This window comes from Dendropsophus ebraccatus, chromosome 7 (genome assembly GCF_027789765.1).
Source record: "Dendropsophus ebraccatus isolate aDenEbr1 chromosome 7, aDenEbr1.pat, whole genome shotgun sequence".
NCBI lineage: Eukaryota > Metazoa > Chordata > Amphibia > Anura > Hylidae > Dendropsophus > Dendropsophus ebraccatus.
Genome location: NC_091460.1, coordinates 145,385,113 through 145,457,201, shown reverse-complemented (window position 1 = coordinate 145,457,201; position 72,089 = coordinate 145,385,113). Strand labels below are relative to the sequence as shown.

At 42.5% G+C, this 72,089-nt stretch overlaps 1 protein-coding gene across 1 annotated transcript; it reads right to left on the bottom strand.

Moving 5' to 3' along the window:
* Positions 1–14,166: 14,166 nt before the first annotated feature.
* EDNRA (endothelin receptor type A) lies at positions 14,167–59,938 on the bottom strand. The gene is made up of 8 exons (XM_069978664.1): positions 59,031–59,938; positions 50,798–51,240; positions 30,819–30,946; positions 25,999–26,197; positions 19,262–19,414; positions 17,804–17,937; positions 17,117–17,225; positions 14,167–15,367 (listed from the first exon to the last, which is right to left on the bottom strand). The coding sequence occupies exons 2-8, from the start codon at positions 51,179–51,181 to the stop codon at positions 15,230–15,232; spliced, it is 1,245 nt and encodes a 414-aa protein (XP_069834765.1). The 5' UTR covers positions 51,182–51,240; positions 59,031–59,938; the 3' UTR covers positions 14,167–15,229.
* Between the last annotated feature and the right edge of the window lie 12,151 nt (positions 59,939–72,089).

Below are 72,089 nucleotides of genomic sequence, written 5' to 3'. Positions count from 1 at the left end.
TATAAGGGGGGACCATCTATAAGGGAGGGGGAGAGGGAAGAGGGGGACCATCTATAGGGGGGGGGAAGGGGACCATCTATAAGGGAGGGGGGAAAGAGGGGGACCATCTATAAGGGGGGGGAAGAGGGGGACCATCTATAAGGGAGGGGGAAAGAGGGGGACCATCTATAAGGGGGCATCTATAAGGGAGGGGGGAGAGGGGGACCATGTATAAGGGAGGGAGGGGGACCATCTATAAGGGAGGGGGAGAGGGGGACCATCTATAAGGGAGGGGGAGAGGGGGACCATCTATAAGGGAGAGGGGACCATCTATAAGGGGGGGGAAGAGGGGGACCATCTATAAGGGGGGGGAGAGGGGGACCATCTATAAGGGGGGGAGAGAGGGAAGAGGGGGACCATCTATAAGGGGGGGGAGAGGGGGACCATCTATAAGGGAGGGGGAGAGGGAAGAGGGGGACCATCTATAGGGGGGGGAAGGGGACCATCTATAAGGGAGGGGGAGAGGGGGACCATCTATAAGGGAGAGGGGACCATCTATAAGGGGGGGGGAAGAGGGGGACCATCTATAAGGGGGAGGGGGGAGGGGGACCATCTATAAGGGGGGGGAGAGAGGGAAGAGGGGGACCATCTATAAGGGGGGGGAGAGGGGGACCATCTATAAGGGGGGGGGCCATCTATAAGGGGGGGAAGAGGGGGACCATCTATAAGGGGGGAAGAGGGGGACCATCTATAAGGGGGGAAGAGGGGGACCATCTCCTAAAAGATCAGCACCCTCCTCTCCTGACATCCTCTGTGCTGCTGTGACCTCTCCTAAAAGATCAGCACCCTCCTCTCCTGACATCCTCTGTGCTGCTGGGACTTCTCCTATAGGATTAGCACCCTCCTCTCCTGACATCCTCTGTGCTGCTGGGACCTCTCCTATAGGATTAGCACCCTCATCTCCTGACATCCTCTGTGCTGCTGGGACCTCTCCTATAGGATTAGCCCCCTCCTCTCCTGACATCCTCTGTGCAGAAAGGGACCAAACGTTATGTTTATTGGGGACAGCAGTGTGGGGGGGGGGGGGGGCAGTAGTGGATTATAATGTGGGCGGATTGACGGGGGGGGGGGCGTCATTCTATAGTTCGCCTCGGGCAGCAGAGAGGCTAGAATCACCCCTGGTCTTAGCAGCTGTTCTTAGTCGGACTCCAGAGGACTGCTGTGATCCTCGCGTTTTACTTACATTGGAGGCAAATCAACCTGGAACGTTCTAATGTGCCGGCCGAGCCAAAAGAACAGTTAACTGTTTAGTAAACTTGATATCGGAGCTTCCCCATGTGCTTTAAAAAAAACAAAAAAACGTCCCCAAGAACAATGTGTTCCTCCAGTATGTGCCCCCTGTGGTATTTTATTATAACGGAAAGATGTGTAATGTGAACAAATAGGAACTTTTCAAATCTCCATTTACACGTTGCATTTTCTTCCTTTGAGGCCTTCAGGAATCCAGGCACGCTTTAGGTGGGATATTTGTGATGGTTTTTTTCTCTATTGAGAGTAATTGAAAAACCTGTAGCACTAAAGCCTCTGTAAGCCACACACTATGCACCTAGTATTGCAGTGAGGCGCAGGGAGTGTCAGCTGTGTAAAAGACAGATTACAGAGAAACACAGTAGTGACATCTAGTGGGGAACACGCTAATCACAGCGGGCGCCTCATCCCACTTGTGTGAGCCCAAGAGAGTTACCCTACTCAGGTGCAACAGAACTTAAAGGCCCGTACCGGGTCACTACAGAATGTATTATTGTTGTATAGAATTATACTAACATATAACCGGATTGTACAATTAGGCCTATATAAAACATGAGATTCAGTTTCTGCTTCTAGAATTGATAAGGTCCAGTCGCCATAAACATTGCTCTAGAATGGGAACAGTGTTCCAGTGAAAAAAACCAGAAAAGGCGTCCACTATTGCTGCTGTTTGATTAAATTTGATGCAATGCATTAAAGTCAATGGAATCACGGAGGTCTAATGCACATGGTGTATTAAATAATGAACGTTGTTTGCACGGACACCAAATAATGACAATTATTTTCGTACGTCTTTTGCAAACACATGTTTAAAAAAACAACAACACAAGTTTCGATAATTCTTCTTGGTGCTTTTACATATGTTTCTGATGGAGTTTATTACATGGCAGCATTGTACCCCTTTGGCCTTTTTCTGCTGTTCTCCTATACAGAAGCTTATATAGGAAGTTACCATGTGTAAAACATCCTGTGTTTTTATAAAAAAAAATATCACCAATTTGGAAACACTACAAAAGTGCCCCCCCCCCCCCCATGCTATGTAAGTGACGTTAATGAACATGTGGCCCACAGCCCTAAGGGAACATCTGGCAGCAACATTTTTTGAACAAAAAAAGGACAAAACAAACACTGAAAAACGAAAAAATTGGGTCAAAACATTGCGTGATACCGGCCCTAAAATTATCCGGACCTTCACATTTTTATACAAATGGAAAAAGAAATTTACCCAACCGGCCGGGTGTGGGCGCCAAATAACGACAAAGTCCAAACAGCAGGATAGACGTCTGCTGCCGAATTTCTGAGATCTTATTTCCAAACCTTCAGGGTTTCTTTAGGTGAATCCAGTCTCTGGCACTTTCTGGTACCAGTTGATTTGAAAGAATTTTTTTTTTTTTTTGTGAACAACCCCTTAAGTCTGAGGAAGAACCTGAAAAAAAAGAAACAGACTGAAAACATAATAAATCTACATCTAGGGACCAGGGTCTAAAGTGGAGGGTATAGGGAGAGGGAAAGGGAAACATATTAGCAACAACGTCAGAACATGGTGTCAGGGGGTTTATAGGTTTGAACCTTTTCAGAATAAGTTATTATAAACATCTTTTATTTGTGGACTACAGTATATAGTATATAGTATATGTGTATGCACCCCAACTTCTATGTACAATGGCCTCTTGTGTCTCATAGCTGTTAATTTAATTTACAATTTCTCGGACTTTCCCTTTAATATACAAAACATTATAATAAACGTAGTTATTTTGTGTCTCCATATAAGCCGATTACCCAGCGGTCATTGTCCCAGCCATGTTCCAGCCATGTTCCTTCCTTCCATTATTTATTGAGTAATAAAATGATATTGAAGGGAAAGGTTTCTTCTCTTCGACCTCTACAGCCAGGAGATGAAGCTCCATCCATCATCTTTTCTTGTCTCAAACACAAAAGAAAATATATCGGGAAAATCGACAGAAATCTGAGCAGCTGTTGTGGTTTTTTTTTTTTTTAATGAAACATTTTTCCTTCGGCCAAGACAATAGAATAAGCCAAGACTGGATGAATCTGAAGGCAAAAAGTGAAGAAAAACAGAAAAAACAAAATAAATTTATCACAATCGTTCACTGAGGCCAAATCTGATTAAATTACGAGAGAAATGAAAATCAACGAGATTTCCAGAATTAATTGAAATGTCGAGGATTTTTGCATACTATACATTCATGTGGATTCTAGTATTACAAATAGTACAAAAAAATACATAATGTTCCAGAACAATCCGGCTAAGAATTGGGACACAAGGCTGTAAAGAAGCGGAGAGATTAGCGGGAAGAAGTCTATAATAATGACCACGCACCTTAACTATTATACACAATAAGTAAGTTATATGTATTGACCTAACGGGATGATTCTCACACAACATTTATCATTACATTGGGGCCGATGCAACTTCTTCAAATAAATATCTATCTGATCTTTTGTCTCCTAAAATCCAGACAGAATCTAGAATTTTCTTGTGCAATTGGGCAAAAATTCCACAAAATTTGCCTCAGAAATGGCTTACTTGATTTGTTCCACATTTATTATGAGCTTTAAGGTCATTCAGTTATCTGTCCCATCCCCCCATACACATGAATGTTCACTGCTGTGGGGGCGGCATGTCTCTAGAAAACAAAGGGGAAATTCCATCACTCTTGGCCCCTATTTCCGATGACATCATCCGTTGGTGGAGACTCAAGAGGCCCCCATATACATCTGTATATAGTCTATGGCAACCATTAGACACTTATGCACCTCACATGATAAGGGGAGTGGTTAAGTAAAAAGTGGGTGTGGCCTAGTGGAAAGGGCTATGGCAAAAAAATTGGGCCAAACATAACATAACATTTTGGAGTAAAGAAACCAACCAATAGTTGGTCTAGTCTAGGTAGTCTAGAGATGCACCACACTAATCACACAGCATGAGTATGACACTTATAGACTGTCTAGTCTATGTTTGCAGTGTCATACTGTTAGACACTATTAGTAAATCTAGGCTTGTTTCATTAATATTGGAATGTATTGCACTGGTATGGAGGATAGACAAAGCAGCTTTCTTGTGCCACCTATTGAGGGGGGTAACTCACCCTACAAACCATTTTTTTTTTTTTTTGCTTCTTTAGATGAAAGGTGTCACCTAAATTTTCTTTTACTGATAAGAGTCAGATACTAAAACTTGTTCTTTTCTTCCAATCTGTCTCTATTTCCTGACTGTAATTTTTTTTTCTTACTACTTGTACATTGTTATGGGGGCGGCCATTTTGCCTGAGCTGATTTACAGCATTTAGTGACATGCTTTACAGCAAGACTCATGGACATAAACGAGATGAATGTGAGACATTACTGAGCACGCTCTGTGACCTGTGAAGAGGTCATTACAAAGGGAGCTGCTATTGTCTCCTCTATCTACTGGTGTCACATGACTCTGCAATGCTGTACAGATCACTTTACTGCAGCCTCCTCTTATCACCACAGACACAACAGGAAGTCCCAGCTTAGTTTTAGCCCCAGTGGTGAGAATGAGAACTGCAAAATATCAGGATGATTTATAATAATAATAATAATACTATAGATAGAAAAATGGAAAATTGTCACCAAAAATTCTTTAAAAATATGTTTATTATAAAAACATTATTCATACAATAAGTAATGTACTCATGACACTGTCCCTTTAAATAAACCTTAATTTGCCCCCCAGCTGTAGGCTCCCCTGTATACTTACCCATGATAATCACTTTTCCATTGTGCGGCCTCATTCAGGTGCTACGAGGCCTTTCCAACCCCGCTGGTAGCCACGTGTCTCCGGTGGTCTAGCACCTAAAGAGGCCGGAAGTCAGTCAGTGCTCCTCTATCAGAGCGCTCTCATAGGAATGCATCGAAGACACTGAATTCCGATCTTCAAAACCCCAGGGGCAAAAAGAGGGGTCAGAAGAGATGTGAGGTAGGCATCAGTGTTATCTGAACTGCGTCCGAGCACTGCAATAGCACCACCTAATGAATATATGGGGGAGCCTGCAACTGGGCAGCAAATCAAATAAAAGTGGAGTGCTACTTTAAGAAGTTTCAGAACATGACCGGCATTTTTATAAGCCAATCTCTAAAAGGAGAAGGTGCCCATCTATAGACAGCTGTTTCAGGGTTTTTGCCCTCAGGGTGCTGACTAGCTGCCGAGAAACCTGACCTGATGAGGGACAAGAACCCCAAAACTGCTGCGTATCCTTCAAAAGGTGGCACGGGAGCGCCGCTTTGCATATCCTTATTCCTAAAATTCTCAGTAGCAAATGACTGGACTCCGAACACCTTTATGGTGTCCTCCTCAAGGGAAAACATCATCCCGTTGGTTGCATTGGAATGGGAAATGTATGACCTGATATATATATAGATGTATGACCAGATATAGAGACCTTGTATAGCAGTAATGCTTGGGCACCGTAACCCTTAGCTGAGCACTGGCTGAATAACTTATACACTATAGGACATTAGATGTGACACTACAATATGGGTCCTACTAGATGGGACACCACTATATGGGTCCTACTAGATGGGACACCACTATATGGGTCCTACTAGATGGGACACTACTATATGGGTCCTACTAGATGTGACACTACTATATGGGTCCTACTAGATGGGACACTACTATATGGGTCCTACTAGATGGGACACTACTATATGGGTCCTACTAGATGTGACACTACTATATGGGTCCTACTAGATGGGACACTACTATATGGGTCCTACTAGATGGGACACTACTATATGGGTCCTACTAGATGGGACACTACTATATGGGTCCTACTAGATGTGACACTACTATATGGGTCCTACTAGATGTGACACTACTATATGGGTCCTACTAGATGTGACACTACTATATGGGTCCTGTATACCGCTCCAGCTACACATACTATTCTATATAAAGCAGAAGGTGAATGAAGGTGATGGAGACCATTTATTATAACCCTGTCACTGAAGTATTACGCTCCGATCACAGGTGACGCATCATCCCAGTCATAGACTTTGGATTAATTACTCTGCGCTCCTGAATTCAAGGACTTATTTCCTTTCCTTGAGCGACATATGAGCCAAATTAAACATATTCTCCCTATATGAGTCTCACCCGTCTGGCACAGGAGTCATCCACGTGTTTGCCTGAGAGTTCACGCTCTATACTCCTGTATTACACGTCCTCCCCCAGTATAAGTGGCTGGAACGGACGCCATTGGATGAGCACCTACTTGATTCGGCACTGTTTGTTCTCTCGTATTTGAAATACATTAGAACGTGTTTCACCGTAGCCGTGCCAAACCGATGGCAAATAAAAGGCTTGTTTTTTGCTGGTTAATAAGGCCGGTGGAGACACATTATACAGCTAGAAATTATGTTAAAGCTTTGTTCTATGTAAATGTCAGGTCTGCCCCGGGCAGTGTACAAGAGTATTAGGGAATGCTTCATTTTCTTGCCAAACTATAGACTCCAACTTTCTTACTCTCTTAGGGTGGGTTCACACTACGGAATCCGCGCCGATAAATTTGTAGCTCGTACCCGTTCACGGCCACGCACCTCTCACCCGTGCTATAGACACCATTCTATGCACAGGCGGATTCCACATTGACAAGTCTATTCTTTTGGCCAAATTGGCCCACCCATAGAATGGTATCTATGCAGCTGGCCGTGAGCGCGTACTAGCATTGGAATCCGCCGGAATTTTTCAGCGCAGATTCCGTAGTCTGAACCCACCTTTATGCTATGTTCCCACACAGTATTTTTCAACCAAAACCAGGAGTGGATGAAAAACACAGAAAGGCTATGTTCAAGTTCTATGATCGGCCGCCATTGCGTATCAAATTACAGCCGTACATTCAAAACAACTCCCGTTGTTTCAAAATAATGGTATTTACCTGTCTGTAAAGAATGGCCATCCACTCAATTTCCACGCTGTGTGAACATAGCCTTAGCGTGAAAAAGTATTGCCCTTGTGTTTTCCTTCACTCTTTGGCTATGTTCACACTAAGTAAAAAAAAAAGGAAAAGTGCGACTTTTCTTTTTTTAATTGGATTGTTTTAATTGACTTCAATAAATTGCATTGAAATCTATGGAATAACGGACGCCATTCGCACACTAATAGATGTTTTTTGAGACGGACGTCAAATAATGATCATGAAAATTAATTTCAGACGTCTTTTGCAAACAGCGGACGTTGTTTTTTAGTTGGTCACACACAGTTTTTCTTTTTTCACCGTCTTTACTATTAAATTCAATGGAATTTTCAATTAAAGACAAAGAGCGAACAGGAGAAGAAAAAGGCTTTGTGTGAACATAGCCTTTTAGTGATTTATGGAGAATGCCATAATATTCCCAAATCCCCAGGTTTATATACTGCTTCATCCAGTTTTTATGGATGTTCATTAAAAGTCTGAATTTAAAGGGGTTTTTATTTTTACTATGTACTGCATATGTAAATGGTCGCTGTTCTTTCAAACAACTTACTTTTTAAAAATAGTAAAAGAAAAAAGTAAGGGGGACATTCATTAAGACGGGTGTACAAGTACGCCAGCAGCCTTAAATAAAGCCCCGCCCCCTTTCCCCGGTCAGATTTACTAAGAGGCGTATGCTGGCCAGCCCCGCTCCTGCCGCAGGGATTGCGCAAAAATCTACACCTGCTCTGGAACAGGTGTAGATTTTTGCCTGGTTCACACCCAATCCTTGATAAATTAGGAGCAGGAGGAGGCCATGCCGCGTCCACTTTCTCCACTTTTTATATAGACGAGGAAATCGTACAGTTCTGCTCCAATACTTTTCTTTACATAATACAGTATATTCACATATTCAGTTTACACTCACCACATGCAGGATCTAAGATATAGGGGAAGAATAGTATTTTGTGGAGATGCAGAATGTATCGAGGATTAGTCTTATGGGTCATGTTCACACACAGTATTTCCGTCAGTCTTTTTTTTCAACCAAAACGAGGAGCAGAACTGACAGGATGAAATATAATGGAAAAGATTTGCAAATTTATTTTTATTTGTTTTAACATTTTAATAATATAGAGAAAATAATAATAAAAAAAAGACTGATGGAAATACAATGTGTGAGGTTCACACTGCGTTTCCAGCATCCGTTTAACGGATCCTTTTTTTTAACGTCCAGAAAAATAGGGTCGCATTCAGCATCCGTTTAACGCATCCGTTTTTTGCAAAAAACGCATGAAAAACGGATTGCAAAAAAACGGATTCATTTGTGTGCATTCGTTTTTCCATTGACTTCCATTATAAAAAAAAAACGGATCAGTTTTTTTTGGCGGACCAAAACGGACCAAAAAACGTTGCTGACCCTATTTTTCTGGACGTTAAAAAAACGGATCCGTTAAACGGATGCTGGAAACGCAGTGTGAACCTCACATCAGCAACGTTTTTTGGTCCACCAAAAAAAACGGATCCGTTTTTTTTTTTTTATAATGGAAGTCAATGGAAAAACGGATGCACACAAATGAATCCGTTTTTCATGCGGTTTTTGCAAAAAACGGATGCGTTAAACGGATGCTGAAAACGCAGTGTGAACCTAGCCTAACCTGTCAGTCATTGAGTTTTGTTAACTTTAGTAAAAAACATAATAGATAGATACTAGTGGACGCAGAGTGTTTAGACAACAACTGTTATTATTATTATTATTATTCCTATCCCGCCATTATTGCTGTTATTGGGTTAGCACGCATTACACACTGTTCCATTATATTGTGCAGATACAGCAGCTATTGCCCTTGTATAAGCTCGCTATGTCAATAGAACTGTAACTACATGTACATTACAAAACTACATTTCTAAAATCCCATTTTTTGATAATCTGGACGGCCCCATCCAACAAACAATGTAAGAAAGCAGCACTGCCATGGTTTGATATATTAAGCAACAAACAGTTAGTAAAACTTCACGGGGAGGGACGGTAATTGCCGCTATATTTTGATATTTTGGGACTTTGTTCTAAAAATAATCAGTTATATGAGATGGTAATAGCGAGATGAGAGAGGAAGCCTCCCAGTACTGAGCGCAGGGTGTTTACTGGTCAGTACTGGAATGCTGGTCTGACTGAGGGCGTTTCTCTTCCTGGTGTCTGATTGGATATCCTGGCAGAGAGTCACATCGCCGGCGTATTACTACACTGAAGCACAGCTGGCTGGATGACCGCCAACATAGAGACTCCATTAGAAGGTTTTGTCTACCATCTGATTGGCTCAATAACTTGTGTTGCCTGTAAAGCGATCAGTTTTATCTCTCGTCAGAATTTGGCCAAATATTAAAAAAAAAAAAAAAAAAAGTTTAAACTAAATAAATTAAAATTCAGATTTTAATTACCAGAACTTGTCTTTACAGTATCATGTCCAAATCAGCAGAAAATCCCCATAGAAAAGCTCTCCTGCTCTGGACAGTTCCTGACATGGACAGAGGTGGCAGCAGAGAGCACTGTGTCACACTGGAGAGACTACACTACTTCCTGCAGGACATACAGCAGCTGATAAGTACTGGAAAACAAAACATTTTTAAATAGAAGCAAATTATAAATCTATATAACTTTCTGAAACCAGATGATTTGAAAGATAAAGGAGTACCCCTTTAAGTATATCCTCTTTTCCTTGAAGAATGAAGGAGTTATTGAATGGCAGACTGTGCATTGCTGAGCAGACCAAACAGACTTTTTAATCCAAAGCAGAACCTGGAATCTCTGAAAAACAATCAGATTACTGTGACACATCGGGCTGAATGCTAACATACCACAGGCTATAGTTTCTTTTATTATTGGAGTAAAATATTCTCTAGAAGAGCGCAGATCCGTGGAAACTTACACGGCCGTTCATCAAACTGGAACAAATGTCCTGTTTTTCATTTGGAGAAAAGATCGCACATATTTTAACTAATCTACTAGAAATTTGCAGAACTATGATTGTAGGATAACAACCAAATATGTATAAGTATATGGCTTTGGCGCACACACCGCGCTGTCAGGAAACGTGAATCACAAACACGAAAGGCAGAGACAACATAGAGTATTACTGCAATAGAAGGTTTGCCTGCTCAGCAGCCCCTCCCCCTACTTGTAGAGTCGGAGTTCTCCTCACTTCAGAATACTTGTACCGGCCATAACTCACTGGTTTATATACATGAGAAATCGAAAAAAATGTTGGGAGTTTATCACATATCAGGCTGAATGCAAACTGAACATGCAATGGTATAGTAACAAATATTAGGGGTAGTTCACCCAAAAACTGCTGCCAGAACGTTCTATAGATTTGTAATTTACTTCTATTAAAAAATCTCCAGTCTTCCAGTACTTATTAGCTGCTGTATGTCCTGCAGGAAGTGGTGTATTCTCTCTAATCTGACACATTGCTCTCTGCTGCCCCCTCTATAAATAACTTTATCTATGAAACTAATGTCAATGTACAGTATAAAATGTCTCCATTTTGACTTCTCTCATTCTAGTGATCGGTTCGTATTTAAACAATCAGACTGGTTAAAACTTTTGAAACTTGTCTGTGTAGTCTTTCTGTTCTAAAATCACTTCATTTCATCATTAGATAGTGTCTCCTGGGCGGGGCTTCACGGCAGTTGGGCACTCTCCTATATGGACAGTGTCTTCTGGGCGGGGCTTTACGGCAGTTGGGCACTCTCCCCTATATGGACAGTGTCTCCTGGGCGGGGCTTCACGGCAGTTGGGCACTCTCTCCTATATGGAAAGTGTCACCTGGGCGGGGCTTCACGGCAGTTGGGCACTCTCCCCTATATGGAAAGTGTCACCTGGGCGGGGCTTCACGGCAGTTGGGCACTCTCTCCTATATGGAAAGTGTCACCTGGGCGGGGCTTCACGGCAGTTGGGCACTCTCCCCTATATGGAAAGTGTCACCTGGGCGGGGCTTCACGGCAGTTGGGCACTCTCTCCTATATGGAAAGTGTCACCTGCGCGGGGCTTCACAGCAGTTGGGCACTCTGCCAGCAGGAAAAAAGAACCCAATTGCCATGAAGCCCCGCCTATTTGACACTGTCTAATAATGAAATGAAGCAAGAGTGCGGGGGTATCACTTTAGGAGAATTCATTTTAAAGTATCTTTTGATTTGTTTCTTGTATATAATTATTCCATCCCCATCAGGGTATATACTGGATACATACTGAAGCCCTATTGGATTGTATATAGAGAGGGGAAGATAAGTATTTGATACACTGCCGATTCTGCAATTTTTCCCATCTACACAGAATGAAGAGGTCTGTAATATTTAACGTAGGGAACTTCAATTGTGAGAGACAGAATCTATAAAAAATTCCAGAAAATCACATTTTATGATTTTTCACATAATTAATTTCTACTTTTAGGGTGCGTTCACACCTACAGGATCTGCAGCAGATTTGATGCTGTGTTCAGTTAATTAAATGAAATTTGCTGCGGATCCGCAGCAGAAAATCGGCTGCGGATCTGGTAAGTGTGAATGTACCCTTAACATGAAATCCGTTTTTTATACAATAGAAAACCAGAACTTATTTGGCCCAGAAACCTTTGTTTGCAGTCACAGAGGTCGGACGTTTCCTGGAGGAGACCAGATCCTGCCGCAGGGATTGTGCCCCCCTCCCCCATACACATCCTCTTAAGATCTTTCAGGTTTCGGGCTGTTGCTGAGCAACATTGAGTTTTAGCTCCCTGCAAAGTTTTTCTATTGGGTTCAGGTCTGGAGATTGGCTAGGGACTCCAGCGACGTCTTCTTCAGCGTCCTGAGCACTGCCTGCAAGTTGACGTTACGGATGGTTGGCAACGTCCCTTGTCACTGGCCGGGGAGCTGGGAGGAGGAGCAGTTGTGCTGCATTTAAGTAATGGTGGACTGGTGGTGTTCTGGCCACATGTGTTCTGCATAGGGATCAGGGGGCCGGGCCAATCACTTCTTGGACCGGGTTTTTGATCGCCTGTAAATCATTACCCTGATATTCAGCATAAGAAAATCAAAAATAGTAAAAAGGAAAAGTACTACTTACCAGCACTGTCCATAAGGATTGCCTACGATAGCCAAAGTCATATAAATAACGTTTTTATCCAATAGCACAAATATTACACGTTTCAGGAGTTTGACTCCCTTCCACAGATAACACAGATAACAGTTGCAATTTTACCTGATGAAAGGAGTCAAATACCTAAAACGCGGGCGAAATCCTGACCATTTTCAGAATCATCCAAACCCTACAGGCGAGGTCTTGCATGGAGCCCCTGGCCCATGTTATTTCTTCCATTTCCCAATAATTGTACCAACAGTTCTTTCTGAAGGGGAATCAAATACTGCGCTGCTTTTCCCCACTGTGTTTGTTCACATGGTGCAGTATTACAGTCCCAGCAGAGTGGATGAACTGGGGTATGAACTGGGACCCTGACCTATAGTTGTAATATATCTGTTATGGCCGATGGCGGCGTCCCATGCTCCGGGCCACTGCTGTGTCCGTTCATCTGTCTCCCCCGGCTGGGCGCCGCCTTCCCTTGAGCCCCTTGGGACGCCTTACCTCTCCCGGCTCCTGCTCCGTCCCCACCCCCTAGGGCGTGCACGTTCATGCCGGCTCTTACACCTCTCCTGATCCATGACTCCTGTGGTTACAGAGCATGAAGACCTCCCTTAAGAGGGCGCCATCCTTCCAAACTCTCCCCCGTCCTCCTTCTCTATACATGTGGCTCCGCACAGCTCTGCCAAGTGATATAATACAGAGACTGGAGACTTTTTTTCGCTGTATAAACTGCACAGAAATTATTTCGGTTAATTAGACGCTAAGAAACTTTATGGCAATAAATCATAAACAAGGGGCAGCTGTTGCCGTCCCTCCCCAGAGCCGGCTCACACAGGATTGTTAGCATTACTATCATCTCGGTAGTCGTGTATGGAAACAATCTCACCGATTTTTTTCTAATAAAGGGAGCGCTATGTGACTACGCGCTCCACCATGGTAAACAGTCAGGATTCAGGATTTAGAGGATGTTTGAAATGTCGCATGCCTGCTCGCCAATAAGCCGAGGGATCGACCTTTTAATGGGGATTTTCACTTTGAAGTTGAGTTTGGAGACAACTGCAACCTGCGATCTACAAAGTCCCGTTAATACGTACGGCTTACATACTATATAACCGCCATTTAGTAAGAAAGAATTCTCCAATAGACCCACAAAACCGCTCCAAGATGGGCGAAATATCTGCTCTTCACTATGGTCGCTGCCAGTGACTGTATAATAGAATACTCCACCCAGGAATCTGTATATAGAATGTAAATTATGCAGATGCTTATAGGTAAAACTAATGGTCCCCATAGACTGTAGACAAAGGTTGGCTGAACCTGAGACGGGTCAGACATGTTGGATTTTAACTTCCTGACCTCATTGTTCTTGAAGAGATTTGGGAGGGGAGAGTGTCTGGCTGTATCTGCAACATTGTAGCTTCTTTGTAATGCTAGGAGGGATAATCACAGTTCTTCAGCAACAGCAACTTGACCTCAGAATAATCCTCCCAGCATTACAAAGAAGCTACAATGTTGCAGATACAGCCTGCCAGAGACTTGTTTACATCAACAGAAGGGAGGGGGGAGAGACAGAGAAAAGCTCACACACAGATTTTTCTGTCTTCAGCAGAAAGCAGCAGATGAGAACTGGGGGAAGGAGACTGAATAGATAATAACAAGTATGGAAGGAATTGTTAGTCTCACCAGGGGCAGCAACATATCAGAAGTTATGACTGAGTGGGATACCCCTTTAATATGTGACATGTCGGCTTCATACAAAATACCATAAATGACTCTTTCTTTCAGTTTTTAGTAGATCCCCTGTACTCCCAGCGTCCCAGCCTGATGTGAAGTAATGGATACAGTATATTCCGACAGAATAATTTCATTCATTAACACACTTTAATGCGTCTTGTCATGCACTTACATTGCCGTTATCTATACGTATATGGAAAGTACAACGAAGTGCTACAAAATGCGTCTCTCCTCCCTAGGACGTTACTCTCCAGAAAGTCCAGCTCATGCTATGATACAATATTTCACAATCCTCTATGCTTGGAGATTAAAAAATATACTTTTTAAAGGTACAACGTTAAATAAAAATGTTATATACAAAGTAATAATAGTTATATTTATATATATAATAACAATAGAAATACTGTCTGTTGATTCGCCCTCTTACACCTCGCGCACAAGGTCACATTGCGGCAAAATTTTGCATTGAGCCGTAATTGGGTAACCATAGAAGTGCATGGGGCCATCTCAGTACGCCTCACGTTCCATACGGAGTTGTGCTGAGTTGTTTCTGTTACATTCCATATAAATGCAGCACAACAACGACTGTGCCCGCGCCATGTTTTATTGTATGACCTATGTACATAGCTTTATACCCCTCAAAAGTTGCTTCTAAGGGGGAGAATAATTCCATACACGTGGCGCAGAACGCTGTATGGTAGCACAGGGAGTCGCATAGAGCTTTGTAGTATGGCGCCATATGGGACTCGGTGTGCCGCCTCGCAGCCTTCACGTTGTAGCCGTACACATTGTAGGGCTTTATTACATTCAATATAATTCTAGATTTTCATGGCGTAGAACAAAACAGCTGCCGCCAATACAACGTCTTCAGGATTCCATCATACAGCCATGATAGACCAGATATTTCTCTGGTCCGTACATAGGATGATAATGGCCGCACCTGCAAACACCAAGAAAAAAACAGAAAGACTGTATTACAGCCAATAAAATCCATGTGCTTATGGTTCAGCCAGGGCTCCAGGTAGTTTTTGAAATTGAACAGCAGATTCCTCAATGTCTGTCCAGATAATAATTCTCTATGTAAGAGCCGAGATTGAAGGAAGCCATTCATGTTGATGGTGTTTTCCGATGTGGTTGGAGCTGGAGGACGAGGTTAGTTGAGGCTATCCTTGTGGATGCTCCGCTCAGCGATGCAGTAATTCTGGTCGTGGTTTTTCCACTGAATACTGGTGACGTTCATTGGAGACGTACTCGTGACCGTTTTTGATTGGCAGCAGCAGCACAGACACGACTGGAATGAAGAACAGACCTTCACGTTAGTGAATACGATGGAGACTGAGTGACTAACCGTTATAACGTAAGCAGAGGAAGACTCCGGACTGAGGGGACTGAGGGAAGACAGAATGTTAATGTGCCATGGGAAACCAGCTCTAGAGTCACAATGGATTGTAAAGGCCTTTTATACAGGACAATCATCAGGCAAATGAGCGTCCCGAAGAACAGTCATTCCCAGTAATTGGCCCCTGGAGAAGAGCCAGAGATCAGCTGTTTGTGGCATCGTTCACAGCCGCACATTCCCTGCATAGACAGGTCATTTGAGGTTGATAATGATGAATCTGTCACTAGTAGAGATGAGCGAACCTGGAGCAGCTGGAGTCCATCCGAACCCGAACGATCGGCATGTGATTAGCGGTGGCTGCTGAAGTTGGATAAAGCCCTAAGGCTATGTGGAAATCATGGATATAGTCATTGGCTGTATCCATGTTTTCCAGACAACCTTAGAGCTTTATCCAACTTCCGCAGCCCCCGTTAATCAAATGCCGATCGTTCAGGTTCGGATGGACTCCAGCTGCTCCAGGTTCACTCATCTCTAATAATGATGAATCTGTCGCTAGTAGAGATGAGCGAACCTCGAGCATGCTGGAGTCCATCCGAACCCGAGCATTGGGCATAGCGGGGGCTGCTGAAGTTGGATAAAGCCCTTAAGCTGTCTGGAAAACATTAATATATGGATATGTTTTCCACATAGCCTTAGGGCTTTATCCAAGTTCAGCAGCCCCCGCTATGCCGAATGCTCGGGTTCGGATGGACTCCGGGATGCTCGAGGTTCGCTCATTTCTAGTTACTAGGTTTATTCCACCTTAAATGAGGGCAGCATAAACTAGTGACAGAAATGCTGCACAGGTTGGTGTATTACTTACATCATTCTGCTCAGCCGTTCTCCTAGTATGTGGGAGAATAGGATTCTTGCCACACCCCTCCCCGCCCTCCAACTGCTGATTGACAGGTGACTGCCTATACACAGCATGGATAGATAACTGCCAATCAGCAGCTGGTGGGTGGAGTTTTCTGCTTCTCATGAATATCCAGGACTACTGGGCTCATGCACATAATGGAGAGGACTACTTATTGTCCATGTTATTCAGGAGGAGATCTCTGGATCAGCTGCACAGAACAATGTAAGTGATCCATCATCCTGCTCAGCTTCTCTGTAACTAGTTTATGGGCGCCATAAACCTGCTGACAGAGTCTCTTTAAATGGCTGCATGATTGATTGAGTCTTGTGAAGGTTTAGAAACGAGCGCTGTTCACTGTCTGACCCACTTTCACCCCATCTAGAAGGGGCCATAACACTACAGCTGCACAAATAATTGACTTGTCTATTATTTGTGGCCGCTAATGCAGTAACAATGGCCGTTGTTCCTGCTCTGTTCCCATAACGTATGTCCGTTCTGAGGGCCGTACATTGCATAGACTTCAATGGTTAGTTGAACGGCAGGCATCACCCAAATGTGCCCGCAATCCAAGTAAAATAAAATGATGTTCCTGCGGCCGATATGGTAATATTTGCTGCAGGAACATGTCCAATAGTGGTCGTTGGCGTACGTTGTGTAAGCATAGCCCATTAGTGTCTAGATAAAGTGCTATATTAATACACCAGTAATAAATGCAGCAATGTAGTGGAGAATCTTTTCCTTTACACAAAGTGCAACATTTACATAACGATAAATCGGTTTCTCTCCGGACCAGATGTTCTTACCTGGAAACAGTTCTTAAACTTCTTGCTGACAAAGTAGAGGGCGATCGGGTTTATACAGGAGTTGAGGGCGGCCAGGTTAATACTGATGAAATCCATCACCAACAAGAAACTGGAAATGAAAAGGACACAAATGTTTGTATGACTTGTATATTATATATATGTGATCTGGATGAAGTGAGACGGACGGATGGAAACCAGGACAACACTACACATAAAAAGCAGCTTCATCATCCTCCACAACGGCCCAGCTCTGACTAACATTTCCAGGTGGAAACAAATGACAAACGTTCAGAGATTCAATGAATTCAGTGAAAGTTCAAGTAAAACTTTACATAATATATTATGCTGGGGTATAAACACAAATGATTGCAATATAATGTCATCGTAAGAATTTAAGAGCTTCTGCTCTGGACAGTTCCTGACGTGGACAGAGGTGGCAGCAGAGAGCACTGTGTCAGACTGGAGAGAATACACCACTTCCTGCAGGACATACAGCAGCTGATAAGTACTGGAACACTTTTAATAGAAGTACATTTCAAATCTATATAACTAGAAACCAGTTGATTTGAAAGAAAAACATTTTTGGTGAACATCCCCTTAAATTCAGGCACAGGTGTACAATACACAACACTATTGTTCCAGGTCCACGTTATCCAGAAGTGGTGGAGGAGTCACTCATCACGTTACCTGAGCAGCTCGCACCGTCCAGAATCCCGCTCATTGTAGACCGTTTTCTTAATGATCCTGCTCAGATGCAAGGGGAACCAGCACAGGGCGAAGATCACAACCAAGCAGAAAACCGTCTTTGCCACCTCCCGGCGCTGTGTGAAGACAATGGGACATAATATTTAGGTTGTAAAATGGTTGTATACAGATAGAGACATTGTATCATGTTCTTAACCTTTTCCTATAAGTAGGAGTGACAGCCCGCACAGCCAATCAGTGGCCGGCATTGTCCCTTCACAGTCACTAACTGGCTGAGCGGGCTGGAGGCGGCACAGAAAAGGACACTGGGGGAACATGGACAGGTGAGTGCAGCATCTGTTTTGTTCACATATTTGCACACTTCATTGTGAATCCTGCTTTGCTCATCACTAGTAATTACAATACGATGCCCTTAAACAGACTTTTAGAACAGTATTTTACTGTACATTAAAGGGATTGTTCACCAATAATGTTTTTATTTCAAATCAACTGGCCAAAAAGTGCCAGAGATTTAAAATTTACTTCTATTTTAAAATCTCCAGTCTTCCAGTACTTATCAGCTGCTGTATGTCCTGCAGGAAGTGGTGTATTCTCTTCATTTTGGAAGAGTGAAGATTTTTAATTGAAGTAAATTACAAATCTCTGGCACTTGCTGGCATCAGTTTGAAAGATTTGAAAGAATTTTTTTGTCTAGTGAACAACCCCTTTAAGGTGGAAGAATACAATTTATTATAAGTTTAAGAGGTTGGAGGTAATGGAGCAACAGGTGACTGCAGGATTCGGCCATGTTCACATCTCGTTTTCAGCCTCACACCGGGCTACACGTTGGGAACCAGTGAAAAAAGGACGCTGACATGCAGCCCGGCGTGCGGCCGACCGCCACATTGACTTGAATGAGCAGGACGGAGTAATTTTGTGACTATGTTCTCCCTATTTGCCAGACATACACGGCTTTTGTGCAGGACCAGTGGTCTTCCACGCTTTTGGGTCCTGCACAAACAAAGTATATGTCCGACAAATGGGCAGAACATATTCACAAAATGACTCCGTCCTGCTCATTCAAGTCAATGTGGCCGTCATGCGTCCGTTGGCTGCGCGTCAGCATCCTTCTTTATACTGATTCCTGTCGTGTAGCCCGGTGTGAGGCTGAAAACGAGATGTGAACATGGCCTTACGGTACATCCAGGTTTTTGGTTGTCTGTAGCTAAAGAGACATGTATGATTTCTTATCATGTTATATCACACAATGGTAGAATAGTATTAATCACTATTTAACGTTTAAAGATTCTGTATGTACTGGAGCAATAAGACAATGGTTACAAAGGTGAAGGTAGTCTTCTAAGTAGGATACAAGTAGTAGTTAGGCCAGTGGTGTCCTCAGGTGAGCCGGACATTCTGTACATATACTAGGACTGTGAGAATAAGGTGATATCACATTACCTGCTTAAGGTGCTCGCTCAGGGCTATCCGCAGACTGCCTTTCCTCTGGTGCAGCATCTTACAGGTCATTAATGTGTAGAATATTCCGGTACATGCCAGGGGGACAATGAAGTAAAAGCCCAGAAGCCACCAATGCTTTGCATTCTTGTAAAACTAAAACAAAAAAAATTATCATTATCATCATCATTATTATTATTATTATTATTATTATTATTATTATTATTATTATTATCATCATCATTATTATTATTGTTATTATTATTATTATTATTGTTATTATTATTATATTATTATTGTTGTTATTATTATGCAATTCTTTTCATTATCCTCTTGACAAACACAAACACTTCCACTCGTTTCCTATACAATGTACAATCTGCAGGATATTTTCTATATTAAACAGTATATTGACTTCCCTTTCCATAAAGTGAAATAAATGACACACATGTATACCACCGAAATCGTTTTTGGCATCAATCTGGCTCATTATAGACTATGGACCAGTTAGGCCCAGAGAATGCTACTAATGTATACAGAGCAGAACACTGTGATTATATGCTGCTAATGGGCTTAAAGGGAACCAATCTCACTAAAATTGCCCATAAAGCTAAGGAAACGTGGTGGTACATCAGCCAGCACGCTTCCCCCTGTAGCCCCCGTCCCCTGTACATACAGACCGCAAAGTTAGTTTAATAACCTCCCGCGCTCTATGTAAATTACCAGCCAAGTAGTCACGGACCTGGGCAGGTTCTGGTGCTGTAATCATGCCCCTCTGGGTGTGTTGGAAAGCGCCGCATGCTGGCGTCACTCGGGGGGCATTGCACGTTGGCCCATCGACGTCTTTACTATGCTGCGCATGCGCAGTACAGTGGGTGAAGCCGCTGCTGTACTACGCCGCGCAGGCCAATTGTCGCCAATTGTAGTGTGATGGGTTCCCTTTAATATGAAAAATGTTCCCCACTGTGCGCTAGTACTGGCCGACCCTTTAGCCTTACGTGGCTTGTGAGTTAGATGCATCAATAAGGCCAGGAATAAAGCTGTGTATGGAATGAGGACTTGAAGGGGTACTCCAGCAATCAATAAGTCTTCTCATAGTTATCAGCTGCTGTATGTCCTGCAGGAAGTGGTGTATTCTCTCCAGTGTGACACAGTGCTCTCTGCTGCCACCTCTGTCCATGTCAGGAACTGTCCAGAGCAGGAGAGGTTTTCTATGGGGATTTGCTGCTGCTCTGGACAGTTCCTGACATGGACAGAGGTGGCAGCAGAGAGCACTGTGTCAGACTGGAGAGACCACCCCATTTCCTGCAGGACATACAGCAGCTGATAAGTACTGGAAGACTGGAGATTTTTAAATAGAAGTAAATTACAAATCTAAATAACTTTCCGAAACCAGTTGATTTGATTTAAGTTTGGGTTGTCAAAGAAATCACAAGCGTTAACAAAACTGAAAACATTCAATGGTAAAAAAATATTTTACTAATACCAACCACATCTGCTGGAAGTTTAAACTTTTTCAGTTCAAGATGCTAAAGTTTAATAAGGCCGGAAACACACACAGATATTTAAAAAAACGTCCACTGCAGTCTTTGTGCCAACCCCCCCTCCTTCAAAAGATAGGGAAGCATGCCTGCCGAACAGACCAGGGCATGCAGCTGGGATTCTGTTCAGGTCGCTGCCGTTGTCCGCTACCTTCACCATCCGTTGCAGAGCAGCTGCATGCAGGACGTGAAGATCGTCACCTGCCGCCAACCCAGAGGTTCACCTCTGCGGCTGTCACTTAATAATGTGCAAGCAAGGCATGAAGAAGCCCATCGCCTGCCGCCATCCCTTTGTCTCCTACTGTCAGATCTAGAGCTGCACACAGTCTGCCGTTATTCTGTCGCCTGCCGCCATACCGTACGCTGTCCCTGCTGTGCTGTACAAGTGTGCTTAGATGAGCTCCCCCTGGTGGCCAAAAGCCGTCACACAGTCCCTGCTGTACAAGTGGTTCAGGAACTGCTGTGAGAGATTGTTACAGTCTGTAGACTGAGGAGTAAATTCTACACTAAGGGGCTGTTCACACTACGCGCCATGGACTCCGCTTGAAATTCTGCCCAAATTCCGTAGTGTGAACGGCCCCGAAGGCGGCAAGTGCTTCCTATACCGTCTTCTATCTTTGTTAATTTCACTGATCACAACAAACATTACTAGATATATACGGAAAGTAAAGAAAAAGTCACCCTAATATGGGAGGAAACGAAGCAACGTAATGCGTCTTACTCGCCCCAGAGCTATAAGGGGACGTTCCTGCGGACGGCCTGTGACTGATTACATGTGGGTACCGAACAGGGCGTCCCTCTCATCTTACATCAGGACTCGGCTGAGAGGAATAAAAGTGCTTTTGTTTTCCCCGCAGGTCCAGATGGGAACAATTTCCAGCAGGAAGAGCAGTTACAGCGGCTTCCTTGTGTAGCGCCATCCTCCTGGAGGCCGCGCACGCTGATCTCTAAGACAGATAGGTGTTTAACAAAAGTTCCTGTTAAAGGAGAATTCCACTAACAATATGGCCCTTCAGGCATCTGAGGCAGCCGGCAGCCATGGATAATAGCAGGACGGACGCTGATATTATATCATTCTAATCCCAACACAATCACCCAGCACTGGGTCTGAGCATATCCGTCACATTATACAGTATATATGGCAACAATTGGTGAGATTGCTTTTCCTGCTTGGATTGAATCCAATTTGCACTAATGGACTGTCAGTCCCCTACGAAGATGGACTTGTCTCTACACCAATCACCAGACTAATAGATGTATGATTGACAACCATGTAATCCAATCGATTTGCACTTTACACGTATTTAATGATGTCATGAAGTTCACTGTTTGCACTTGAAAATGGCGGGTAACCCGCCGAAACGTCATGTCCTGCTGTGTTGTACTATGTAATTCACTTTTCGAATAAATTTGTTTTTTAATGATAAATAAGTTTTTTCACCGTACTGGAGTGCCGTGGATTATCATCTATATCTATCTATCTCCTATCTATCTATCTATCTATCTATCTATCTATCTATCTCCTATCTATCTATCTATCTATCTATCTATCTATCTATCATCTATCTCCTATCTATCTATCTCCTATCTATCTCCTATCTATCTATCTATCTCCTATCTATCTATCTATCTATCTATCTATCTCTCTCTCTCTCTCTCTCATCTATCTCCTATCTATCTATCTATCTATCTATCTATCTATCTCCTATCTATCTATCTATCTATCTATCTATCTATCTATCTATCTATTTCCTATCTATCTATCTATCTATCTATCTATCTATCTATCTATCTATCTATCTCCTATCTATCTCCTATCTATCTATCTATCTATCTGTCTCCTATCTATCTATCTATCTATCTATCTATCTATCTATCTATCTATCTCCTATCTATCTCCTATCTATCTATCTATCTCCAATCTATCTATGTCCTATCTATCTATCTATCTCCTATCTATCTATCTATCTATCTATCTATCTATCTATCTATCTATATCTCCTATCTATCTATCTCCTATCTATCTATCTCCTATCTATCTATCTATCTCCTATCTATCTATCTATCTATCTATCTATCTATCTATCTATCTATCTATATCTCCTATCTATCTATCTCCTATCTATCTATCTCCTATCTATCTATCTATCTATCTATCTCCAATCTATCTATGTCCTATCTATCTATCTCCTATCTATCTATCTCCTATCTATTTATCTATCTATCTATCTATCTATCTATCTATCTATCTATCTCCAATCTATCTATGTCCTATCTATCTATCTCCTATCTATCTATCTCCTTCTATCTATCTATCTATCTCCTATCTATCTATCTATCTATCTATCTATCTATCTATCTATCTATCTATCTATCTCCTATCTATCTATCTATCTATCTATCTATCTCCTATCTATCTCCTATCTATCTATCTATCTATCTCCTATCTATCTATCTATCTATCTATCTATCATCTATCTCCTATCTATCTATCTCCTATCTATCTCCTATCTATCTATCTATCTATCTATCTATCTATCTATCTATCATCTATCTATCTATCTATCTATCTATCTATCTATCTATCTATCTCCTATCTATCTATCTATCTATGTCCTATCTATCTATCTATCTATCTATCTATCTATCTATCTCCTATCTATCTATCTATCTATCTATCTATCTATCTCCTATCTATCTATCTATCTATCTATCTCCTATCTATCTATCTATCTATCTATCTATCTCCTATCTATCTATCTATCTCCTATCTATCTTCTATCCTTCTATCTATCTCCTATCTATCTCCTATCTATCTATCTCCTATCTATCTATCTCCTATCTATCTATCTACCTCCTATCTATCTATCTATTATCTATCTATCTATCTATCTCCTATCTATCTATCTATCTATCTATCTATCTATCTCCTATCTATCTATCTATCTCCTATCTATCTATCTATCTATCTATCTATCTATCTATCTATCTCCTATCTATCTATCTATCTATCTATCTATCTCCTATCTATCTATCTATCTATCTATCTATCTATCTATCTATCTCCTATCTATCTATCTCCTATCTATCTATCTATCTATCTATCTATCTATCTATCTATCTCCTATCTATCTATCTATCTATCTATCTATCTATCTATCTATCTCCTATCTATCTATCTATCTATCTATCTATCTATCTATCATGTTGCTATACGCTGTATGCTGTTACTCCCCTGCATATAATATATAATGAATTATTAGTCATCTCTTACAATGGGTGTTACACTGCAGTAAATATAACAATGAGATTTGTTATTAGGTTTTCAAAGTAACTTTGTTGCGTTCCCTATTTGTCTTTCTAGACTATTAAAGATTTCAGAGTTGTATAAATGTTCTTTCATGTCGGTAATACATCATTACAGTCACCACTACTGTCACTCCCGTTGTCTCAGATGATTTTCTACTTCTTTTGAAAGTGGAACTTGAAAGCCCATTGTGTTAGTGATATTGTTAGTTCCATCAGATCCCTGGATATTGTCAGGGAAACATCTCACACTACACGGTACATGAATCTGTAATATACAGTGGTATAAAAAGTCCTGTTCTCTGGGAATCTCTCTTCTTCCCTGTTCCCACAGATGACGCCATATTAGTTATTTGTCACATTGAGGTGATTGACACAAACTGACAGCAATCGTTCCTTATAGATCAAATTAAGCAAGAGGAGTTTAGGCTATAGAAGACGACGCCGCGTAATATTCATAGGGAAGTCAGTATTCTTGACATTATTAGAGCATACATGTTAGTTTACTCTCTATAGGTTATAAAAATTTAGTTTTTCAGGATCTCTGGAGAGCTAAGTCATTGGACTTTAGAGACAACATACATCCAAAAGATCCCCAATGAATGGATTGTCTATACAAATCAACAAAAGGGGAACTACAGTAAAAAAAAACATTCTTTCAGATCAACTGGTGTCAGAAAGTTATATAGATTTGTAATTTACTTATATTAAAGAATATCCAGTCTTCCAGTACTTATCAGCTGCTGTATGTCCTGCAGGAAGTGGTGTAATTTCTCCAGTCTGACACAGTGCTCTCTGCTGCCACCTCTGTCCATGTCAGGAACTGTCCAGAGCAGGAGAGGTTTTCTATGGGGATTTGCTGCTCTGGACAGTTCCTGACATGGACAGAGGTGGCAGCAGAGAACTTGCTATAAGTCTTTGCTGTGATTCTTACCCCTCTGATGTGTTTTTATTCCCAAGTCATCCATTCAAGTAGATAAGCGGTGGCACGCAGCATTGCATGCCACATTACAGAGATATGCATCACTTCTATGGAGGAATGCACAGTGTCACATGTAATATGGATCCATAGTTACTACTTACTTACTATGCCATTGTGCAGGTTCTGTGGCATTGTTCAGGTTCTATGACATTGTGCAGGTTCTGTTGCATTGTGCAGGTTCTGTTGCATTGTGCAGGTTCTGTGACATTGTGCAGATTCTGTGGCATTGTGTAGGTTCTGTGGCATTGTGCAGGTTCTGTGGCATTGTGCAGATTCTGTTGCATTGTGCAGGTTCTGTGACATTGTGCAGGTTCTGTGGCATTGTGTAGGTTCTGTGGCATTGTGCAGATTCTGTGGCATTGTGCAGATTCTGTGGCATTGTGCAGGTTCTATGACATTGTGCAGGTTCTATGACATTGTGCAGGTTCTATGACATTGTGCAGGTTCTGTGGCATTGTGCAGGTTCTGTGGCATTGTGCAGATTCTGTGGCATTGTGCAGGTTCTATGACATTGTGCAGGTTCTATGACATTGTGCAGGTTCTGTGGCATTGTGCAGATTGTATGACATTGTGCAGGTTCTGTGGCATTGTGCAGGTTCTATGACATTGTGCAGGTTCTATGACATTGTGCAGGTTCTGTGGCATTGTGCAGGTTCTATGACATTGTACAGGTTCTAGGACATTGTGAAAGTTCTATGGCATTGTGCAGGTTCTATGGCATTGTGCAGGTTCTATGGCATTGTGCAGGTTCTATGGCATTGTGCAGGTTCTGTGGCATTGTGCAGGTTCTATGGCATTGCCCTCAATGGTGACAGATACTATATGCAACTATCGCACATCAGAAATTTTGTAAAACAGGAACATTAAAAATACATATTAAGAAGAAAATAAAATAACGGACGCGCACGTACCTCCATGAATGGTGATGTAGCCGCAAACATACAAGTACGAAACTGTTCTCCTCGATATTCAAATGGTATCATGACAAATCCAATCGCTTCAGGGATGGCAAGAACAAACGAAATAACCCAGATGGAGATGATTTCAATGGCTGTGATGAGAGGGATTCCATTGCCTTGGACCCGGCTCCAGGTGGCCACTGCCCTGTACCTGCACAGAGAAAGAGGTAGAGAAATTGATTATATATATATATTTTGCATCCATTACCCATAGATACATGAGTTACTGTAATACCTGATATACACCTATGCAAGGCAATTCCCACCCCAGCATAAAAAGCCATATGGGCTGGAATAAATCTCTCTAGTGACGGCCATAAAAACACATTGGGGGGGGGGGGTGTCACTGAGGGGGTAAAAAAGACCATAAACTATTTACTGTTCCCGGTTCTCCCACATTATCACCGCACTGGGCAGCCATAAACAAAGCATTCATCTAATAAACTGCTAGAGAAACCTGAGCCTAGGACTGAGAACACAAAACCAGGGCTCTTCAATACATTATAACTTGTAATTTATAAATGCTTATCCCGGGGTCAGGCTTCCAGTGGATGACGCTAATAAAGGATTGATAGATAACGGAATTACTGAGTTCAGCACAGCGGCACCAATCTGCACCAAAGAGTTTATATGTGCAAGGTTGGCCCCGCCTCTAAGTGCTGAGTGATGGCTCTAGCGTCCAATCAATAGAAGGCTGGAGTCATTACTGACAGGAGGAGCTTGAACCAGCTCTGGGCTCTTGACATGAAGGAGCTGCCATTGTGCACTTGCCATAGAAAAGGCCATGAAATGAAAAAGTGCTTCTTCTTGTGATCCATGCTGCTTGACTGGAACCCAACACTTCTCTCACCATCCTATCTATAATGCCCTTAAAGTGTGATGAAATCACTATAAGGCTATGTTCACACTTGGAGAAGCAATCTGTACTTCAGGCTATGCTGGGATGATCCCGCCTCTGCAATCCTTTACTATGGGCTCCAGCAGCCCATAGTAATAGAGCACTGATCTCAATGATCAATGCAGTACATACCACTTCAGTAAAAAAAAAAAATCAATAAAAAAAAATCCTATCCCATAATAAAAGTTTAAATCACTCCCTCTCTTTCCATTTTAAAAATAAAAATAAAAAAAATAGAAAAATAGTAATAAAAAGTGATCAGAAAGTCAGAATACCATACACGCAAGCAAGATACCGATAGAAAGTAAGAAATGCCACCTCACACCGCCCCATAGACCAAAGGATAAAGGTGTTATAAGAAGGGGGATAGAGACATTTTAAGCACATTTAGTTTTTTTTTTAAAACAGTCAAATAAAATAAAAGTTATATAAGTTACATATCATTGACATCGTACCCACTTGAGGAACATAGATAACATGTCAGTTTAGGGTGAACAGTGTAAACATGAAGCCCCTCCCCCAAAAGAAAACAAATTCCTTTTTTTTTTTTTTTTTTTTAACTTCAATTTCACAGCGCAAATAATTTCTTTTCCGGTTGCAGCCTATTGTATGGAAAAGTTACGTCTGTCAGTGCAAAGTACAATTGATGTCGCAAAAAATAACGACTCATCTGAGTCTGTAGGTGAAAAAATGTGCTAAACAAAATGAGGAAAGAACAAGAATGAGCCAGATCCTGAAGGGGTTAAAGTAGGTCTGAATGGCTGCAGGACCTTACATTTATGTTCTGTTACTTTTTAGGCCGGGTTTTGTAGCTGTGTACCTGCTGCTTTGCGTTACTGCAGATTACGGAGGATTACGCCATTGGCTTTGATGGTAATTTACGGTTTGGTTCTTCTGAGAAGTGAGGTCACTGGTAGCCGGGTAGGATCTTCCGTCTCATCCACATCTGGCGGTTTCTACTAACAATCCCACATTTTGTCCCTGCAGATGTTGTCTGTGTTGCAGTGTTAGAGGAGAAGATCACAGGCGTGTTGTTGGATTCGTGTTTCTCGCCGCCTGGTTCTAATTACAGTCTCAGAACTGCGGTCACCGGATTCATCAAGCCTCAAATTAGCGGAATGCTTAACAAATGGATCAGACCGGAGCAGTTATATTTTCCATCCATTATTATACTGTGGGCATTGTAGAATAGGGAAGTCGATGCCCAGTGTGCGCCTGACATATACACAGTCCGCATGAGGAGGGTTATTATATCATATAGATTATTATAGCTGTACGTTGCATGAGACGGCAGAGTTGGGAAACAATTGCTCTATTTCTGTGCAACCATTCAGCATTGAGTTTTATTCATGAAACAGTATTCAACCGGCGAAGATTTTTTAATGCAATTTTTTAAATCTGCCTGTCTTCACCCAAAAATTTGCACAATCCAGGAACTGCGCCCAGTTTATCATTTAAGCAATTTAAATAAATCGCACAAACAGGTGCAGGTCCACGTCTGGTCAGAAGCTGGTGATTTTTTTTTTTTTTGCACAATAGATGCGATCATTCTGTTAATATTCTGTGACTATTTTGACCCACATCGATAGACCTCTCACTAGCAGCCAACACCCTGCTCTGCACTGATGAGGGGCATAAACCCCGAAATAGCTGTCTGCAGATGGGAAATCTTTCCTTTTGGAGAGATTGTTTGGCTTGGCATAAAATCCCCGGTCAATGTTCTAAGGCTCCTTGACTGAGCGAGACTTGACTTGCAGGGACATCTCTTTGCTCAAGAGGTGTGAGAGCTATTTTGCATATTTTTATATAATTATTTTAATATATTATTATAAATAATTCATGATGATTTGTTAAAGGAGTCCTATACTGCTGGTAAAAAACAGACAAATACTACAACTAGGAGAAAAACCGCTCAGTTTAGACTCAATAGTAAATGTCCCAATGTTCAGCTTTCCGTATTGTGATTTGAAGGGAATTATTTTAAAGTCCGTTAAATGAAAGTTTCCTATTGTTATTACTCAGTAGAGAATCCGTCATATATGCATTTGGCGCATGTGCAGGGAGCAGCCTGTAACAAGCGGCCTAACTCTGCGTATATGAATATGCATAGTGGGCGAGCCTGGCGGGACGAGTGGGTGCTCGGACACATGGAAAACGCCCCAAATGCTCCAAACCTGCTAATTAGCATATTGGGAATTAGTAGAAAATGCAACTATACTGGACCCCACAGGAATAACAAGTACAGCCTGGGAATCCTGAGGTAAAGAGCGGCTGGCTCATATTAGCAGGTTCCCAAACCTGCTGATAGTGCCGCTTTAATGGACACAGAAATCCTGCTTCTTCTGAAGTGAGGGGGGGGGGAGGTAGGAGAACAGCTTTTTTGAGGACAGAAGAAAACTCTTTTGCTTAATAAAACCTATTACAGAGTTTCCTAACATCGCTTATACTATTGATACTTATTGATTTCGGAAAAGTGACATTTACTCGGCAGTTACACTTTAAATAAAACTTCAATAAAACCTGTTGACAGTAAGTAGGAGCAGACCCCCCTATTCCTGCCATGGACCTCGTCCCAGAGGCTGTTGCTGCTTCTTTTATGATAGTTCCGGTCTCTCTGTACAGATGCTGTTGTCTTTGTGCCATGAGCCGGTATGATAAGGCGCTCACCATGTAGAATATAAGAGATACTGGCAGTGAGTATCGCTTATAGAGGTGCGGAGATTGTACAGATAATTCAGGGATACTCCAGTTTTTTCCATGTACAATATTCATTGATTGACTAATTTCATTTCCTTAAATCCCTCAGACAAGAACATGTACCCGCTTGGCACCAGCCATTTCTGCTCATTGCCATCATGGACGTCTCGCTGCCAGATCATCTCATGTTTATTCACTCTTGGAAAGTCTTGTTAGAAGTTGCTGTCTGAGTGCAAACAGATGGTCGGAAATGTTCTGCTAAAAACTTGTTCTATCGAAACCTCTGTAAGAAGCCATCATGAATCGTCTTCAGAAGAAGTAATAAAGAATAACACATTATGGTAGAGTAACGCACCATGCTGCTATCATCCCATCGCATCTGGAGGAAAGAGACATCTGTCAGGGATTTGTGGAGAATTACCCCCATGCCATGAGACGATAGAAAGGAGCTGGGACATCCTCGTCTATGCTCTGCCAATGCTGGAGAGGAACCTGCACTTAAAAGTTATTGCCATGGCCGGAAATCAGGCTTCCTGGGTGTGGACACTTAAAGGGATTGTTACCAAAAATGTTTTTATTTCTAATCAACCAGTGCCAGAAAGTGCCATAGATTTGTAAGTTACTTCTATTAAAAAATCTCCAGTCTTCCAGTACCTATCAGCTGCTGTATGTCCTGCAGGAAGTGGTGTATTCTCTCCAGTCTGACACAGTGCTCTCTGCTGCCACCTCTGTCCATGTCAGGAACTGTCCAGAGCAGCAGCAAATCCCCATAGAAAACCTCTCCTGCTCTGGACAGTTCCTGACATGGACAGAGGTGGCAGCAGAGAGCACTGTGTCAGACTGGAGAGAATACAACACTCCCTGCAGGACATACAGCAGCTGATAGGTACTGGAAGACTGGAAAGTGATAGGAAGTTGAAAAGGAAAAAAAATTATTGTGAACTGCCCCTTTAAGCAGCCATACTGCTCCTCACTCACTTTGACTATGATGAGGCTACCAGTCCTGATCAGTTTTGCTGAGAATGTAATTGCCAGACTGTAAAGTGTCCGATTTTTTCCTCTAGAAATGTTTGGAGGCAGATGAAACGTTCCCATGTGTCCCAGTGCATATTTATAAAGGAGACATTAAGAGGGATGGACGACATTATCGGCTTATACATGGAAAGTGGGAATGTACCTGTCCACGCTCAGAGCGCACAGGTTGAGCACTGTGATTCCGACAGACGCCTTCTGGATGAATGGGACCAGCTTGCAGAGACACGCTCCAATCGGTGACTGATCAAAGGGCCATCGTTCTGCAAGAAGCTGAAGAAGAGAACACAAACATAAGGGCTTCTATACAACATAGAGATCTACATATAATTGTAGAACAATCACAGACCACACGTACTATGGAACATTATCTATCATTCAGTACACATACCGTGGAGCTCCTATTGTATCTGCTCCTAATACACATATAATGCGCCATCTTACCATATGTGTAGTAGAAACACAGCTTTCCTGCTTTTTGGGGAGGATAAAAGCAATAACGTGCTCACCCCCCCCGATCCAGCGCTGTTCGCCACATCCCGCTGCTTGGGTCCCCAGTGGCTTCCTGTCTAAGTGGGGACCTGGGTAGTGGGGTGCCTCCTCGGCCCCTGACTGGCTAAGCGGACCCCACTACCCAGGTCCCCGACAAGGAAGCGGCCGTGGACCTGAGCGGCGGTATGCGGCCACCAACGCTGGATTGAGGGAGGTAAGGGCACGTTATTTCTTTTATCCTCCTCCTTCCGGGCACTTGGCAAAAAAAATGTGTCTGGTCGGACTTCCCCTTTAAGTATTGTCTTACACCATACTTCCACGTTAGAGTACATACTATAATAGCTATGTAACATCCCGTACAGCAGAACATTTATGTTGTCTCATTAATATCTTTCCAGCAGGTACTCAGAATAAGTAATGTCTCAGGAAGGAAAGAACCTTTATAATGGAGACGCAAATGGTCGGAGATGTAGCTAATGCTTCCTCAAGGTACTTCGGCCATTTATTATGCACATGGCGTTCCTCCTAAGAGCCTAGTCAGCAGGTTACAGGACGGGACCCTTTAGCGTTTTCCTACCTGGGTCGTAATGGACTGAATCATCCTGTATGAAGAGTCCGGGATTTCTGGGTTTTGCAGATAAATAAATCTCACATTTCCTGTTTCTATAAATCTGTGGTAATCTGCAATGATGGACGGAGACTGTCATACACCCCATGGCCCCCTACCCAGTCTGATTTTCCCATCTGACATCTATGGACACCAAAGCCATTTTCCAGCCATATAACCTATATACACTGTATACTGTTGGAGTATGGGAAGTAGCCAGAGCAATATCACATTATAGGGGAACACACAAACTCTGTGCAGGTCTGGTCCTTGGTCAGATTCAAACCAGCGAGGCAACAATGCACCAATACAATGTACGGCATAAATACACACAGCACTGAATACAACAAATCTGTATACGGAGCAGAGCTGGTCCCCTCCCCCATGGCTGGAGGTTTCACTGACGCCCTCTTCTTCACTACTTCTGATTATGTGCTATGCAGACAGAAGATGAGCACAGATAGAAGATGCCCATGGCTTAAAGGGGTAGCTCGCCCAAAATATTTTCTTTCAAATCAACTGGTTCCAGAAAGTTCTAAAAATTTGTAATTTACTTCTATTGAAAATCTAAACTTTTCCTGTACTTATCAGCTGCTGTATGTCCTGCAGGAAGTGGTGGATTCTTTCCAGTCTGACACAGTGCTCTCTGTTGCCACCTCTGTCCATGTCAGGAACTGTCCAGAGCAGCAGCAAATGCCCATAGAAAACCTGGACAGTTCCTGACATGGACAGAGGTGGCAGCAGAGAGCACTGTGTCAGACTGGAGAGAATACACCACTTCCTGCAGGACATACAGCAGCTGATAAGTACTTGAAGACTTGAATTTTTTAATAGAAGTAAATTACTAATCTCTGGCACTTTTCTGGCACCAGTTGATTTGAAAGAATTTTTTTGGGGGTGAACATCCCCTTTAACTCTATGCTTTCTATGCTGAGCTTGTTCTTCCAGTCCAGAAGTAGTAAAGAAGAGGATTGTGGTAGAGATCAGGAGCGCAGGAAGCTGGCAACAAGGGGGAAGCTAGCCAGGTAAGTATACAGATTTGTTATTTTCAGTGTAGCCTAAGTTACATATCAAAGAAAAACCCAGAAAACACCTTTAATGCAAAGCCTGAAAAACCAATACTCCAAAAATTATCCTCTAACCCAGGAGCCTGTATAAGGAATAACCATGTGTGCAACATTTCCAAGATAACGCATGGTCTGTAAAATATACAAAATATATATACACACTTTATATTGTTTTTTCCTTTCATCATCGGAATCCTTGTTTCTCGGTGCAGACATCACAGTAGACATCTGGCCCGCAGCTCCGGCCCCATGGAACGCTCCAAGGTGGAGACACACATGTATAACACAGAGCAGAGCCGCAGCAGGGGAGACGGGCGTCCTGAGAATCAGTTCTTAAGCATAAATAAGACTTGTTTGTCGAAATCAACAGAGCGGAAACCGTTTTCGAGTCAAACCGCTAAGTCAGTGCGGTGACATTGGAGAAGACGAGAAGAGCCACATCCACAAATGGCTTTTTCGGTAAACATCTCAGCCATGGTTTACAAATGCTTAAAGTGATTATTCTCTGGAAAAGACTTTAAAAATCTGTGGAACGTACAGTATTAATATTTATTCTTTTACAAATTACGCGGCCGTTTTAATGGACATCGACAACCTTGTTTCTAATGTTTTATGGATTTCTGTGGCCGGTAAGCGGCACATTGCAGACAGGATTCCCATGAAGGATTTGTAAGATATTTAGTGAGGTCAGAATGTGAAGATCCTCCCATCAACCTTATAACCTACTTAACTGAAGGTCTTCACCTCTGCCCCGCAGCACTCACTTCATCAACAAATCCCGGCCCTCTTGTAGAGTACACAAAGACTACTCTGGAAATCCCACTGGAATCGTACATCACAGTCTAGGAAAAAATATAAATGGATTCCATCCGCACTGTACAAACAAACAGATTCCATGATGACAGATCAGATTGTCAAAACATTGAATGATACTGACCGCCATTATATAGAAGTATATGAAGTGACGGTAGAGGAGGCTTCTTCCGGTATATCAGTGCCTACTTATCAAAGGACGGCCATTATGTATATTTTACAGAAGTGATTATTAAAGAATCCAGTTTGAAGTGGCCTGTGGAAATGTAATGCACTTCCCTGCAATTGGCTGGCAAAGTAGAGATCTTAAAGGAGAAGTCCAGGGTTGGCCGAAAAAAACAACATGCATCTAGCTCCCTGGCTTCAGCACCAGGGTCCGCTGTCCTCCACTCTGGTTCGTGGTCCCCTCGGCTGCTTCTTGGTTTGAGTGGGGACCCGGGTCGTGACATGTCAGCCCCACTCAGTCAGTCAGCAGGTGGCGACCATGGCAGTTAGCGGGCACGGTGCAATCACAGCATCGGATAATTAGCCATTTAATTGCAGCTGTCAAAGCTGATAGCTGCATTTAAATGGCCTTTTCCCTATCACTAGTGGTCTGAAAGACGGGATCGCCCCCGCACGATGCGATTGCGGAGGAGCAGTTCCTGTATTTATTTTTATTTATAAAAATAAACAAACATATTTGGTATGGCCGTGTGCATTATTGGCCAAACTATTAAATTATCACAACTCTGGTCTCGCAAGTAAAATAAATAAGTGTACAAAAATGCCAAAGCGCAAGATTGCTGATATTCACATAAAATCCTGAAAAATTGTAATAAAAATGCGTCAAAAAGACGCATATATGCAAACAAGGTACCTATAGAACGTACAGATCTAAAAAAATGCCACCTCACATGGCCCCATAGAGCAAAGGATAAAAGTGCTATAAGAATAGGAATAGAGCAATTTTAAGTAAAACATTTTTTGTGAATTTCTTTAAAAAGCTTCAAACAATTCCTCTCTCTTTATATTTGATGAATACAATGTTGCCGTTATTCAGACCTCATTTTCCAGTGACTTTACTGAAGCGTGACAATGGGGCCACAATCTCAGTGTTTCCAAGTGACCTGCGTCCAACAATGACCACTATGACCCGCTCACGCAGTACGAGTGACGAGAACCATGCCTGCGCCTTTCATCGTGAGAGTAAAGGGTTAACTAGAAATGGAGCCTCCTTCACGTATCCTCAGTGACTCGTGTGAGATTTACTGTAACCAGACAGGGTCATCACTTCAGGAAACGTCAAATACTTGGAAGATAGCCGAAAACGACTATTAGTCAGAATAATAAAAGTGTGAGAAACTGCAGCGTCCTGACTTCATTTCTGCCCATGTAAAGTCTTTATTATTCACACTCATCTGGGTTTTTTATGGGTTTTTTTTTGAGTCTTCTAAAAGTTGAGCTTCTTGAGTTTCTTCCATCTACTTCCACCTCCTTATGTACCTACATAAACCTCGTCTTTCCATGTGACTGTATCACTAGAACTCCTAGGAAGAACGTGTCCTATGTTATGTCTGCAATCTTTCTTCCATTGAATCACTTACATACTCTTATCTCCTGCACCTCAAAACATCTTAAAAATCTGACTTAAAAATCATATCGAGTTACTTTAAAACACACTTTAAGCCTTTGATGAAAGGCGGTGGCTGGGATTGGTCGAAGTCCTGCAAATATCCCGCTTAGGAATTTATGACGAGAAGAACGCGTGTCTGCAGGTCACAACTTTTTTATTTCCTAGCAATAGACATGAGGTCATCCCTTCTGCCAAACATGTCTTCAGCCCGAAAGGTAATTGTTTTTGTGCTTGGCGCGGTATTGTCAGCCGGCTATTGATATCACACAAGGATCATCCTTGTTAGTGTAAAGTGACGTCTTAAGTGATTCTGTTATTGTAACACAAACCTCCCAAGTGCCCCGAGCTGATGTCTGGGAATAGAAGTATTAAGGTAAGTAAATACTCAAATACAGATTAGTCAATGACAATCCGGATAAAAGCAACAGCAGACGTAGAACAGAACAGCGATGATTTTTTTTTTTTTATGCAGCGACATGAAGAAGGAAATCTGCACCATGAAGGATCTATCTGCACCATGAAGGATCTATCTGCACCATGAAGGATCTATCTGCACCATGAAGGATCTATCTGCACCATGAAGGATCTATCTGCACCATGAAGGATCTATCTGCACCATGAAGGATCTAAGGATCTATCTGCACCATGAAGGATCTATCTGCACCATGAAGGATCTATCTGCACCATGAAGGATCTATCTGCACCATGAAGGATCTAAGGATCTATCTGCACCATGAAGGATCTATCTGCACCATGAAGGATCTAAGGATCTATCTGCACCATGAAGGATCTATCTGCACCATGAAGGATCTATCTGCACCATGAAGGATCTATCTGCACTATGAAGGATCTAAGGATCTATCTGCACCATGAAGGATCTATCTGCACCATGAAGGATCTAAGGATCTATCTGCACCATGAAGGATCTATCTGCACCATGAAGGATCTATCTGCACCATGAAGGATCTATCTGCACCATGAAGGATCTATCTGCACTATGAAGGATCTATCTGCACTATGAAGGATCTATCCGCACTATGAAGGATCTATCCGCACTATGAAGGATCTATCCGCACTATGAAGGATCTATCCGCACTATGAAGGATCTATCTGCACTCTGAAGGATCTATCCGCACTATGAAGGATCTATCTGCACTATGAAGGATTTATCTGCACTATGAAGGATCTATCCGCACTATGAAGGATCTATCCGCACTATGAAGGATCTATCCGCACTATGAAGGATCTATCCACACTATGAAGGATCTATCCGCACCATGAAGGATCTATCCGCACTATGAAGGATCTATCCGCACTATGAAGGATCTATCCGCACTATGAAGGATCTATATGCACTATGAAGGATCTATCCGCACTATGAAGGATCTATCCGCACTATGAAGAAGGAAATCTGCATTATGAAGGATCTATCCGCACTATGAAGGATCTATCTGCACTATGAAGGATCTATCTGCACTCTGAACTATCATGCAGAACATTCTAGAGACCCCCCCCCTCCTATGTGAAACAACTGGAAATGTTTGCACTATTTTTTATTACTGACAAACAGCAGGTTTCGTGCGAGCACCATGTCATAGCGAATAGCGGCAGATAGGAAATCTGAAGTCATAATATCCTTGGCTACTGAGCCGATGAAAGAAGGAGAGGAGGAGGAGGAGGAGGAAAGCACTTCAGTACATGCAGCTCAGATGAAAGACAGCGAATACCGAGGAAACACACACAAGAAAGAATATAAGAGTAAATAAGACCTTTCCCGTTCCTAGCTGTATGGTCAATAGAATAGAACGTTGTACTAAAAAGGAACAATTACCAAACCAACGGCTTCATCATTACAAGCTTTATGCATATCTCAGCTGGGCAGAAGTAGAGTATTTTCTTTAGAATTTATATTTAAAGGGATATTGTTATCTCGGACACTTATGGTACGGTCACATGACTGACGTATTCCACTTCTCACAGCTATCCTGATAACAAGGGCCCCACAGGCCATTTCAAGCTGTTTGCAGCAGGCGGAGGAGGTCGCGGAGGTGAAAACAGCTAAGACAGTTTGTTACTTTCATTGAGTTGTATAAACAGTATGGCACGGTGTAAATGTCCCAGGTTGGAATACCTCTTTTAAATATTTAAAGAGAATCTGTCACTAGGTATATATTGCCTTAGACAAGGGCAGCATAAACTAGTGACAGAAATACTAAACAGACGGGTGTATTACTTACATCATTCTGTTCAGCTGTTCTCCTAATATGCAGGAGAATAAAACTCTTGCCACACCCCTCCCCCCGCCCTCCAGCTGCTGATTGACAGTTGTTGCCTATACACAGCATGAATAGATAACTGCCAATCAGCAGCTGGGGGGCGGAGTTTTCTGTTTCTCATGAATATCCAGGACTACTGGGCTCATGCACATAATGGAGAGGACTACTTATTGTCCATGTTATTCAGGAGAAGATCTCTGGATCAGCTGCACAGTATAATGTAAGTGATCCATCATCCTGTTCAGCTTCTCTGTCACCCTTGAGATAGGACACCATATAACTACTGACAGTCTCTTTAAAGTGCATCCAACTAATGTTGTAATAGGGAATAAATGAGCTCCAGTCCTGATAAAGATAAAATCATAGGGGGATACTGACAATCTCCTAGTGCAGGGAGCCCACTTGTGCATAAATCTACACGTAAATGCTCGTTTTGTGAAAAATGTATACCCACGTGTTCTCTCTGAGACACTCGCACCAGAGGGCTGGGAAGGGGGTGTAACAGGCAGGGGGGGGGGCACATGTAACATCTTACTGGGGGCAAAATATTACGAAAACCAACTCCAGCTCTACTAATACTGGGATCAGGGTCCAAAAGCCAAGAAGTCTACAGTGAGATGCCTGTGATAGAGAAGGATTAGAGTAAGAGGGTCCCCTTCCTGAGAGCACGGAGCGTACCAAGAGCTCTAGGCACAAGTGACACTAATGGGGTAGGAGACATGACCTACTGCACCAAACTGAGTGCCGAGGTCTGCAAAAACCATAAACTATGACGTGAAAACTGCTCTGGCCTAAGACTTGCCTTGAGCCGTTTCTAGATTACACCCACTTTAGATAAGGAACCACATTGGACAATTCTGCAAGTTAAGACTGATTTACAAGAAACTGTTAATATCAATTGTTTGTCCACCAAGTGTAAGTGTCTCTTCACAAGATGTATGAAAAGTCAAGTTTTTATTTGCACTTAAGAGTCAGATCCTCCTGCCCGGTCCCAATGTATCTGAGTATCCAGACTTCTACAGTCCTCACCACTTGGCGCTGGGAGCGAGGTCAAAGAGCCAAGAAGTCACGGCCTGCAGCAGTAGTGACCTCACTGGCTAAGTATATACAGAAATTGGATGAAGAGTTGAGGACTTGGAGCACATTAAGTTGTTTATGACTCGTGTAGATCTTGCTTGGTTGGGTGTGTTTTTTATGCGTGGTCTCTGCACTTATGTAGCTGTGCACCAAAAAGAATGATTGTGTCCTGACAGTTGAGAGATCATGGAAGTACATGACAATGCAAGACAATGTTTGAAGACTCGGACATGTGAAGCACCAATCCAATGGTGCACTAGCTGCAAGGCTGACCGTCCTCTATCGGAAGATAAAAAGAACAGGGAGAAGGAGATGGTTGATGACTTCAGATGAGACCATGACTCAAAGTTATGCACACCTGCACGAAACGTCCGTTGCCTAGTGGAATGTACTCGCTCCATGTATACCTGCTGGAAAGGTCAAAAATGGATTTTTAAACCCCTACAACTTCTATAGTGATATTAAACTCACAATATCTTGGGACTGGTTGGTGTTATCGGAGATGCAGATGTCCTTTCCCGCAGACAGCCGGTACCTTACAAGAGACGATATACCTGAACAAATTCCGATAAAACATCCAGAAGTTTATTGAACCGAATCCATAAAAAATGTCACAGGTAAAAAACACAGTCTCCCCTGTATTCTTACCGCATTTCTGACTGCGTTAGGCCTTGATCACAGCTGATGGTCACAGGCTGATGATCACACTAACCCAGTCCGAAACGCGTCATGAATACAGCGGAGAACTGTGTTTTTTACCTGTGACATTTTTTATGGATTCGGTTCAATAAACTTCTGGATGTTATCGGAATTTTTACTGGTATATTGTGTCTTATCCCCCGCTGTATCTGCTTACCAAAAGGAATGATTAAGAGACCACTTTGTACTTGGTGAGTGCCGCTATTCTTTCCTTATGGAGAATAAAAATTTATTATGGCTGCAGGCTATCTGGATATTAGGAAATTCTAGCATGTCTGCGCACTTCCATGTTCTGGCTCAGGTTGGAAATAGAACAAGTAATATCAACTGCATTCTTGCTCCAATTTAGGCTTATCAAACAAAGATTTTGCAATTTTATCATCTTCATCACCAAGCTTCATCATCATCATCATCGTGTCGCAAAATCTTTTTGTTTAAAAAAGATTGTCTATCTGTCTGTCTAGCAATCTATCTAAGGCCATGTTCATATGTCATAGGACGTTCCGTGACCCGGCCGGTCTCTAAAAAGATCATCCCGGCCGGTACTGCGGTACCAGGCGGATGATTTTCACAACGCAAAGTTCTAATGCGGGCGCATCTGAGCACGCCCGCATCAGAACTCCTCACAGCACACTATGAAGCTTGCGGCCGGAGCCACTCGCTTCATAGTGTGCACTGACATGGTTTTCTGCGGCAGCTATTCACTGAATAGCTATTATCTATCTATCTAACTATTATCTATCTCCTATCTATCTATCTATCTATCTATCTATCTATCTATCTATCTATCTCCTATCTATCTCCTATCTATCTATCTATCTATCTATCTATCTCCTATCTATCTATCTATCTATCTATCTATCTATCTATCTATCTATCTATCTATCTATCATCTATCTCCTATCTATCTATCTATCTATCTATCTCCTACCTATCTATCTATCTATCTATCTATCTATCTATCTATCTATCATCTATCTATCTCCTATCTATCTATCATCTATCTATCTCCTATCTATCTATCTCCTATCTCTCTATCTATCTCCTATCTATCTCCTATCTATCTCCTATCTATCTATCTATCTCCTATCTATCTATCTATCTATCTATCTATCTCCTATCTATCTATCAATCAATCATCTATGGTAATAAGTTAAGCCGAACAAAAACCAGGAATGGGATGCCGAGTAGGGGGACTATTCATCCATTATATTATATAACTGATGTGGTGGTTTAGGAATAACGTATCCATTTACCTCAGTATAATATCCCTTCTCCCATGGACACATTTGCCGCACATATACATCATCATTGTAATGGAAAGCCAATTAGCCGCTATGAAGTTTTGGGTAATGGGAGGAAGTTTATGTCTATGAGGAAATCAATGTAATTTTAAAGAGAATATACATATTTTAAATGTTTGTTTAGAAGATGGTTAGAAGAAAGCTAAAGGCACTACTGCAGCTGGCCAGAACAGGTGACCACAGATCTTTGAGGCTAACCTGTAATGTTATCCAAGTGCATTATCACCATAGTCACGTTTAGTACACATATCTTAAAGGGGGAAATCCGCAAAAATATTTTTTCTTCAAATTAACTGCACCAGTAAAGTGCCAGAGATTTGTCATTTACTTCTATTAAAAAATCTTAAATCTTTAAGTACTTATCAGCTGCTGTATGTCCTGCAGGAGGTGGTGTATTCTCTCCAGTCTGACACAGTACTCTCTGCTGCCACCTCTGTCCATGTCAGGAACTGTCCAGAGCAGCAGCAAATCCCCATAGTCTGCTCTCCAGACTGGAAAGAATACAACACTACCTGCAGGACATACAGCAGCTGATAAGTAGAAGTAAGTTAGAAATTTTCTATTTTTTTATTTTTTTGCTGAACTACCCTTTTAAGTTAAAGACGTGCCTGTTATTTTTACCATAATCCAGTGAATATATGGTCAACTTAAGGGTTTGTTCAGCAATCATACATTGTTTTACATATGGCCGGGGTCATTAAAAATAAAAAAAAATAAGTCATACTCACTTACACTGATACCCCACTGTTTCTTTGGCCAGCCAAACATTGGCCGAGGTACAGTATTACCCTGCAGAACACAGTAACTAACCGGGACTGGTAGGTGGGAGATCAGGGTAGGTGAGTATGACCTATTTTGTCTTTGTAATGCAATGCTATATTAGATCTGTAGCCTCGGGTACACTGTGGTATATATCTGAATACCTTTATGTATCTCAATATATACCAGTAGCAGATAGCGACAATGTGATATCATTGTGGCCAGTCGGAACAAAGTGTCTTTAGTTCTAGAATCCCTTATCCAATCAGCTTGGTGAAAACGTTCTGTGACATTTCTAACCATCAAATTATACAAAAGATCAAACATGAGAACCCAAACTGGTGGGAGGTGAAGATAAACTTTGGCTGGACACGACCATTAGTCAATGACCCCAGTGAAGCTGCTTTATCTTTTGCACAATGTGACTTTTGCCCACTCACTATCACCACTCACTGTCCCCACTCACTATGAGCCCTCACTGTCCCCACTCACTGTCCCCACTCACTATCACCACTCACTGTCCCCACTCTCTATCACCCCTCACTGTCCCCACTCTCTATCACCCCTCACTGTCCCCACTCACTGTCCCCACTCTCTATCACCCCTCACTGTCCCCACTCTCTATCACCCCTCACTGTCCCCACTCACTGTCCCCACTCACTATTACCACTCACTGTCCCCACTCACTATCACCCCTCACTGTCCCCACTCACTGTCCCCACTCTCTATCACCCCTCACTGTCCCCACTCAATATCACCACTCACTGTCCCCACTCACTGTCCCCACTCTCTATCACCCCTCACTGTCCCCACTCACTGTCCCCACTCACTATCACCCCTCACTGTCCCCACTCACTGTCCCCACTCAATATCACCACTCACTGTCCCCACTCTCTATCACCCCTCACTGTCCCCACTCACTGTCCCCACTCAATATCACCACTCACTGTCCCCACTCACCATCACCCCTCACTGTCCCCACTCACTATCACCACTCACTGTCCCCACTCACTGTCCCCACTCTCTATCACCCCTCACTGTCCCCACTCACTGTCCCCACTCACTATGACCCCTCACTGTCCCCACTCACTGTCCCCACTCTCTATCACCCCTCACTGTCCCCACTCACTGTCCCCACTCAATATCACCACTCACTGTCCCCACTCACTGTCCCCACTCTCTATCACCCCTCACTGTCCCCACTCACTGTCCCCACTCAATATCACCACTCACTGTCCCCACTCACCATCACCCCTCACTGTCCCCACTCACCATCACCCCTCACTATCCCTCTATACAATACATCTTTAGTTCTGGAAAAATAATTTTTGTGATTCAGATTCTTACGTTCTTGTTAAAGTGTCACTGTCGTGAATTTTTTTTTTTGCAGAAATCAATAGTCCAGGCGATTTTAAGAAACTTTGTAATTGGGTTTATTATCCGAAAAATGCATTTTTATCATGAAAAAGCAGTTTGAAGCTCTCCCCCCTGTCTTCATTGTTCTCCTATGGAGAGAGCTAAAGAAAAGACCAAAACAGGACAACAAAGAGTTAATCTACAAATCCCTCACCCTTTATCTCCTGTGACAGTCACCAGTGACCTCTCTGAGCTCTGATTACAGCTGTCACCCAGCTTCGTGCCTGTAATCCTCTGTTATCTGCTTTCTGCTGCCGGCTAACTCCCTCCTTCCTCCTCCCCCCTCCCCTCTCCCTAGAACAGACAGGGGACGTCTCCTGCAACAAGTCACAATTTTCAGATTTTTCAGAGTGGATGAAAAAGAGGAAGGAGGGGGGGACCTGGGAAAAGGCTTTTTACATGCAGATAATGGCAGATTTGGCTAATAAACCCAATTACAAAGTTTCTTAAAATCGCCTGGACTATTGATTTCTGCAAAAAAAAAAAAAAAAAAAATACGACAGTGACTCTAAGTCCCACAGAAAAAAAACAAGAAATGCATAAAATTCTGTTGCTCAGTAGCAGATTTATCTCAGATCACATTTCTAACATTTGCAAATGTAGAACTTGTTTCCTTCTTCCCTTTATAGTCACATACCCGGGGGATACGTGAAGGTTCCATTGCTGCTTACATTGGCAGTTTTTAGGCTTCATTTGTGTTTATGGGGTTAAAGGGGTTGTCTGGCTTTGTATCATTTTACATACGACTTGTTAGTTGAATTAAATGTAACAAATGTAAATCTCCTGCTCGAGATGCCCCAATATTAACTTAAAGAGACTCTGTCAGTAGGATTATGGCGTCCTATCTCAGGGTAGTATAAACTAGTGACAGAGAAGCTGAACAGAATGATGTATCACTTACATTGTTCTGTGCAGCTGATCCAGAGATCTCCTCCTGAACAACATGGACAATAAGTCCTCTCCATTATGTGCATGAGCCCAGTAGTCCTGGATATTCATGAGAAGCAGAAAACTCCACCCACCAGCTGCTGATCGGCAGTTATCTATCCATGCTGTGTATAGGCAGTCACCTGTCAATCAGCAGCTGGAGGGCAGGGGAGAGGTGTGGCAAGAATCCTATTCTCCTGCATATTAGGAGAACGGCTGAACAGAATGATGTAACTAATACACTGACTGTTCAGCATTTAAGGTAGCTCAACAATAGGTGGGTTTGCTGTGTCCATTATAACCTAAGGAGGGGGAGGGGCTGAAGGGGATGAGTAAGCAGGAAGAGTACAGAGCCAGCTCCTGCAGTTTGCAGACTGTCTGGGCGCATAAAATGCTGGATTCACAGGTCAGAAAGGTCAGTGCTTATCTGGGAGCTTGGTGAGAGAAGATTGCAGAATGATGTGCTGCCTTTTCTCCTCTCTGTGCTCACTCCTCACCCATAGCCCCTCCCCCTTCCATAGACCATAATAGACACAGAAATCCTGCTTCTTCTGAAGTGAGGGGGGGGGGAGGTAGGAAAAACAGCTTTTTGAGTACAGAAGGAAACTCTTTTGCTTAATAAAACCTATTGAAGAGTTTCTTAAAATCGCTTGTACTATTGATACATATTGATTCTGAAAAGTAACATGGCAATTACGCTTTAAAGGGTACCTTTTAAACGTGTGACATGTCATGTCAACTTCTCAGAAGTTTTGATCGGCGTGGGTCAAAGTGCTAAGACCCTCATCAATCACTAAAGTGAAAAAACAGTAGCACTCAGCTGAGCTCTGAGCTTGGTCATTTCTTGCCATCAATTGGCTCTTCCCAAGGAGCCTTGCGTGTGGTGAACAGATTCACAGATAATCCACAGAAAGTCGGCTTTATTGGAAAAAGCCAAATGATCAGCTAAGCGCTACTGCAGCTCATTTTAGTGATTGATGGGGTCTCAGTAACCGATTATCAACCAAAGTCCATATCTACAGAGAACTCTTTCCAGGTTGCTGGTCAGCTTCTTTACAGGCCCTTGAGGTGACCCTGAGGGGTTGGTTTGCTTCCTTGGGGAGACTACTAACATGGCATAGGGAGACCTGGCAATGTAGCAGCTCTCCTCCAGAGGACACTTTATTTGCCACAGTTGGATGAGTAAAGAATCAGGAGCTTTCCCAGTGAATCCGCTGAACATAAAGGAAAAACACTATATAAAGATTGCCTAAGTCTGACCTCCCTGGTTTGAAGCTTGCGCTGTGTGAGCTTGGCACCTAGAATGCATAAACTTTGGAAATCACTTGTCAGGTTTGTTATAGCATAGTGAACCGCACTATAATCATGAAGAAGGATGGGCGGCTTCCAGCAGTATGACCCATGCAAGGATTTCATGATTTAATATGAAGATGACATCACCAGTTTTTTGTTTTTTTTTTACAAAAAAGCAACATGATTTTTTAGCTGGTGATCCAGGAGGCATCATGAGGACATGTAAACATGTGGCCCTAAGGTGGAAAACGTGCAGCCTCTCGGTTACATGTGCCTGGGACGAGGAGCCTCAAATCACACCTCTGTTTTTCAAAAATGTTAGGTTAAAGTGAATGTAACATCAGGTATAGCTTCGGGTTTTGTACATTTAACAGACCGGTGCCGGAGCACTGGGGGCAGGCCCGATCCCCTCCCCTCTGTGACAAAGCACCAGTGATTCTTATGGAACCGCGTCACAGCGAGGAAGCTGTTTCATCAAACTGGAGGCCGTCGGGTCTTCCGCCAGTGCTCCATTCCGGGCCGCTGCTCGGGACTAAACCGGCGGTTCAAATAAAAAGACTGTGACACCGGCGTAAGTGCACCAAAGTGATGTAACTGGTGGTCCATCCGCTTTAATACTCGGTATACCCACTTCTTACATATGGAATATTGTTCCATTATATATTTTTCCCTTTTCCTATTCGCTTTTTTTGGATAGTATTGCCCCAGCACAACATATACTTTTCAGTAGGCTTTCCAAAAGTGGCTTTTATAACAAATCTATCAGAAGTAGAACTTTTTTTCCCTTATATCCCGCAGTTAGAGGCACACATATTTTAAAGGGAACCAGTCACCATAAAAATGCTTCCTAAGGTATCGCTATCAGGTTATAGACCAGAAGGGGCTGAGCAGAGTGATATATATCTTTATGGGAAAAGATTCAGTACAACTTGTATTTTCTGGATCGAAATGTTTGATGTTTCCATCCTAAAGAGTCCAGTCCATTGAGTGACTCCGCCCACTGGACTCCTTGTCATAAAATGATCGGGGATTTCAATCAACAAGTTACATAGAATCTTTTCCCACAACGATATATATCACTCTTCCTGCTCTATAACATGATGGCGATAGATGACATAGCACCGTCTGGGTGACAGGTTCCCTTTAACAACAAGCAGATTCCAATTGTCACCAGAGAAGTGGTCACCCCACCAATTAAACAAATGATGGAAACCTACCGTTTCTTACTGTTTGAATATTGTTATATTAAGATGACCACTCATAGAAAACGTGGTGCACCACTTCAGCAGATATTTTGGTTCAAAACACTACATTGAGTCTTCTATTTAAAGTGGACATAAATGTCTGGTGAGCTCTTAAAGGGTCCCTGTCATTTCAAGTGACTTTCTAGGATAAGCTGTCCTGTGTGTACATTAGCATCAGCACTATATCTGACTATAATTAATCATGTCTATAGCGTTTGTCAGCAGACTTCTGCTCTGCAAGTTGTCTCTTATCCATCTTTCTCGATGTCTCCAATGAGCGTATTCCCAGACAATCCCCTACCCGTCCCCCCCTTCATAGACTTGCATTGCTGAGCTAGCTACAAGTTGTAACCAGTAAATAAAAGTTGTTGCTAAGCTGGTTTGGAGAACGGAAATCTCCCTGATTACAGGAGAGAGAAACCATAATTGTCTGATAAGATATATTAAAGTTTATACCATGACCTTTAAAAGCATCTATTTAAATTTTTTGTTCTAAAATCAGAGTACAAATCAGATAACGTGTAGACTCCAGACTGGGCAAAGGACTCTGTCATCCTGCAGAGAGTGAAACAGGTCTGGTATTGTATGCAGCATGCCTTTAGAATGTGGTCTTCAAGCTTGCTAATGATGCTGTTTGACCTACCACTTGTAAAAGGTTCAGTAGTACTTCCTCACTCAAATGATCCCTTTGTCAGCGACTAGAGTTGGAAACTAATGAAAACAATTCCTGCAGCTATAAAGTAACATGAAGTTATGGGAAATTCTCGTTATCTTTTACAGATTTTTCAAGGAATTCTCCACCATGGTGCAATTTGTGATTAAAACCACTCATTGTCCACTGCATGAATAAACGTAATGCATTATAAAGCTGAATTATGTAGATGCACTTATGTATACAAGGTAATTGCATGCACATATAGTGACATAGTTTGGTTGTTGTATCGCCTTGGAAATGAAGAACTAGTAATGCCTGCTTACATTTAGGCAACTTTGGTCATTTGCTTAGTAATACTGTCATACAACTTTTATTAAAAATATTTCTCTTAATCATACTAAGGACGGGTTCACACTACGTTTTTTTTTAATCCGTTAAAAATTAGGATGAAAAACTGGGTGGAAACACGGATGCGTTTGTGTGCTTCCATTCCATTGACTTCCATTATAAAAAAAAAAAAATCAAAATGCATCCATTTATTTTAATGTACACACAAATGACCACATTTTTGTGGATGTTATAAAAAACAGATGTGTTTTGATCTTTTTTTTTTTATAATGGAAGAACAGATCAAAAACAGATGCACACAAATGCGTCAGTTTTTTTGAAAAACATATTGTGAACCCAGCCCTATCATGTAATGTAAGGCTGGGTTAATACTACATTTTTGCATTTTTGCAATCCTTTTTTTTTTTTTTCATCTGTTTTTGCAAAAAACAGATGGAAAACGGGGGCAATTGTGTGCATCCCTTTTGACCCGTTTTTCCATTGACTTCCATTATAAAAAAAATAAATAAATAACGGATCCATTTTTTTTAATGGTCACAAAAATGAGGTCGACTACCTTTTTTGTATGTTAAAATAAAAACAAATCTGTTTTGATTTTTTTTTTTTTTTTATAATGGAAGTCAATGGAAAAAAATTATCAAAACGGATGCACACAATTGCATCCGTTTTTCGCAAAAATGTAGTGTGAACCCGGCCTTATTTTGAATTCTTCATGTCTTTGGTCGTGGTGGACATGTAATGTTTGTGATCTATGGAGTGTAACTACATATGTGGCTGATCTACAACTAAACTAGTATGCGAAGCTTTCCTTACCTTGGTGTAAACATATGGAGACACGCAAAGTCTCTGGGGCAAGCGATGAAATTCATATTGGCCACAAGATGGTTGAGATGCTGATAGATCTTAGGATATTATATGGGCTGCTAAATAACTAGAGAAGAGAACATTGCTGAAGATGAGCGAGTGTAATAAATCCGAGGCTGACATTTCAGCTGATGCCCTGTGCAAATCATCTCCATATGTTAGGTGAATGTTAACCCGCTACAGATGTGACCTCCGCGACCTCTTACACTGACATGATGTTTTGTCGAACACTCAGATGTGAACTGACGCTGGGTCGGCCAAAACCGTGATTACTATAAACATTCTGATTGCACTTACAGAAACGAGATAGGACCCCGCAAAGAAAACGAATGACGTCTCCGATCGGACTACTGCTCCGATCACATCTTTTACCTCTTACACTTATATCCCCTATTATTATTAATATTATATTATTGAATCCGACAGGCGTACACATCAATTTATGTCAAATAACCAATATAACCCCCCCATGCCATAAAAAAAGCCAAAAACCATGACAATTACTGCGCATGACCTATCATGGAATGGACGATACCCTCCCTCTATAACAGATGAGTGCCGTTACATTTCTCTACTCAGAAGGAACAACATTGCCACAGTAAATAATGACAGTTTCCGTCATCTTTTTTTTTTCCTTTCCAAAAAATTTTAACTTCCAAAATCTCCATTCCTGTGCAAGATGTTGCACCAACAGATGTTTGACCCTTCACCTCATCTTTAGGCAATCTTAACGTTCTCTCCACTTTGTGAGACAAAACAAACCTGTCACTTTTATTTCCTTGAGCTCTATAGATATCGGCTGCTTTTACCGGCCCTGGTAGATTATAGCGGCACTACTCTTTGCAACATCTTACACTTAAACAAAGGACTTTAAATGGAATTCTGGGCAGGGACATTTTTTTCAGAATTGTCGGGGAGGGGTGAAAAAACACTTGCCTCCCCGGGTCTAGCGCTGGTGTCCGCTGTCCTCTGCTCTTATCCCTGGTCCCCTGCTGCTTCCTGGTCTAGAGAGGGGACTTGGGATATGACGTTCCAGGCCTGCTCAGCCAGTCAGTGAATATAGCGGTGTCCCGCCTTTGGCTTTGACTGGCTGATCGGGCCTGAAATGTCACGTCTCAAGTCCCCTCCCTAGACCAGGAAGCAGCAGGGGACCAGAGAGCAGAGCAGAGGACAGCGGACACCAGCACTGGAGCCGGGGAGGTAAGTACACCTTGTTTTTTTAACCCACCCCCTCCCCGTCTGTTTTGCAAAAATGTTCCTGCCCAGAATTCTCCTTTGAATAGCAGTGTATTTGCAGCGTTGATCTGTGTAAGTATAAGGAATGAAGTGATTCTTTCTGCATTGAATTATTATTCTTTATGACACATAGACTGAAATATGGTCGATTGGGCATATGGATGTCGTCATATAGAGAGCATCCCTTCTTAGTGAGCCAGAATGGAGAACTGCATTATATACTAATGCTATGTTCTCACAAAGTTGGTCATTTGAAAATAACGTCCGTCAATAAGGATCATCATTATCAAACAATGGCCGTTATTTTACCTAAAAAAAACGTTATGGAAACATGGCCTAAACCGGTTATTTGAAAGGTTGCCATGTAATCATATGCTGTACTGTGGCCAGATGTGGCTTCTCCAAGCAGTTGATCATGTGGGTTAAAGGCCCTATTACACGGAACAATTACTGGACGATATCGGCCGTTACATCCAGTAATCGTCCCGTGGAATAGAAGGCAACGATCAGCAGACATCGTTCATGTCGGCTAATCATTGCAGTCGTTTGTTTTTCAACAAACGACTGACACAGCAATGATCTGCTGCTATCTCTCCTTTGAATAGGACGCTGCTGTATGCTATGGGCTGCCCGGACGATCTAGTGATCACCCAGGCAGCCCCCTCCCCCGCAGCTCCCCCCAGACTCACTCGCTCGCTGCTGCCGCGTGGATTGGTGGCGGCAGTGAGCTGGGAACGAGGAGCAAACGAGTGCTGAGAGCGCTCGTTTGCTCCTCAGGTCGGCCCGTGGAATAGGGCCTTTAGTTGGTCGTTGAGATGGCTTCATTGTGAGTCTATGTTCATACACTAGCCTATGAGCCATAAGTGGCCAAAAAAAAGACTCACCAAAAGCAAAAAACATAAAAAAGTGCAGTTTCTTAACTTTTTCATCTGCTTTTTCAGCTCAAAATGAAGATCAAAAATGGTGTGTGAACATAGCCTAACAGGGCATCCTTGAAAACATAACCTTTGAGGATAGTCTCTGTTTGCACCATCACTAGAGGTTTGAACAGAAAATATGGAAACTGGGTCAGCTCACCATGTGCAGGATAACGTAGTAGAGTGAATGGTTTCCCAATGTAGGACTGGAGCACGTGTAGAAGGCTGGGCTACACCACCAGCTGGGCAATCATGGCAAAAGGAAATCCACAGCTCCAAATAAAGTCCAAAAGTTTATTGGGTGTCCATAAAATGCATACAAAACTTTAAAATACATGCCGACGCGTTTCGGGATGGTCTCCCTTAATCATGGCAAGATGAAGACTTTTGGACTTTATTTGGAGCTGTTTCCTTTTGCCATCACTAGAGGTTACTTTTCTATGGAACCTCAGGGATATGTAGCTTACTTGCCAAAATATCCAACTTATATTTGACTCATGAAATGTCTCTTTTACCTTAAACACAACGATAGGAATATCAATGGCGATGTAGATCAGGTCTCCCAGTGCCAGGCTGGCTATCAGAGCGTTCGGCCCATTCCTCATGCACTTGTTCTGGTAGATTATTCTCAGCAGAGTCGCATTCCCAACCATCCCGATGATGAAGATGGCGCAAGATAATATAGTGTTTATGTATTTGAAGACATGGCTGATTTTGGTCCTTTCGGGGCACCAGATCATGGTACTGTTTGGTCTCATTGAACGCTGAGGAACGGTCCTGTTCCCGATAATGTCAGAAGTAATGTCCGTCTGATTCTGGAAGGCATCTCCAGCTTGGTTACTGATAGAAAGTCCAGTTACGGCCAGCAGCACGATGACTCTCAGGATAACGGAACCCATGACGCTTTATTGTCCACAATCCCTCGGAGAATCACGTCTGGGGACTCCTTACTGCTTACCTGGAATAGAGAACGCAGGTATGTTATGTACAGTACACGGCCACAGCCACAAGAGATTGCCCAGAATCACGGCCTTTTACAAGTATTCTATGGAGTTCTATTTAGGTGCTGGAATATATGAAATGATATAAAAAGTAAATGAATAAAAAAGGAATAGGTAACTTTCTATGGATTTCTGTTCATAGCACTAACAGAAGATGTGTGACTGTAGACGGCCTCTATAGTCTCCTATCCCACACCCTGTATACTGTCAGCCCTCGGGGGCAGGGTCCGTTCTTGGGTGGAGCCTGCCCAGGCCTACATTATCGGTACAGTCTCTGTATATTATCACCCCTCCAGCGAGGAACATATTCCAAAATGCAAACAATTGTATGTGGTATATAGGCAAGTCTCAATCGGTCCTGACAGAATAAATATATATCTATCCTAAGATAAGGAAATACTATAAGGACCAACTAGATGGAGCAGACGCTTTATCTGCTGCCAGTTTTCTATGTTTCTGTGACCTCGGAATCTATGGTATATGGACACCTTTTATACCATACTACCCTCCCATACTGCTGATCTGTGTTGTACGGCTCCATATAAATGGCCTCTTACCCTCTTACAGCCGGGGGCTGGGTTCACACTATGTATATTTCAGGCAGTATTTGGTCCTCATGTCAGGTCCTCATAGCAACCAAAACCAGGAGTGGATTGAAAACACAGAAAGGATCTGTTCACACAATGTTGAAATTGAGTGGATGGCCGCCATATAACAGTAAATAACGGCCATTATTTCAATACCACAGCCGTTGTTTTAAAATAACAGCAAATATTTGCCATTAAATGATGGCCATCCACTCAATTACAACATTATGTGAACAGAGCCTTTCTGTGTTTTCAATCCACTCCTGGTTTTGGTTGCTATACAGCCTCACAAATACAGCCTCAAATATACATAGTGTGAACCCAGCCTTAGGCTATGTTCCCACAGCGTATCTCTTTGTAAAAGTACGGCCATTGTTGCAATCGGCGACAACGGACGTACTTTGTACGAAAAGACACGCTGCCTTATCTTCTATGGAATCCCATCTGGAGTGTATACACATAGTATACGCTCCGGCCGGGATCACCCCCCCCGAGGGTATGGATAAGCCCCAATAGGGCACATGGATGGACGGACGTTGTTTTCACACAATATATTGAACAGCGTCTGTTGCTGTCACTCGTACATAGTGTGAAGACAACGGCCGTTGTTGCAGTGACTTCAGTGCATTTCATGAATGGCCGTTGTTTTAATGAAAAACAACAGCTGTTCTTTTAAAAAAATCGTACGTTGTGTGAACATAGCCTTATACTGTAATAACATCTGAGAAATGTGACCTCCCGGCACTCACCCTGCTCTGCTCTAGTTATGTTCCAAACCACTTTAGCGGATTAACCCCAATCAATCAGCGATCATTTCCCTGACATCTGCTTATTGCTGTGATGGCGTTCCTGGGCTCACTATATACATGTTCTTCTTTCAGCAGGTAAAAACATCCAGCTACATTTCCTCCGAGTAATTATATATATATATAGCGCCAACATATTCCGCAGCCCTGTACATCTCTGAGGGTCCGTCTGTCAGACAATACAGAGAAGTATATAGGTGGAGATGGTGGGAAAAGTCTACGTCATGCAGATTGATCATCGCCTATGGAGAAGCCTTCTGCCTTCATCTCCATCATCTCTGATTTATATCAGACATAGAACTAACAAGTATATGACAGCGTCCACAACAGAGGAGTGTATATGAACATGAAAAATGGAAGGTTTAGATGCAGGGGCATACATGGCGAGCGCAGATACAATGTGTGAAGTACACCTATTTACAACTGTACCAGTATTGTGACCATTTAACGTTGTGTTTTAAAGGGTTGTTCACCAGTTTTTTTTCCCTTTAAATGATCCTGTGTCAGAAAGTTATACAGATTTGTAATTTACTTCTATTAAAAAAATCTCAAGTATTCCAGTACTTATCAGCTGTTGTATGTCCTGCAGGAAGTGGTGTATTCTCTCCAGTCTGACACAGTGCTCTCTGCTGCCACCTCTGTCAGGAACTGTCCAGAGCAGGAGAGGTTTTCTATGGGGATTTGCTGCTGCTCTGGACAGTTCCTGACATAAACAGAGGTGGCAGCAGAGAGCACTGTGTCAGACTGGAGAGAATATACCACTTCCTGCAGGACATACAGCAGCTGGTAAGTATGGGAAGACTGGAGATTTTTTTAATAGAAGTAAATGACAAATCTCTGGCACTTGATCTGAAAGAATTTTTTTTTTTGTGACCAACCCCTTTAACCCTTGAAGTTTGCTGCTAGCATCTATTACATGTCAGACACGTTTGGCCACAGATCGCTCTGAAAAGCATTTTACTACCTCGAACTGTAGCGAGAATAAGCAATGACCTAAGTATATTATGTCAGTGTTACACATCTGCCTTAGGGGAAAGATGATGGCTGTATACACTCATCTATAATATGTTATATCCCCATTAGGTGTATCTGAGAGAGCGAGAGAGAGAGAGAGAGAGCACTTAGACGTGACTAATGATGGGGCATCAGGTACATCAGCCGCACACTGAACTCTATGAGGATAGATGCTTAGAGCGGGGCCTGTGCAGTACAATCACTATACATAGACACACACACCAGTATATACCATTACCATTATATTTGAAAGTCTATAGTCTTCCCATACTTATCAGCTGCTGTATGTCCTGCAGGAAGTGGTGTATTCTCTCTAGTCTGACACAGTGCTCTCTGCTGCCACCTCTGTCCAGAGCAGGAGAGGTTTTTTACAGGGATTTGCTGCTGCTCTGGACAGTTCCTGACCTGGACAGAGGTGGCAGCAGAGAGCACTGTGTCAGACTGGAGAGAATACACCACTTCCTGCAGGACATACAGCAGCTGATAAGTATTGGAAGACTGACGATTCTTAAATAGAAGTAAATTACAAAATCTAACTATCTGAAACCAGTTAATTTGGTTTCACCGGAGTACCCCTTTAACACTCATATTGTTAGCAATGTCTGAAACAGGGAAATTAGATTGTGAGCCCCAGTAGAGAAATGCATCCTATGTTCCTAACTGTGGGCTATAGCATCATTATAGATGAATTTATGACATGTATTGGGTATAAAAACCGTAACTATTTATTTCCCTGGACATGTTGCCTGGCTGTCATGCTGCACGCGGTTGTTCTAGAATGATGGGAACCATAGAGAATGGGGATTTTGTATATTTCTGATACAGCAAACTCCAGTTTATGTTTAGATGAATGTAAATATTTCTATTGCCCATAGAATCCCATAGTAAATCCCGCACTTCTACACTTCATACCGTCTGCGCCGTGCTAGGAATTTGTCGCAGCTAAAACCGAATCCCACAACAGGAAAGACCAAGGGTCCCGAAGTATCCAGAATCCCACAAGAAACACGTTCTGGCCGTTTTACTGCTCTCCTTTGCCCTCTCCTGAAGGCCGCATTGTAAAACATCAGCTAAATATTTGGATTGTGACTCTGGGAAACACGTTCATTCGGGGTTAAACCGTATTCACATGGCTATTTATATGCAGCACTCCAGAGCAAAGTAGTATGAGAAAGCAGCTCCCCATGGGAGGACTATGTCTGGGACCGAAATGGAATGAGCTACAGTCAGGTACTCACCCCTCACACATACAGCGGAATATCCTGGATTATTCATGGTAACCAATAGTAACCAAAAAAAAAATTATATATATATATATATATATATTAATATTCTGACCCTGTACCTGGATGTTACTATACAGCTCTCACTTTATCTACATGTTGCTCCAGCTAACACTATATTATACAGTTCACAAAGCTCTAAGAAATGGGACATACACTATATATATATTTATTATCAAGCAACTTTTCCAAGCAATCCTGACATTACTGATAAATAAATAATATAAGCTTGTAAAGCCTATGTAGAGTATATAAAACATTAATAGGATACATAATATATGTCACATATTTTACTACATATACAGATCTCGCTTTACGACTTTATTACTTGTACCTTCTCTTATGTAAAAGTTCACATTTAATAATGTCAAGAATTGCGGCAAATGACTAATTCACCAGCGCTGCACAGAACAAACCAAGCTCTGCTGCATCTGCATGTTACACTGATGGACACTATGTATCATAGGAGGACACAGACACAATCCAAAAGGAGAGGAGAAAACTTACACCACTGAAAATAAGGGGCGGCCAAATCCCAGAGGAAAGAGTTAAACCAAAAGCATCCAGATAATGTACTGCAATGATGCTGCCTCTGAACCCCAGATAATGTACTGCAATGATGCTGCCTCTGAGCCCCAGATAATGTACTGCAATGATGCTGCCTCTGAACCCCAGATAATGTACTGTAATGATGCTGCCTCTGAACCCCAGATAATGTACTGCAATGATGCTGCCTCTGAACCCCAGATAATGTACTGCACTGATACTGCCTCTGAACCCCAGATAATGTACTGCACTGATGCTGCCTCTGAACCCCAGATAATGTACTGCAATGATGCTGCCTCTGAACCCCAGATAATGTACTGCAATGATGCTGCCTCTGAGCCCCAGATAATGTACTGCAATGATGCTGCCTCTGAACCCCAGATAATGTACTGTAATGATGCTGCCTCTGAACCCCAGATAATGTACTGCAATGATGCTGCCTCTGAACCCCAGATAATGTACTGCACTGATACTGCCTCTGAACCCCAGATAATGTACTGCAATGATGCTGCCTCTGAACCCCAGATAATGTACTGTAATGATGCTGCCTCTGAACCCCAGATAATGTACTGCAATGATGCTGCCTCTGAACCCCAGATAATGTACTGCAATGATGCTGCCTCTGAACCCCAGATAATGTACTGCAATGATGCTGCCTCTGAACCCCAGATAATGTACTGCAATGATGCTGCCTCTGAACCCCAGATAAATGTACTGCAATGATGCTGCCTCTGAACCCCAGATAATGTACTGCACTGATGCTGCCTCTGAACCCCAGATAATGTACTGCAATGATGCTGCCTCTGAACCCCAGATAAATGTACTGCAATGATGCTGCCTCTGAACCCCAGATAATGTACTGCAATGATGCTGCCTCTGAACCCCAGATAATGTACTGCACTGATGCTGCCTCTGAACCCCAGATAAATGTACTGCAATGATGCTGCCTCTGAACCCCAGATTATGTACTGCACTGATGCTGCCTCTGAACCCCAGATAATGTACTGCACTGATGCTGCCTCTGAACCCCAGATAATGTACTGCACTGATGCTGCCTCTGAACCCCAGATAATGTACTGCAATGATGCTGCCTCTGAACCCCAGATAATGTACTGCAATGATGCTGCCTCTGAACCCCAGATAATGTACTGCAATGATGCTGCCTCTGAACCCCAGATAATGTACTTCACCGATGCTGCCTCTGAACCCCAGATAATGTACTGCACTGATACTGCCTCTGAACCCCAGATAATGTACTGCACTGATGCTGCCTCTGAACCCCAGATAATGTACTGCAATGATGCTGCCTCTGAACCCCAGATAATGTACTGCACTGATGCTGCCTCTGAACCCCAGATAATGTACTGCAATGATGCTGCCTCTGAACCCCAGATAATGTACTGCAATAATGCTGCCTCTGAACCCCAGATAAATGTACTGCAATAATGCTGCCTCTGAACCCCAGATAATGTACTGTAATGATGCTGCCTCTGAACCCCAGATAATGTACTGCAATGATGCTGCCTCTGAACCCCAGATAATGTACTGCAATAATGCTGCCTCTGAACCCCAGATAATGTACTGCAATGATGCTGCCTCTGAACCCCAGATAATGTACTTCACCGATGCTGCCTCTGAACCCCAGATAATGTACTGCAATAATGCTGCCTCTGAACCCCAGATAATGTACTGCAATGATGCTGCCTCTGAACCCCAGATAATGTACTGCAATGATGCTGCCTCTGAACCCCAGATAATGTACTGCAATGATGCTGCCTCTGAACCCCAGATAATGTACTGCAATGATGCTGCCTCTGAACCCCAGATAATGTACTGCACTGATGCTGCCTCTGAACCCCAGATAATGTACTGCACTGATGCTGCCTCTGAACCCCAGATAATGTACTGCACTGATGCTGCCTCTGAACCCCAGATAATGTACTGCAATAATGCTGCCTCTGAACCCCAGATAATGTACTGCAATGATGCTGCCTCTGAACCCCAGATAATGTACTTCACCGATGCTGCCTCTGAACCCCAGATAATGTACTGCACTGATACTGCCTCTGAACCCCAGATAATGTACTGCACTGATGCTGCCTCTGAACCCCAGATAATGTACTGCAATGATGCTGCCTCTGAACCCCAGATAATGTACTGCACTGATGCTGCCTCTGAACCCCAGATAATGTACTGCACTGATGCTGCCTCTGAACCCCAGATAATGTACTGCAATGATGCTGCCTCTGAACCCCAGATAATGTACTGCAATAATGCTGCCTCTGAACCCCAGATAATGTACTGCAATGATGCTGCCTCTGAACCCCAGATAATGTACTGCAATAATGCTGCCTTTGAACCCCAGATAAATGTACTGCAATAATGCTGCCTCTAAACCCCAGATAAATGTACTGCAATAATGCTGCCTCTGAACCCCAGATAAATGTACTGCAATGATGCTGCCTCTGAACCCCAGATAATGTACTGCAATAATGCTGCCTCTGAACCCCAGATAATGTACTGCAATAATGCTGCCTATGAATCCCAACAAGTGGCTGCACACTATCTAATATACCAGTTTATAATGCTCAGCCTCTTTCAATGAGAAAAGAAAGGGGAAAAAAAGTAAACTACACATACCTGCAAACTGCACAAAGCTATATCCAAGGCGACCAGTTCCTATTTTATGCTGTTTTTATTTAAGGCTTTTTCTATTTGATCTTGAGGACAAACGTACTTTCCATTGATTTGCATGGGGAATTCCTTTGCACGCTCCTTTCAATAGACAAATTACATAGAACATTTAGAGTTCTTTTGATTTTAAATCCTTATGGTGCGTTTACACAGACAGATTTAGCTGACAAATTCTTGAAGCAAAAGCCAGGAATGGATCTGAAAAGAAATCAGTCTTTCCTTTATGACCTGATCTCTGTTTATAGTCTGTTCCTGGTTTTGGCTTCAGAAATCTGTCAGATAAATCTGTCTGTGTAAACGCACCATGAATGTTCCGAACATCACAGCAAGCTGTGTGGGATGGGTGATGGGTGCCTGTGCTATGTATGATGGCTGAGCTGCAGGATCACACAGACTTCTCTATGTACCATGATGTATCATTCATAAGAACTTGCTAAAGAGCCAGGAATAAGAGTTTACATGGATTACAATGAACAGTATACAGTATATATTTGCTTCCATCCCTATGCTGTGCACACACCTCAGCACATACAGATCCCACAACCACATCTATTTTCCTGACTTAATTGCAGCAATTATCAGATTACTTTGTTTTTACTTAACAAAAAAAAAATTTTAAGATAGATGATCTAGTAATAATGACTTCCTCAGATTAAAGCCCAGACAAGAAAATATTCAGGGAGCAAAAGAAAAAACAAAACAAAACTGGATTATTGCTCAATATATCCTCCTCTGCTCCACATAACCAGAATACAACTAGTCAGATCCAGTAAGAATATAATATATATAAGAATATAATCTATACAGTCCTCCTTACCAGGTGCTGGGGGTCTGAGATGATTCCTGCCAGTGCAGAGATCCCTGATCCTGGGGAGTCTATGGCAGAGAAGAGCAGAGATCCCTGATCCTGGGGAGTCTATGGCAGAGAAGAGCAGAGATCCCTGATCCTAGGGGAGTCTATGGCAGAGAAGAGCAGAGATCCCTGATCCTGGGGGAGTCTATGGCAGAGAAGAGCAGAGATCCCTGATCCTGGGGGAGTCTATGGCAGAGAAGAGCAGAGATCCCTGATCCTGGGGGAGTCTATGGCAGAGAAGAGCAGAGATCCCTGATCCTGGGGGAGTCTATGGCAGAGAAGAGCAGAGATCCCTGATCCTGGGGGAGTCTATGGCAGAGAAGAGCAGAGATCCCTGATCCTGGGGGAGTCTATGGCAGAGAAGAGCAGAGATCCCTGATCCTGGGGGAGTCTATGGCAGAGAAGAGCAGAGATCCCTGATCCTGGGGAGTCTATGGCAGAGAAGAGCAGAGATCCCTGATCCTGGGGGAGTCTATGGCAGAGAAGAGCAGAGATCCCTGATCCTGGGGGAGTCTATGGCAGAGAAGAGCAGAGATCCCTGATCCTGGGGAGTCTATGACAGAGAAGAGCAGAGATCCCTGATCCTGGGGAGTCTATGGCAGAGAAGAGTAGAGATCCCTGATCCTGGGGGAGTCTATGACAGAGAAGAGCAGAGATCCCTGATCCTGGGGAGTCTATGGCAGAGAAGAGCAGAGATCCCTGATCCTGGGGAGTCTATGGCAGAGAAGAGCAGAGATCCCTGATCCTGGGGAGTCTATGGCAGAGAAGATCAGGCAGCAGCAGCCACACTTCTCCCCTGCATCTCCAAGCAATGAAGTTTGGGTCTGAGCTCAGGACTGCATGTGTGCTATCCTGTCAGAGACTGTGGCTGGGTGGGATGGATAATCTCCACCTCCTGCTGAAGACAAAAGAGGCAGAACAGAGAAACATAAAACACAGAGCAAGCTGATCCACTGCCAACCTCAAGCACATACATCAAAAAGACTCTGCCTTGGGGGCAAAGGAAGGACTGACTGACTTAACCATTTCCTCTCCCCAGCTAGCAGAGTGCATTCTCCTGGCAGCCTCTCCCCTCCCATAGGGAGAGCCGGATGACTGCTGGAAACCCCACGGCTGGAGGAGCGGGATAAGAGGAGGGATTTAGGCTGAAACAAATACGATTGAACTTAAGATTCGGTGTTTGTTTAAGTGTTAGACAGGTAGGAGTGGACGCTCCGTCCAGATGTGCGCATTAAATAAAACGACGTAAGCGCCGCGCGACTGTTCCAGACGGTGTCCGTTTCCTGAGATGAAAGGGGCGATGAAGAATCCGCAGCGCAGAAATCTATGAGGACCCCGATGGCCGGGAGCTTTCCTGGATAAAACCGGGATTTACTGACTGTTGGGATCTGGCATCTGGTTCGCAGAGAGCGGATTGCTAATAATATCTGGAATGTTCTGTATCTGCAATAAAATAACGTAACAAAAAGAAAAGCCTGACTAATGTTTACGGGGATGGGGGGGGGGGCTCGGAGCCAAGGAAAGAATAGACTTACAGAGTATATTAAACGTCTCGATTATCATGTAGCAATGGCTGTGCGGACGCCATTAGTGATGTCTGTGCAGCCCTTTACATCGAAAGTAAAAAACATCATACTTACCTGTCCACGGTGACCTGCTCCCTGTTCTCCGACCACAGCAGCTACTGTCAATGCTCTGTGCAGTGACAGGCAGCTCAGTCAATCACTGGGCGAGACAGGACAGCACAGAGTGATTGTCACTGCAGTGAGCAGGAGGCCGGGGAGCGCAGACAGGTAAGTATAATCTGTAATATTTTACTTTACACTGTAATCAGCCATCAGTCGCACATTACTATTACACGTAGCAATGCACAGCCGGAGGCCGATGGTTTTTAAACTTGCTAAAAGACAATGATCAGCTGATGCTTGGATCTTGGCTGATCGTTGTCTTTACTACACAGATTGATATTTGCCCGAATCGGCCCGTGTAATGGGGCATTTAAAGGGGTTGTTCACTAAAAAAAACATTTTCTTTCGAATTAACTGGTGCCAGATTTGTAATTTACTTCTATTAAAAAATCAGCTGCTGTATGTTCTGCAGGAAGTGGTGTATTCTCTCCAGTGTGACACAGTGTTCTCTGCTGCCCCCTCTGTCCATGTCAGGAACTGTCTAGAGGAGGAGAGGTTTTCTATGGGGATTTGCTGCTGCTCTGGACAGTTCCTGACATGGACAGAGGTGGCAGCAGAGAGCACTGTGTCAGACTGGAAAGAATACACCACTTCCTGCAGAACATACAGCAGCTGATAGGTATTGGAAGACTTGAGATTTTTTTTATAGAAGTAAATTACAAATCTCTGACACCAGATGAGTTGAAAGAAAAACCTTTTTGGTGAACCACCCCTTTAATAGGGCTCATGCACATACCTTAATGGGGTTATGCTACAAAAACATGGCCACTTTCTTTCCAAGACAACATCACTCTCGTCTCCAGTTCAGGTGCGGTTTGAAATTAAGCTCCATTCACTTCAATGGAACTGATCAGCAAAACCCTGCCCAGGCTGGTGCTGTCTCTGAAAGAAAGTGGCCATGTTTTTGTAGCGCTGGAGAACCCCTTTAAGGATACTCAGGACTTTTCCATAGCATCCAGAACCTCTATCATCAGCTGCATCTCACACACAGTTTCACAATCTCACTGTTTCAAAATGTTAGTTCTATTTTGTCACTTTTGATGAAAAAAATAATAAAAATCCCAGTTTGACACAGTTGTAAACTTATTTAAAGGATTACGACTTTCTTCGATGTTTTGATTGTTTCTTCCTGTATACATAGTATGGAGAGCACCTGGGTTCTATCGTTTACTTCTAGCTTTGGTAACATTTCTACCTACTTTCCATCCTCTCCTCAATTCCCCTCTTCTTCTCTATTCTCCATCTTATTCCCTAGTTATTGAACGATGAGGACTGTCAAAGAAAAAAAACAAAACAACCGAATGCTGCCAAGCCATTGAAATTCATTTCAGCTCCTATTCATTTCGATAGCGAATGATCATATAGTTTCACCACAGACAGACAGAAACAACCCTGCCCATCCTATCTATCATTGGGAGGATCTCTGCCATTAAAGGGGATTTTTTTTTCTTTCAAATCAACTAGTTTCATAAAATAGATTTATAATTTACTTCTGTTTAAAAATCCCCAGTCTTCCCGTACTTATCAGCTGGTGCATGTCCTGCAGGAAGTGGTGTATTCTCTCCAGTCTGACACAGTGCTCTCTGTCTATGTCAGGAACTGTCCAGAGCAGCAGCAAACCCCCATAGAAAACCTCTCCTGCTCTGGACAGTTCCTGACATGGACAGAGGTGGCAGCAGAGAGCACTGTGTCAGACTTGAGGGAATACACCACTTCCCGCAGGACATACAGCAGCTGATAAGTACTGGAAGGTTGGAGATTTTAAAATAGAAGTAAATTACAAATCTATATAACTTTCTGAAACCAGTTGATTTCAGAGAAAAAGATTTTTGCCAGAGTTCCCCTTTAAAGGCCCACCAACCAGTGCTTTATAGCAAGTGTTGGAGCATATTCACACACTATAAAACACTAGCACGGGATAATACTTGTAACTAAATTGTAAGTTCAGTAGCTTCTCAGTGTTACAAGTATAAACAATCGGAGGCATTCAGAAACAAGCGAATACACAGAACTGTAATTTCTTCTTCTTGAACGTCTCCCGACTATGACGACCACTTATAATGAGCGTCAGGAGAGCGGCCGGCCGGGCGCACACTTAACACACATTAACTGGATGTGCGATCAATACCGTAACCTTATTAATTTTACATAAGACAATGAACCATGTTTACAAGCTCATGTGAGTTACAGTCAGCTCCTGGATACATTTCTCTATAGTGAAGATGAGATTTGTGGTAAATTGAAGAATATCATGAGATTTTAGGCTGTGGTGGAACCCTAACCGATAGAACAGTCCTGATGTCAGTCATTCTGGAACATACTACATGGTTCCGGTTATCTCTCCATTTATTAGTAACCAGTTCAGTTTTTACATTGTTTATTCTCCTCTTTTCACTCCTTTCTATTATCAATGTAAAGAGGAAATAAAACATGATCATCTTCATTCAGCGTTCTACAAATGATATAAGGTGGGGCTGCAGAGCAAGCAGCTTATGTAGAGAGCAGCCTGTAAGAAAGAGTGTAGCTTAAAGGGGTACTCCAGTGAAAATCTTTATCTTTCAAATCAACTGGTTTCAGAAAGTTCTATTGATTTGTAGTTTACTACTATGTAAAAATCTGAAGCCTTCCCATACTTATCAGCTGCTATATGTCCTGCAGGAAGTGTTGTATTCTCTTCAGTCTGACACAGTGCTCTCTGCTGCCACCTCTGCCCATGTCAGGAACTGTCCAGAGCAGGAGAGGTTTTCTGTAGGGATTTGGTACTGCTCTGGACAGTTCCTGACATGGACAGAGGTGGCAACAGAGAGCACTGTGTCAGACTGGAGAGAATACACCACTTCCTGCAGGACATACGGCAGCTGATAAGTACTGGAAGACTGAAGATTTTTAAATAGAAGTAAATTACAAATCTGGGAAAACAATAAAGGAAAGTCTGAGATTTCTCCTCTTTTCAAATCCATTCCTGGCTTTGGCTTAAAAAAATCTGTCAGATAATCTGCTGGTGTAGTACGGCCCATAGCCAGGAGAAGATAAGAGTTGGCTGATCAGTGAATCTGATTTGTAACAGGAGACGAGCTCCATAGATTTGCAAGTTGGATCAAGTGGCAGGATATGATGTGAAGCGCACAACAATGTGCTTCTCCCTGCTGTATGTATCAGTGGGTGGGGGTCTCAGTATCAAAGTTTTTGACATATCTTTATGACATGTCAAAAGTTGTTTTTTTAAGTTTCAGTAACATTTGAAGGAGTTTTTCCTGGAATAACTACTGATGAGCAGCCGCTGTGGCTGTATAAACAATGAAGGTGCTATGGTTCTGGCACTCCTGTATTCTCACCCTATTCATCCTGTTCAGAATATTTCTAAGAAATCTCTATCCGCTTTGTAGTCTGTTTCATTGGAAAGTGAAAGTTCAAATAAATGTTATTTTATTCTTAAAAGTTTCTCCAGGTATGTAAATATTTACTGAGAATTTATATTACACATCAGGATTTTATATCGGAGACATTCGTAGTTTTGGTAAAAGTTCTATATACAGGAAATTTTTTACAAAACCTCCTGAGAATATCATGTGTCTGCCTGGCGAGGAGCATCGGTCTGCCTGCTGATAAGAGACGGGAGAGAAAGGAGCGGGCAACAGGAGCTGGGGGGAGGCATCCGTGCCCGGTCCTATTTTTTCGCGGCAAGGATCACAGCACAGATGGTGTGAATGTACACATAAGATTTAATGGGCCCTATGGATCTGCAACCATGGACAATTTTGCAGATCCATAGGGCCCATTTTGCAATCTTTTTGAATACATTCCTGGCTTTGGTTTAAAAAATCTGTCAAATGATCTGTCTGTGTAAACGCGCCATAACACAGGCCAATAAGCTACTGTCAAACACCTCTGGTGGCGGCTTATCCCATAGAAAAGCAAAGGAAGACGGTGAAATTGAAAATGCTGACACTTTCAGAAAAAAGTTGGGACATCCCTATATAAATTGGGATAACAGTGGGATCTGCTTATGTAAATGTTGGTGTTTTGTGACCTGCCATGGAGTTTCATATAGCAAAGTACTCCTTCCATATATATATATATATATATATATATATATATATATATATATATGTACCAAGCAGGCCTTTGCTAACCTGTCAACCTGACTTATATAGCAAATATATATATATCTGTATATCTCAAATACCCACAGCATAAGGGCTTGGATGAATACCAGAATGACCATTATAACTCTTATAATCCAACAAATAACCGGCTTATCTGACGGCCGGGACTGATAACAGCGAGAGAATAAATGGGCCTGAATCCCCTAATCTGGGAGCTGATTGTAGGTGTGAGGTATGGGACATGTACGGCTGTCAGACGGCTCTTATAGATACCATGGCCAGTATTAGTATTATTATGCTGTATATTCTGGGAAATACGTAGAAGTAATTACCAATTAGCGATGTAAGCAGAGAGGGGATCCTTCAGTCGGGCCGTTATAAAATAGGCCGTTTAGTACAGAATGTTTTTTTTGGATAAATACTGGTCCAAGAAAAAGCAAATAATGAAATTTTATTTAAAGGGGAACTCTCAGCAATTGAGATGAATCTAACGTGCTGATGTGTCCCTGTTGCACAGGAGACACTGAAGAGGATGGTATATCTCTCATAGTAGGTCTCTTACCTATCTCCTAGGTATCTGCAGGACAAGCTGCCACCACGCCTCCTATGAAATCTTACACTCATTTGTGCCATGCGTCATAATTCCCATCCCAATGTCACAGGGTGCACCACCATTACCAGCTAATATTCCCCCAAATATATTCAAAAGGAACAGACAATTGTGGACAGAAAACGACCACTGGTCCTTCTAGTCTGCTCCTATTATTTTTTCCTTTTATGTTTGGGTAGATATATGGCCTATTGTTGTAACAGGAAGAAGAAAACAAGAGCTTGTTGTTTACTATATATTTCTAGTTGCTTAAATCGGCCTCTTCACCTCTCTGTGGCTCATAATCTCATTTCTCCATCTCATACACACTAAAACAAGTTTCAAAAAGTGCAAATAAGAGCAGTATGTGTTTGTAACTGGAGAATTGTGAGCACACCCCTATGTTCACACAATGGGGGACATTTACTATTGAGTCTAAAACGTTTGATTTTTCTACAGAGTATTAAGCTGTTTTTTTGCTAACTAAATAGGACTAATTTTACAAACTATTCATAAATTTGTGAATAGAATATTCTCAAAATATTTGCAAAAATTGTGCAAGCATATTTCCCTGAAACTGACCAAACGTTGGCCTGCACCTGTTTGTGCAACTTATTAAAAAGTCGCAAATGATAAATTTTGCACAAATCCCGGAATATGCAAATTTTGAGTGAATACTCAAAATAGACCAATTTAAAAAAAAGTTGTATTTAAAAAATATTTGTTCATTGAATGATGGTTCATAAATAGAACTTAAATAGGCGCAAATGTCCCCCAATAGGCGCAAATGTCCCTCTTTTGATCTAATGATCATTATTTGCGGCTGTAATTATTAAAAGACAGCTGTCTTTTAAAACAATGGCATGTACGGAGGAAGAGTCTATGGAGACGGCTCCATTCAGGTCTTCTCCTTAACTGCATTTGAACCCAAGACCACAGCACTGTAGTATGAGGCAATGTTCCTGCAATGGGAGCGGGCCAACATTTACCGGCAAAAGGCGAGAACATATTTTGCGGCCATCATTATAAATAGACGCCATCATTTCATGCTAAAATCCCTTAGGGTGTACATGTAGGCCCCCGCCGCCTGGGCTGTAACACATAGGGCCATCCATGTACGACCTCCAGGGGTTTAGAGCTATGAAGCTTCATAGTGGCGGCTATTAGCATCCGGGTTATTACCGTCACTAACAGGCCACTGCCATCCCATGACCGCCCGCCATTAAAGGGAACATGGCCAAATCACTGAGACATCACGCTGTGGGTGGTAATTTTTTGGGGAATAATATTGATTTATCAAACATGGTGTATAGTGAACAAAACACAGTAATCACTGAACTCATGGAGAACAGCGAAAAAAATTACAATGAAGTACTCAATCAAGAGTCTCCACTGATGCCCCCAAAAATTTAAATATGCAAAACAAGAGTCCGTGGAGCCTCAGTTACGAGTATCAAAACACGGGATAGCCAGATATCTCTAGCCTGTTGCCACGGGGTGCCTCCATGATAGGGAGAGCACCACACCACCCTGATAAATAACCCCTTAAGTCCCACTCGGTTGCGAGTATTGGAACATAGACAGGGAAACAACAGGGTGGCCCCTTTTGTCAATGTCTAACTCAAGGTGCGAGTATTGCGATCATGACAAGGGCTTGCAAAGGCAGGCCTCCACCCACATGGTGTATAGTGAGACTGGCTCAGTCGCCCCCGGCAACCAATCAGATTCCACCTTTCATTCCTCACAGACTCTTTGGAAAATGAGAGGTGGAATCTGATTGGTTGCCGGGGGCGACTGAGCCAGTGTCACTTTACACCATGTCTGATAAATCTCCCCCTGCGTGTCTAAGATTGTGCGTGATTCTTAATCGTTTGATTCGCTACTTATTTTACTTCTTAGATACGATGACAAGCTAAGGGCCGCACTCGCTGATATCTCACTTCTTCCTCAAGAATTTGAAGTATTTGGATATTAATTCAGGTTTAAAAATCACGTTTTCCTTATCCAAAATGTTAAGCAGAAATCTAACTCCTAACAGATGGGATGAGATTAAACCTCTTTAGTCTTCAAACACGAGGAGGATCTTCTCACCCGTCATTGAATCCACCGATAGCAGAACATACAGTCTATGATAACTACGAACATAAAGTAAAAATATCAATTATTGCCACTTCTATTGTACAAACAGGAAAATACTCCTTATACCCCTCATCTAGCGTATATTGTAACGGCCAAAGTCGTGGATCTGCTGGGACACCACTAGCGATGTCGAAAGATGCACCAGGGAATAGAGTCTAAGGGGCTGTTTTTCTCAAATCTTCTGTTTTAGTTTTGTTTCCTATTATCTGGCTGCCCATGTATTGTCCACAATATATGTGCTGTTATGTCATTTATAAATAACAGGCAGAAAGCACAGGCACCAGTTCCTTGCATTTCATTGAAGTTGCAAAACTTCAGTGATATAGTTACAGACTAGGCCCACCTAGACACGTCTGGACGCTGCCTGCAGAGGCTGTGAAATCCGCTTGCAAAGATTCTGCACGTAATTTTAAATCTAAATCTAATCTATAGACTTCTACAGTACTCTTTCTATAGAGCTAAAATGTCTTGGCACTCTCGGAACAGTCACAATACCTTATGTTACGTTTTTGGAGAGTATATACCTAAGCTTTAAAGATGCACTATGACAGCTCTCAGCATGAAAACCTATGAACTGCACTTTGGATGCAAGTTTGATGATTTCCCATCTATGGGAGATGTTCTGCTGCTTATCAGCTGCTGTATGTCCTGCAGGAAGTGGTGTATTCTCTTCAGTCTGACACAGTGCTCTCTGCTGCCACCTCTGTCCATGTCAGGAACTGTCCAGAGCAGGAGAGGTTTTCTATGGGGATTTGCTGCTGCTCTGGACAGTTCCTGACACTCGTCAAAAGAGCTGGGGGATCCTCCTTTATATATATAAGTGAATGGAAATTGTTTTTCAAAGGCAAAATATTATGCTGTACTTTTCTGAATTAAAGAAAAACAAGCAAACAAAACGCAGAGACTTGTTTTTGATGACTTATTCATGTATATTAACTTGACTCCATGATATGTGGGTGATGGGGCTGGTTACGGCTCCGCAGGACGGCGGCAACCGCTGTATTCCCAGGAGACATTGCAGGCTTACCCAGGACTTTCTTGGTAATCTCATTGCTCAGGAAAGGTGTGTGGACGTTCTTCAGATTCCCTGGATAGGCCCCTCATAGCTGAAGGCTCTGGAGGGACAAAGATCCTTAATGCAGCTTCTAAGCACAGGAACGTCTGTATCCAATTTACTAATCATCTTCAGACAAAATCCGAGACGCAGAGAAAGTCAATGGAGATATTAGTCTGACTGTAGTTCAGTTTTAAAATACAAAAGTTTATTATATCAGTAACAAAAATATTTTCGATTCTGAAAAGAAAATAACGTAATTTTTGGCTTTACTGAAAAAGTGGAAAATCTGTCTGTTTTACAGATGTCGGAGCTTCCTTGCCATCATAATAAAAATTGTATGGAGCCGTAATACTGCACTTCTAGAAGTCTAGGAACCTTCTACTGCTTCTCTGGATGACCCCTATTTAAAGGGATACTCTGGCAAAATCTTTTGTCTTCAAATCAACTGGTTTCAAAAAGTTATAAAGATTTGTAATTTACTTCTATTCTCAAATCTCCAGTCTTCCAGTGCTTATCAGCTGTTGTATGTCCTGCAGGAAGTGGTGTATTCTCTCCAGTCTGACACAGTGCTCTCTGCTGCCACCTCTGTCCATGTCAGGAACTGTCCAGAGCAGGAGAGGTTTTCTATGGGGATTTGCTGCTGCTCTGGACAGTTCCTGACATGGACAGAGGTGGCAGCAGAGAGCACTGTGTCAGACTGGAGAGAATTGCACAATTGCTGTAAAAACCGCATTTCACCAGGGTTGCACAATTACTGTAAATGCTAAATAAACACTAAGGCTATGTTCACACAAGGTATGTTTTGCATAAATCCCAGCCATTGGGATCCTGGCTGGAGCGTCTACACATTGTAGACGCTCCAGCAGGGATTCCAACCGGCCGCACGAAAAACTGACATGTCATTCATTGAATATCGGCCGCACAGACGTGTCAGTTCACACAATGGAGCATGCGGCTCCGGCCGCACTCTCCATTGTCTGTAATGTGAATTGGGATGCGGGCGCACACGGATGCAGCCGCATCCGAATTCAACAGAAATGGAGATCATCCAGCCAGTATTGAATTACCAGCCGTGATGATCTTCAGTAACACCGGCCGGGCCACAGAACGGACGGTGTTTCACGTAGTGTGAGCCCGGCCTAAGCGTAAATATAGCCTGGAATAGGTAAATTAGATTGTGAGCCTGGTTGGGACAGGACTCAACAACTATAATTTGTACAAGCGTTGCTGCTTGTAAACAATGTACATTGCAGCTGATGAAAACGTAACGTTACGTTTCCAGGCATCGGCGTCATGTAACGTGCGGCCTACAACGCAGAGAGTTCTAATGTCTCTATAGAAGAGAGAGGAATAGCTGAAAACCTGAGGCTAATCTGCTGTAACAGCTATAACTTTTATATGTAGTAGGGATACCATGACATAGGGAGGGCAATGACAAAATTACATTCGGATCAAACTAAAAGAAAATAATAAAAAAAAACATTGACATTTGAAAATTTCATAGTTGTCAAGAACTAATTGCCCAAAGTACCTGAAGTCCTGGTGCACTGGGGGTCCTGTCGGCCCGGGTTCCGTCCTGCCGTTGTTCATTATCCACAGGACAGGTGTGTATGGCAGATTGACAGCTCAGGCCTCTATACTTGACAAACCTACGTTAGAGCTGTTACATAGTGTAGATGTGAGGGGTCATGGGTAATGGAGTTTCTTGTACTGGAATGGAGGTCATGTGACACTGTCCAAAATATGGGCAAAGTTACAATAACTGGGAAAAAATGGCCTCAAGAACAGTTAAACAAAGGGGCAAAAAAAAAAAAAAACAGCAGCCAAAAAGCAGAAAAAGAGTGTGTGAACACAGGCTTAGAATTCAAACAAGTGTTCTTAATAGTCGGACGGCTGTCGGTAGAATATTGTTTAATGATTAAGGAATCGTCTTCATTTCGTGACTGTAGACGAATCAGATTTCTGTTTAGTTTATACAAAACCTCATAAACTGGAACCATATGAAGGTGAAGACAAAGGTGAAACAACAATCCTGGATGGGAATGTTATTCAGAAATCTCTGTATTATTTCAGATATCTCTCATCAACACTTCAGAATTTAGTTAATATATCTTTATTAGGCAAAATCTGGGAAAAACGCCAATAAAAACACCATGGTGTTTTGTTTTTTGTTTTTATTTTTTGCAAAAACGCCAGTGGCCAGATGTTACCTGGCGGTCAATGGAAGTTTATGATCGTCCGTACACACATGGAATCTCTTTGGGGTGGGTGTTTTTTTCTTCTTCCTGGCGTTTTTGAGGCTCTGTAGCCGTTTTTCCAAAATGCGGCATCCTGAGGGGGTGGCGTTTTTTCTCCCATAGATTTCAATGGGATTATTCTAGTTGTCTCAAAAACGCTATTGCTGTGTATGGCGTTTTCGTCACCTTTTGTGGTCCTGCAGCTAGGTCATGTGACGGAAGAGGAAAAAAAAAGCTCAGCACACAAAAACGCCTAAACAACAAAAAAGATTATTCACACATAAAGTCAAAAAACACTAGAAAAAATAGCAGGAAAAATGCAAATGCGTGATAAAAATGCCATGTTCCGCATTGCCATTTTTCTGGCTTTTTCTAGCCTGAAAAACACCAAACAAAAAGTTTGTGTGAGTGGGGCACCCTTATTTTTTGTAACCCTCACCAGCTCCTGGAAGAAGCGGATCATATAAGTGATTTCTCTGCCTCACTTCCTCTCCAAACAATCATCATTTCTCTCCTCCCTGGGGGCTTTACCTGCTCCTCCTGACCTTACTTGAAGTACATCAATGTATTGTATCCCATACTTTACTTTTCTCACACTAATACACGGCATGCACTGAAGTCAGTGCAGGGGTTAACTTAAGTGATATGCCTTTATCACACCAAGTCACATATATGGGAGTAAGATGCTTTGGTCACATGATGTCTCTCAAACAAGCAGTCAGGCCTCTGTTAAACAGTCTGAGCCTAACCTTTGGCCACAGCACATGTCAGCTACTGATTGATTACTAAATCAGCTTATTTTTTTCAGTATCCTGTGTAACAGCGTATACAGGGAGAAACAAGCAAATGGGGAGATATTCCAGGACAAGATATGGCTTTTACTGTGTTTTTTTTTTCATACAACCATCTCCAAGATTTCTCTGTACTTCCTCCACACTCTGGAACTCATTAACTTGATAAGACTCTAATCTCACCTACTGTCACAGTCTCTTTCTCTTAGATTTTAAGCCTCCACATGGCTCTCCAGTCCATTGTTCATTTTGTTAATCTTTATTGTAGTTTTTATTGCTTGTGTACTTAAAGAAAACCTATCTCTTAAACTTAACTTTCCCTCTTATTAATCTATCTCCCTGCCTAAGTCTAGCCTTTGCAGTCTGTATCTAATACTCCCCCTTATCCTCCTTCCTTGCGCAGTACCATCAAGTCC

Excerpts from the sequence above, each read along its gene's own strand:
- EDNRA (XM_069978664.1), bottom strand. The coding sequence starts at position 51,181 with ATGGGTTCCGTTATCCTGAGAGTCATCGTGCTGCTGGCCGTAACTGGA. Across the intron at positions 30,947-50,797 it reads TTCCTATCGTTGTGTTTAAG|CTTCTTGCAGAACGATGGCC; the intron begins GTAAAAGAGACA and ends TCTCTTCTTCAG. Across the intron at positions 26,198-30,818 it reads TGCGCTCTGAGCGTGGACAG|GTACAGGGCAGTGGCCACCT; the intron begins GTACATTCCCAC and ends TTCTCTGTGCAG.